The sequence below is a fragment of the Salvelinus namaycush genome, chromosome 6 (genome assembly GCF_016432855.1).
Source record: "Salvelinus namaycush isolate Seneca chromosome 6, SaNama_1.0, whole genome shotgun sequence".
NCBI classification, from domain to species: domain Eukaryota; kingdom Metazoa; phylum Chordata; class Actinopteri; order Salmoniformes; family Salmonidae; genus Salvelinus; species Salvelinus namaycush.
The window spans coordinates 31,681,857-31,753,945 of NC_052312.1; the positions used below are offsets into that span (position 1 = coordinate 31,681,857).

Consider the following 72,089-nt stretch of genomic DNA (forward strand, 5'->3'; position numbering starts at 1 on the left):
TCTGCCTGACATTGAGGTCCTGGATTGCAGGGATATCGGCCCCAGTGATAAAATTATACTGTACCATACCGTACAGTACTGTACTCTACTGTTAAAATTTGTGAAACATAGCCTAGGCGTCTATGATTCGTTCGGATTTGGTCTGGTCGGAAACAACAAAATGTGGACATGTTTGGGGGCGGGGCTTATTATAATAATACCCAACATGCTTTGTAAGTGTTTATTTTTTACATTTACATTTGGTTTTTCAACAGGCAATCTTATCCAGAGCGACGTACAGTGCGTTCAAGGTAGATAAACAACAAGATATCAAAGTCATAGCAAGATTCGTTTTTTTCTGTAACCGCTACTGAGAATGTTATTGTAGTTGAAGTGGTCTGTTGTTTTATTCTTTAGGACTACTTTGAACATTATAGCTGCCAGTTTTAAATCCCCCATGCAGTCTTTTACAATACATTTTTAAATCATCATTGTGTGTGTTAATTTCATGACAATAACTCAACATACATAAAAAAATATATATATATATATTTTTTACCCCCTTTTTCTCCCCAATTTTGTGGTATCCAATTGTTAGTCCTTACTGTCTTGTCTCATCGCTACAACTCCCGCACGGACTCGGGAGAGGCGAAGGTCGAGAGCCATGCGTCCTGCGAAACACAACCCATCCAAGCCGCACTGCTTCTTAACACATCCAACCCGGAAGCCAGCCGCACCAATGTGTCGGAGGAAACACCGTACACCTAGCGACCTGGTCAGCGTGCACTGCGCTCGGCCCGCCACAGGAGTCGCTAGTGCGCGATGAGACAAGGATATCCCTGCCGGCCAAACCCTCCCTAACCCAGACGGCGCTAGGCCAATTGTGCGCCGCCCTATGGGCCTCCCGGTTGCGGCCGGCTGCGACAGAGCCTGGGCTCAAACCCAGAGTCTCTGGTGGCGCAGCTACCTGCCTTAGACCACTGCGCCACCTGGGAGGCAACATAATTTTTTAAAAATGTATTTCCCTGAGCCTCCTTTTGCCATTGCTCAGTCTGATTGCGTGAGCTTGTTTTTAGTATTTTATTTATTTTAGTACTTTTTACCCCTTTTTCTCCCCAATTTGTAGTTACAGTCTTGTCCCATCGCTGCAACTCCCGTACAGACTCGTGAGAGGCAAAGGTCGAGAGCCACACGGCCCTGCCAAGCCGCACTGCTTCTTGACACACTGCTCAGTTAACCCGGAAGCCAGCCGTACCAATGTGTTGGAGAAAACACCCCAACGTCAGCGTGTATGCGCCCGGCACGCCGCAAAGAGTCGCTAGAGCGTGATGGGACAATGACATCTCAACCGGTCAAACCTTCCCCTAACCCGGACAACGCTGGGCCAATTGTGCGCCGCCTAATGGGTCTCCCCGTCGCGGCCAGCTGCAACACAGCATGAGATCAAACCCAGGTCTGTAGTGACGCCTCAAGCACTATATATTTACATACACAGCTCTGATTGACAGATATGATCATCTCAACTAGAGCCTGCCCCTCTTACCCCTTCAATGTAGGAGAATACAGCACCTTCAGAAAGTATTCACACCCCTTGACTTTTTCCACATTTTGTTGTGTACCAGGTGGGATAAAAAAAAATTTTTTTATTGACTTCATTTTGTCAACGATCTATACAAAATACTCTGTCAAAGTGGAAGATAAATTATAACATTTGTAAAAACATTTTTTTATTTTTTTATGTAACTAATATATCTTGATTAGACACGTATTCGATACATGTTAGAATCACCTTTGGCAGTGATTACAGCTGTGAGTCTTTCTGGGTAAGTCTCTAAGAGCTTTGCACACCTGGATTGTACAATATTTGCACAGAATTATTTTTTTAATTCTTCAAGCTCTTTCAAGTTGGCCTCATGGTGAAATCCCTGAGCGTTTTTATTTAATTTTTTATCCATATTTTACCAGGTAAGTTGACTGAGAACACATTCTCATTTACGGGAATGACATGGGGAATAGTTACAGGGAAGAGTAGGGGGATGAATGAGCAAATTGGAAGCTGGGGACGATTAGGTGGAATGGTATCAAATACATTAAAAAAAGTAATTTGCTCCGTTCTAGCCATTATTATGAGCCATTCTCTCCTCAGCTGCCTCCTATGCCCTACTCTTACGACAAGTACCATAGGCTCTTTAGTGACCACGGAGAGTCAGGACACTCGTTTAACATCCCATCCGAAAGACGGTTTCCTTCCTCTCCAGCAACTGAGTTAGGAAGGATGCCTTTATCTTAGTAGTGACTGGGCGTATTGACGCACCATCCAAAGTGTATCAATTAATAACGTCACCATGCTCAAAGAGATATTCAATATCTGCTTTAAAAATATATATACAGTACCAGTCAAAAGTTTGGACACACTGACTTATTCCAGGGTTTTTCTTTATTTTGTACTATTTTCTATGTTGTAGAATAATAGTGAAGACATTAAAACTATGAAATAACACATATGGAATCACATAGTAACTAAAAAAGTGTTAATCAAATCAAAATATATTTTATATTTGAAATTCTTCAAAGTAGCCACCCTTTGCCTTGATGACAGCTTTGCACACTCTTGGCATTCTCTCAACCAGCTTCATCTGGAATGCTTTTCCAACAGTCTTGAAGGAGTTCCCACATATGCTGAGCACATTTCCTTCACTCTGCGGTCCAACTCATCCCAAACAATCTCAATTGGGTTGAGGTCGGGTGATTGTGGAGGCCAGGTCATCTGATGCAGCACTCCACCACTCTCCTTCTTGGTCAAATATCCTTTACAAAGCCTGGAGGTGTGTTTGGTCATTGTACTGTTGAAAAACAAATGATAGTACCACTAAGCACAAACTGGGATGGTGTATTGCTGCAGAATGCTCTGGTAGCCATGCTGGTTAAGTGTGCCTTGAATTCTAAATAAATCAGTGACAGTGTCACCAGCAAAGCACCCCCACACCATCACACCTCCTCCATGCTTCACGGTGGGAACCACACATGAGGAGATCATCCGTTCACCTACTCTGCGTCTAACAAAGACATGGCGGTTGGAACCAAATATCTCAAATTTGGACTCATCAGACCAAAGGACAGATTTCCACTGGTTTAATGTCCATTGCTCGTGTTTCTTGGCCTAAGCAGGTCTCTTCTTATTATTGGTGTCTTTTAGTAGTGGTTTCTTTGCAGCAATTCGACCATGAAGGCCTGATTCATGCAGTCTTTTCTGAACAGTTGATCTTGAGATGTGTCTGTTACTTGAACTCTGTGAAGCATTTATTTGGGCAGCAATTTCTGAGACTGGTAACTCTAATGAACTTATCCTCTGCAGCAGAGGCAACTCTGGGTCTTCCTTTCCTGTGGCAGTCCTCTTGAGAGCCAGTTTCATCATAGCACTTAACCGTTTTTGCCACTGCACTTGAAACTTTCTTGAAATTTTCCGCATTGACTGACCTTCATGTCTTAAAGTAATGATGGAGTGTCGTTTCTCTTTGCTTATTTGAGCTATTCTTGCCATAATATGGACTTGGTCTTTTACCAAATAGGGCTATCTTCGGTATACCACCCCTACCTAGTCACAACACAACTGATTGGCTCAAATGCATTAAGAAGGAAAGAAATTCCACTATTTAACTTTTAACAAGGCACCCCTGTTAATTGAAATGCATTTCAGGTGACTACCTCATGAAGCTGGTTGAGAGAATGCCAAGAGTGTGCAAAGCTGTCTTCAAGGCAACGGATGCCTACTTTGAAGAATCTCAAATATATAATATTTAGATTTGTTTAACACTTTTTTGGTTACTACATTATTCCATATGTGTTATTTCATAGTTTTATTCTGCAATGTAGAAAATATTAAAAATAAAGAAAAACTCTGAAATAAGTAGGTGTGTCCAAACTTTTGATTGGTACTGTATATTTATCTACCAATAGGTGCCCTTCTTTGTGAGGCATTGGAAAATCTCCCAGGTCTTTCTGGTTGAATCTTTATTGGAAATTCACTGCTTGACTGAGGGACCTTACGGATACTTGTATGTGTGGGTTACAGAGATGAGGTAGTAATTCAAAAATCATCTTAAACACTATTTTTGCACACAGAGTCCATGCAACTTATTATTTTTTTTTAAAGTACTCTTCAATAAGTTTTAAACTTCAGTAGTGATCAGCCTAATAGTTAGATAAAAACTATTTGAGTTGTGTGATGAGTTGGAGGATGCTCTGTCACATTATTGGACAAGGTGCATCGATGGATATCAAGATAATGATAGGTAATACTATTCAGAGCAAATAAGCAGCAGCTATACTTCGAGGACACTTTGTTTAGGATACAGTCAAGTGGCAATAGTTTACACGTCAATGTTTACTTCTCCAACATTTTCCCATGGTCCTTAGACACACTGCACGCGAGCTCTCTAATTTCTGCAGCTGGCCGAGCATGCGCGAGTGGCTTTCGGAATCCGGATATGATGAAAATGTTTTAGTCCAAACTTTTTTCAAGCGAACCAGCAGAATGTCGATGACATTAGGAGTAATATTTCAACTTTTCCCGCGCGAATAGCGCGATAAACGGAATCTTTGGAAACGTATTGATAATTTTGGAGATATTTGAATTTACAACTCGTGCGGAATTTTCCAACGAGAAGGCGTTTCACTGTGGAGGAGGGATGGGAATAAGTCAAACTTGAGACAGGGAGTTGTCATGTTTGTAAGGTACTTATCAACAAACTTATTATGCATGTTTACATAGTTTTGCTTATGATTTATTCGATAATAAATAACCATATTTATACATTTAAACGACTTAGTTGCAGATTTCCTTTCCGTTTCTATAGTTTCTGTAAGGCAGTAAAGTGGGAAAATTCTACTTACTTTTAACGACATATTGTGGTTTGACGTCACTCATACTCTGCTCTATGAGAGAGAACCAGTAACTTGCTCATTGTCGTTTACTTGAGTGGTAGTTTGTTACACAAGTCTACATTCAAATCCCCAGGGTTGAGGACTAAGGAGGAAACGGAGGCTCATCTTTATCTGTCGTGTATCACTCCAAGAGGACTGTCTCATGTCCACTGAGACCGTCTTACCTCTGGAAGGGCCTGCCGGGCCAGGGAAGAACATTCAACAGGAGACAAGTCCTCTTCTCCCAAACTCTCACGGTATGACATTATACTGCATGTAAGGGCTGACAACATGACTGTTATGCAATTGTTGTTTATTTATTTGGTGAAGGTGTTGTACTTGTGCTCTATGTCTCTTCCACTTTCAATTAACCCTGTTGTCAATTTACCATTGATGGAATATTCCATCAATAATAACTTGGTCAAGATGGAAAATTAGTCATCATTGAAATCATGATCTTGTTTTCCTTGCATGTCAGAATCCATCAGTTCACTCAGAACAATAATAACAACCAACATGAACCCATTCCCTCTAAATTATATTCTTGTCGTTTTGCCAGACATCAGTAGCTATACACCAGCATTAGGCATGATAATGTTTTCATTATTTCACAATAAAGATTGAAGGAACGCCTTGGTGACTATTAGCAGGAACCACAGCCAATTATAGTTTTTAATTAACTTTGTAGTTGCCCGTAAGATTATCACATGTAAAATAAGCTTGGCCCCGTTTTTTTCCCCCTTCTTCTTTCAAACAGCCACTGAACCGTTACCCATCCTATTTATACCAAGCATCATTACAGCACTGTCAAAAATAGCAAAGTAGGACAGAGTAAGCAATCACAGGGACGGGTGGCAAATGGATTTTTGCTGGACCTTCAAAGCCTTTCTCAGTTAAGACTGGATTTCCCCTCTCTCAGGAGGCTGTAGATGTTCTGAGAATAGGCTAATTTATTTCTAACTGTAATCACTAAATACAGCGATGCATCACACACTGCTACTGTAAGTGTGCATCGATCTGAGAGGGAGGGAGTCACACCAAGACTAAAGACTTGCCATCTATCAGCCCCTGCCTCTGGCTAAGATTGGGCCATATCTCTAGAGCCACTGTGGCTCATTTATCTATCTGCCATTGCTTACTAAACAGAGCGACAGCATTACAGGCCTGCAACAAATACATCATCCGGCCAAGGAAAATAACATTTGCCATGTTGTGCTGAGCCATTCGTCAACTTTTTTTTCAGAACAAAACAACATGAAAAGGGCTATGGTTACAACCAAAACATAAAATGAAGAAGAAAGAAACAGGATCTGTCTGAAGCAAATGGGAATTTGTTTTTTCAACTATGTCATAAAGATTCCCTGACGAAAGCCATGCAGCCTAAACGCATGAGAAATGTAGAACTTTGTTTCCATTGAGCATGCCATACAAATAAAGGCATTTTAATTAATTGTATGAAGAGTGCCTTGGTCCTCCTTTCTTTTGTATGTCATAAAGCCATTGTAGATGTTTTTTGTTGTTGTAGCCTATTGGCTAAACATAGCAGGAATGGAGACGGCACTCTTGCAATGATCATTTAATGTACAGTATTTGATGAGGGAACACAGTACTAATAACGTCACTCAGAGAGACGGCTGACCTTTTGCATAGTTATTGGAGCAGGTTTTTACCTACATACGTTTTTCAATGTAGATGAATGCTGTTTTTATGGTTCTAACAACCTTGGCAGGTAGTGCACAGCCGGGAGTAGAGAAAATTAGATCCAGAAATCTGGCATTGGCTTTTACCTGAACCGCCTTGCTCCCGAGTCTGTTGTGTAACCTTTCGACAAAGGAAAGGAAAGGGACAATGTTTTCTCTGGCAAAAATAAGGCAGCCCTGGCTTGGCTTGTCCTTCTGTCCCTGATATTAGTATTACGTCCACCGAAGTTGACCTTCTCCTCACCTTTTACATCTGTTTCTGAGTAGAAGTACATAATGCAACTTTATTTTGACCAGTTGAGTTGTTCAACGGGAGGGCATGCAAACAATCTTTTTAGGCTAAACAGTTGTTCAATTTCTTATGTTGTGTGCTTTGATCCTAGATGCTTGTGGCAGTAACGAATCATCTGAAACTACAAACCCATCCAGAACATCGTGTCCCAGAGGCACGTCCACTGAAGTACAAAGTCACGTGACGGGGGAAAACCCTACCTATTGTGACCCTGTTCGAAGTAAGTGTTACAATGAGGGACACCTCAGGAAATCCTGCTATTACGTGTTTTCCCAGATCCTCATCTGTTACTTTAATGGGATCCACACAAAACACAATACCTAACAATTGTACTGTACACATTGACAGAAACAATGACATAGCGACAGAAATACTCTAAACATGTATAGCCTTGTGCAGTAGCCAAGCCCAGCTATCTTACCTGAGTAATGTTTTTGTCATGACCATGCTCTGTCAGGACCTTCGGACTTGTCATAAACTGGCATCATCAATCAACACTTGTCACTGCTAGGCCCTGTGGCAGAGTGACGTATGCCCGTTGACAGATGGTCCCTCTGAAAAGTCACCCTCCCAGTTTCAGAGAGAAATGGCAAGATGGTATTGAAGTCTAATACAATGGCTTGTGGGATTAAATAACAATAACATGGGATGAAGTAACATGCACGTTCTCTCATTCTGCTATAAGGACGAATAGTTGGCATGTTTCCTCCTGGTTGCTCTTCTAACCCTTCAGCTTTCTGTAGTATGAGTGAGGAAATCCTGTTGTGGTTTGGCTTTGACTGTCTAGGCCCACTTGTTTCAGCTTTCAGTGCACTTAAATCATTTTAGAAGGCACGTATAGTGTTTGCGCTGTAGCCATATTTAGAGTGAAGCAGATAACATGCTTAGTTCTCCTTATTTGTGAAAAGAAATCTCCCTTACTAGCGCTGACTTTGCTGATGGCTACTTTGAGGAAGAATGTACTATTGACTGATATGTGGTTGTCCCGCCTAGCTATCTTAAGATGAGTGCACTAACTGTAAGTCGCTCTGGATAAGAGCGTCTGCTAAATCAGTGTTTCCCAAACTCTCTGGTGGGGGCCCTGATTCAAATAATCCAAGCTTGATGATGAGTTGGTTATTTGAATCAACTGTGTAGTGCTAGGGAAAAACCAAAATGTGCACCCAGGGGGGCCCCCAGGACCGAGTTTTGGAAACCCTGTACTAAGTGACTAAAATGTAAATATGCTACCTGGCTGAAAGATTCAGTTACTAATGAAAGGAGAGAAGGGGCCATAGCAACAGCAAAGCAATCTGTGGTTATTTTGCAGTTAAGGTGATACACACTTGGTTGTTTCTTAACCCTTTACACTCATACCAGTAAATGGGTTGAAAATGTCACTAATAAGCGTCTAAATTGGAACATAGTGGCTGTACAGTAACATGCTATACATGACGTCAGAGCTCTGGCTATGTGCTTCACAGCGCTGTATGGATTTCGACTGGCAGGCGTTCTGAACTTGAGCACCGCGCTCGACAAGAAGAGTTGAAGGCTGTTCTTTGAATCATTAGAAGTGCATTGAAATTGCTTAGGAATTGGGCACACTTTGGAGAGGTGTGTGTGGCCACTTGGGGTCACCAGTTAGTCCTCAACCAAACCCCTGTCATTTGTTTGTCTTATGATGCACCGTCCCCACATTTTCCAGGAATAGTCTTATCATGTTACAGAATGTCTCCAGTGTATTTTCCGATTTCATTATCAACAAATGCGGCAACATGTATAGAAAATCAAGTGTAATGGTTGGATTGTCTTGTCTGGTGAACTGTTGTATCCTTACCTTTTAGAGTAATAATTGTCCCATTATCGCCAAACTCTTCCCTTTCAACTGCTACAATGGTTATGCATTTCATATTTCTTCTGTAAAACATTTAAATTCCCACGAGTGTAAAGGGTTAAGCAATGTAAACGCTTCCTCATGCATCATTGTGCCCTTTTGTTCAGCAGAAATAATAGTGGAAACTAAAATAAATTGATTGGAAAGTTCTCACTTTTTTGGGGGGAATGGAAAGTACATGTCACACCCTATTTACAACTCTGAGTCCCACTGAGTTAGAACTGTGATAATAGAAACAACCTGTTCTGTTCTATCCAGAATGTTCTGCCAATTCACTACCAACCAATCTCTTGTCTTCAAGTGTCACTATTAACCCACTCACAATGCCTCTTACTGCTTGTCATTTAACCTGCGGAGTTTGCCAAAGCAATATTTTACACTTAAATCACACTGCTTTGGCCTCTTGGCAAAAGAAAATCTCATTACCTCAAGATTTACCGTTTTGAAACAGACTTGATTATCCACATTACAGGTCTGAATAGTACAGCAGTAGAATCAGAAAAAGCAGCAACTCTAACTCCTCTAAACCCCTCTTGTGTTTGCCACTCCATAAGGAGAGTGTGGTTTCCGGCAACGCTAATAGCAACAACAACCCGATTGCCTCCATCCATGTCGTTGTGGTTAGAGGATTGTTTACATTCTGACACAGTAGCTCTTTGTTTCTAGGATGTTCAACTTTTCCTGAGCGCCTTTTCGGTCTTACGCTAATGAGTTGCCATTGGTTTGTTTACCGGAGCAGCTTCGAAAAAGGATTTCGAAGCAAGAACTTGTCAAACCAAGGTTAGCTACTGTAGCTAGCAGGTGTAGGTAGGGTTGTGATGGTTATGGAATTTTGGATGATGGTTGGCCACACTTTCCACCTGGCTACCCCAACCCTGGCCAACAGCTCTGCACCCCCCGCAGCAACTGGCCCAAGCCCCCCCCTGCTTCTCCTTCACCCAAATCCAGACAGCTGACGTCCTGAAAGAGCTGCAGAATCTGGATCCCTACAAATCAGCAAACGATGTTTATAATCAATCCTCCGTTGTTTTTAGCCTAAATAATCGATATTTCAACCGGACAATAGCGTCGTCAATATAAAAGAAAAACAAGAAAGCGCGCTCTCGGGATTGCGCACCAATTGGGAAATTCCACTGGCCTCTCATTGAAACTGCTCATTCTCCCTCATTTTTCAGAATAAAGGCCTGAAACAATGTCTAAAGAGTTCACAGCTAGTGGAAGCCATAGGGAATGGATTCTGGGTCCTATCCCTTTAAATGGTGGATAGGCTTTCAATGGAAAAACATCCATTTCAAAATAATAGCACTTCCTGGATGGATTTTCCACAGGTTTTCGCCTGCAATTTCAGTTCTGTTATACTCAGACATTATTTTAACAGTTTTGGAAACTTTCGAGTTTTCTATCCAAATCTATCTGTAATTATATGCATATCCTAGCTTGTGGGCCGGAGTAGCAGGCAGTTTACTTTGGGCACTCTTTTCATCCAAAATTCCGAATGCTGCCCCCTACCCCAAAAAAGTTAACAAACTTCCAAACGAGCTTCAATGCCATACAACACTCCTTCCGTGGCCTCCAGCTGCTCTTAAACGCTAGTGAAACTAAATGCATGCTCTTCAACCGATTGCTGCCCACACCCGCCCGCCTGACTAGCATCACTACTCTGGACGGTTCTGACTTAGAATATGTGGACACCTACAAATACCTAGGTGTCTGGCTAGACCGTAAACTCTCCTTCCAGACTCGTATTAAGCATCTCCAATCCCAAAATTAAATCTAGAATTGGCTTCCTATTTCACAACAAAGCCTCCTTCACTCACGCTGCCAAACATACCCTCGTAAAACTGACCATCCTACCGATCCTCGACTTCGGCGATGTCATTTACAAAATAGCCTCCAACACTCTACTCAACAAATTGGATGCAGTCTCTCACAGTGCCATCCGTTTTGTCACAAGCCCCATGTACCACCCACCACTGCGACCTGCATGCTCTCGTCGGCTGGCCCTCTCTACATATTCGTCGTCAGACCCACCTGCTCCAGGTCATCTATGTCTTTGCTAGGTGAAGCTCTGCCTTATCTCAGCTCGCTGGTCACCATAACACCCACCCGTAGCACGCGATCCAGCAGGTATATCTCACTGGTCATCCCCAAAGCCAACACCACCTTTGGCTGCCTTTCCTTCCATTTCTCTGCTGCCAATGACTGGAATGAATTGCAAAAATCGCTGAAGTTAGAGACTTATATCTCCCTCACTAACTTTAAGCATCAGCTATCTGAGCAGCTTACCGACCGCTGCATCTGTACATAGCACATCTGTAAATAGCCTACCAAACTACCTACCTCATCCCCATGTTTTTATTTACTTTTTTTGCTCTTTTGCACACCAGTATTTCTACTTGCACATCATCATCTGAACATCTATCACTCCAGTGTTAATTTGCTAAATTGTAATTACTTCGCTACTATGGCCTATTTATTGCCTCACCTCCTTAGTCCATTTGCACACACTATATAGATTTTTATATTGTGTTATTGACTACTTTTGTTTATCCTATGTGTAACTCTGTTGTTTTTTGTTGCACTGCTTTGCTTTATCTTGGCCAGGTCGCAGTTGTGAATGAGAACTTGTTCTCAGCTGGCCTACCTGGTTAAATAAAGCTGAAATAAAAAAATAAAATGTAATGTATGTAATGCACTACTAGTAAGAAAAATCAATCACTTTCATCTAAAAATAAAGAAGTCTGTGACAACAGTTTTAATGTAGTAGTTGTAGTTACCCCCCACAGACTGGGTGTTTGGGGAATATGAAAGTGAGGGACACGACAAATCTCCTTTTGAGGGAAAGGTACATGAACATGTCTTAGTCACTTCAAATAATTATAAAAACGTAATCTGTGTATAGAGGTTCTGTTTAGCAAATTGAATGGACATCTTTTGAATATACAGTTAGCTTACAGAATGCAATGTTGGATATCCAGGGCGAGGAGCTGATGAACACTGAACTGGTCTGGTTGATTCTAATGAAGCCCTCACTTACTGAAACAGGAAATCATCTGACTGACCACACAGTGCCAATTTATTCCTTTTTTCTTTCATCCCTCTGTCCGATTTCCAACTTGTTGGGTGCCCTAGGCTGCATGTGATTTGTCTTGGGCTGTTGTTTTTTATTAGCCTGAATCAAAACAGAAAAGCTGGCGCTTGTTATTTGAACGTGTTGTCTTTGTCTTAAAGAGGAACTTTAGCCCCAATTTCAACCTTTGCCCAACCCCTTCCCCCCCCAAAAAGAATGCATTCAGGTGAGAAGTGGGTGGGGGGGAATGCTCCTAAATATTAATTTAGTGGATGGGTAAACTTAGTTGTACCTGATCCCAACACTTTCTCACTAAAACATACTTACCAGAAGTCCACTGGCAAACTCTGATAATACAATTCTGTGCATTGCGAGTATATTAGGCTCTGGACAGTTGGCTCACAGTGGTAAGGCGCTGAGTTCTTTATCTATTGCCACCTGTGGTGTAAGTTCAAATCCCCCATCGGGAACAAAAAAAATTATGAAACGTGGACTCACATTTATTGCGTTCTTGCTTTGGGAAGAAAAGTGCAATCCTCACCTTCAAAATGAAAATTAGGGTCTCAATACAATTTGCAGTATTGAAGTAGCTCTTTTTCCAATGGTCAAATTAACTCTCAGATTGGTCTTGGGTACTGTATAAAAATCTACAACTACTATCAGGGCGACCCCTCACAGGTATGGTTTCACTTTTCAGAATTAAAAGTGTTTGGGCACAGGAAAAATATCTGCCCCTTGTGGGATTAGAACTCACAACCAGTGAACTAACTATGAGCTGTTTAAGCAGACTGTGCCAGTTATAGAGATTGGGGAAAATTGTTGGCATGACCACCATTTGTCATCTGTCTTTGGACAATGGATGTAGCTACAAATATAAACGTATAATTCTCATAGCCTACATTTTTTTTCTTTTCGTAAAAGCACATAGATGTGTATGAAACGGTAAGCAGAAATGTTGAATTTGGTCATGTGGAAACGTGCCTTACTGCCTTTTGAATTTTGTAACGTCAGTAGTCAAGGAAGCGTCATGCAAGATATATTGGCACACTCCACTTACCAAGACCATTGCCAAATAAGGCGCGCTGTCATCTGCTTTTACAGTAAGCCTTGAGGTGGTACCACTCAGCACATCTAGAAGGGAGTGTATTTCATACTGAACCCTTCCATTGAGATGACATATTGGAACCTTCTCAAGGTAGAGTTGATCCGCTAAGGGCAAAAAGAGAGATTTTCTACTAAAAAGACCAAAATATCACTTTTGCAGTAAACTGTTAAAATGAAGACCGGAATTGACGTGTTTCACTACAACTTAGCCGGAAACATCTGGTTTTCGCAGAAAAAAATAGTTATTTCATTAAAGTTACTCTTTAACAGTTAAACTTGTTTATTTAGCTCAAGTTATTTCTGACCTTTTTTAATATGCAAAGTGTAAAGGGCATGTATCTTCAGGTCACTGTTTCTTGTTAGAGCCCTTCAACTATAAGTCCCCAGTATGTGGCAGCTAGCAGGGTCTTGTGTGGCTCGGCCCCTAGAGGAATACACTCAGCTGATATCTCCTCCAGACTGGGCTTTGGCTCTGCAGGCCCGGGCCTTAAATAAATTGCCATGGTCTAACGCCAGTTTTAGGTGTTTAATCGACACATTATTCACTGTGATTGTCAAATAGTTGAAGTGCTCTCGCCGTGGATAAAGAGACGTGAGGTCAAATGACATGGCTGTCGCCTTGAAAAGAAAGACATTAGTGTGGCCTTTGTGTGAATCCCTGATTGTGCTTTTACTCTGGAAGCTTCAAGGTTATTACCCGGGTGCAGAAATGACCTTTAGAAAGTTTAATTTTTGACACTTCCAATGGTAGATGTATGTCGATGAATTATTGCTCCGCTGGTGGATGTCGCAGAAGCTCTCTTCTTGCTTATTGATGCCTCAATATAGCATCTATGAAATGAATGCAGAATAGTGAGACATACAGGTATCGTCATTGTTTTGAATAGTGTTGTGTAAAGATGAGTTAGACCCACATGCAAAATGTAACACCCTAGTTAGTATACAGGGTAAGGTCCTGTGAACTTCAGAAACGTTTATATATATATATATATATATATATATATATAATAAAAAAATGTCTGTTTTTTTTGTGCTAGTATTTCTGCCAAAAAGAACAGCGTGATGGTGGTTGTTATCCAAGAGCTAAATCTTTATTGTAATCCAGTAGACCCCCGTCTATACTGAAAAAATGTGTCTAAAGCAAGAGCCCATTTAAAAACAGAGGCGTAATTTTCAAGTGATTACTTACCAGTGGGTCATGGAATCAAAAACAGTATAAATAGGGTGAAATGGTAGCACGGGTTGATTAAAATGGCCAATGTAATTCTACCTCTGTGGTAATTATTTCCTCATTGTCTTGCTGTAGATGGATTTCATCTGGGAAATTTCAAGCATTCCAATTAGCGTTTCCAGAAGTGTTGAAGCCTATTCATTGTGGATGTTTTAAACAAAAAAAGAGATTGAAAATACTTAAGTGAAATGATTAAATACAGTGCCTTCGGAAAGTATTCAGACCCCTTGACTTTTTCCACATTTTGTTAGGTTACAGCCTTCTAAAATGCGTACATTGTTTTTCCCCCTCATCAATCTACACACGATACCCCATAATGACAAAGCAAAAACAAGTTTGTAGACATTTTTGCTAATAATAAAATGAAAAAAAAATATATATCACATTTACATAAGTATTCAGACCCTTTACTCAGTACTTTGTTGAAGCACCTTTGGCAGCGATTACAGCCTCGAGGTATCTTGGGTATGAAGCTTGGCACACCTGTATTTGGGGAGTTTCTCCCGTTCTCTGCAGATCCTCTCAAGCTATCAGGTTAGATGGGGAGCGTTGCTGAACAGCTATTTTCTGGTCTTTCCAGAGATGTTAGATCAGGTTCAAGTCCGGGCTCTGGCTGGGCCACTCAAGGACATTCAGAGACTTGTCCCGAAGCCACTCCTGTGTTGTCTTGGCTGTGTGCTCAGGGTCGTTTTCCTGTTTGAAGGTAAACATTTGTCCCAGTCTTGAGGTCCTGAGTGCTCTGGAGCAGGTTTTCATCAAGGATCTCTCTGTACTTTGCTCCGTAACATGCACTGTCAACTTCTGGACCTTTTATATCGACAGGTGTGTGTGTGCCTTTCCAAATTATGTCCGATCAATTGAATTTACCACAGGTGGACTCCAAGTTGTAGACACATCTCAAGGATGATCAATGTAAACAGGATGCACCTGAGCTCAATTTCGAGTCTCATAGCAAAGGTTCTGAATACTTATGTAAATAAGCTATTTCTGTTTTATTTGTAATACATTATCAAAAAATTCTACCAACCTCTTTTCGCTTTGTCATCATGGGGTATTGTGTGTAGATTGCTGAGGATTTTTATTTATTTAATCCATTTTAAATTAAGGCTGTAATGTAACAAAGTGGAATAAGTCAAGGGTCTGAATACTTTCCGAAGGCAGTGTATGCACACCTCCATTTATGTACTGAAATTTCATACACAAGTATTTCTAATGTGTGGATATCAGATATCACCGTCATAATTCAAACACACAAGGTTATTGGCTATGGAGAACAAAAGAAACAAAGACTATGGAGAATGAAAGATTGATTGTTTTGCACTGTTGGAGGGAGGATTTGAGTATTCAAACAAATTCAAATTATTGTTAGTTTTTCTAATAATAGTAAAACACACAGGCCTAGATCGCATTCCCTAGTTTACCTGTCTTCTTGGAGCAGTCAGAGCAGGTGTGCACAGAGCTCCACTGTATCAACTCTACTACAAAGGCTCTGCTGCATTCCCTGAACAGTAATGCCCTAGTGCAGCTCCACTCTGTTGGCTCCCAAACCAAACCAACCCCACAACACAGCACAGGGGTAGTGCCTTGGAGCAGAGAGAGGGAAAGTCTCTCTCTCTCTCTCTCTCACACACACACACACACACACACACAGGGGCCCACTTCAAATGAGAGCGGTGCAGGGGGGATTACTTGGCCTCTAACAGGGTTTTGGCTCCGACATTAAGGTTAAAACCCTTTTCTATTACAGAGATCTCGAGTGATGTTGCCCCCACGGTGTTTGCAGGTTCACCACCTCTCTGGTAGGTCATTCTGTCAGGGCTCTGATCACTGGACTGTGACTGGGGACCTGGCTGGGCTGGCTCCATTCAGACACAGTGCAGACGGCGCTCCCCGGCTAGAGCTGAAATCAATACGGCCGTCTCCGTTAAAAACCCACTCAGAGGCAGACTAGCACCTCTGTCCCCTAGTCTGATCACACAGCTTAAGGCCCTGATTGGCACCTATGAAGACAAAGACCATTGACCCACAGCTGTCCCATTAGCTCTGGTTAATGCTCAGATTGATACTGAGCAAATAGAGGAACCATGTCTATAGATATTTTTTATAGACTGACTGCCCTATACAGACCCTATACTGGCTGGCTGTTTTGGACTGCTCAGTTTTGCCTAGTTTTTTGTTGTTGTCGACTGTGTGTTAATTTGAAAATGATTTGTCCTCTCAGGTGCTGTTAGTACAGTAATGCCCTCCCTCCAGATGCATTGTGCCCCGTTTTGAATTTCAAACAAGTCAGTTTCCTGTGGAACTGGTAGCTAACTTCAGCAAAGAGATTTTGAAATTGGTGGAATCTGTGAGTCATCGATTTCAACTGAAATTGAAAATACTCCCCCTTCTCCTCACCCCTGCCCCCCCCCCCCCCTCTCTTCACTCCACTTCTCTGTTGCTTTGTTTTGGTTTTGAGTCGTCAGAGAGAGGGTGGAGCACTCTGCGACGATGGACTCTGGCAGTTCCCCTAGGCCTGCTCTGAGTCACGTCATCATTGTTCTTTCTAGAAAATGTGGTAGCTGCCTGTGTAAAGCCTAAATCTGTGCAAGATGTGCACTTTCTCAAACTTGTGAAGACGTTTTTACATTTGATTTTACTACATTCCTATTTTGCTCTCAGATGGAAACAGATTGGGGGAGAAAATGGGGATTTGATAAAGCTTAAGACAGAATCACAGCGCAGGTCTTTTTTTTCTATCTTAGATGAAAAGGAGGGAGAAAAGTGTCATTCTGCTGCGCTCAGGTTTTAAGGCTGTGGTGGATGCCCTTGATCTGTTCTGTTATGCTACATTAGCACCACTCAAATTAGCAGCACACCAAATTCTACACAACACAAGAGGGGGAAAGAGAAGAACTTCAAAGCCTGTACACTTTTGGCATTTGCACAATGTGAATGATTTTCCTCTAAATGTGATTAATTTAAGAGAAAAAGGCAGCTCATTGGGTGTTTTTAATGATTTAGATAGCAGTCAGACATCTCACCAAATGTTCCGTTTTGAAATCGAAGGATAATTGATGATAGGCTCCACCTCCCCCAAGAGCGCCTGAAAGGTTCAGGTCGTCGAATCAAGCTCTTGTCTTTCAAGTTGCCTTCTCCACTGTAAAATATAATTAAGCAGAACAAGGTCCGAAGGGGTTATTTTTTTCCCCCTCAATCAGCGGCGAAATTACCAAATTTGAAATTAGTAAATCCCAGACGCCCTGCTTTCCTTGCCATTGTTATCAAGAGCGTGAGAGCGAGGCAGTCTAAAATAAGGAAGGAAAGAGACTGGAAACAAGGGAAAGAGAGGATGGCTCAGAATATTAAAACACTCAAGTGTCAGATCACGACAGCAGGTTACATTTGAAGACCTAAATTTGAATGATAATTTGTCACAGAGAATTAAGTGTGCCACGGTGAAAAAGAGCTGAGTAATAGTGACTTATTCCTCATTCAAAACGGCAGGAAAATAAGACATGAGTGTAGATATGGGTGTTTCTCCAGGAATTAGATTCTATATTATACAATACCATCAGAATAGGGGATAGGGGGGCTAATAGAGTTAACACTTCTGTCACATCACATGTCACATCCTGCTGATAGAGTATCCTATCAGAGAAAGTAATTTAGTTCCCTCAACAGGCACAGATGGCCCATCGCCACTAGGCTAAGATGAATAGAGCTGTGATCAGTTGGAAGGTTACTTTTTTTTAGTATAGGAGTGATCTGACATTACCACGACAACCACCACAGAGTCATCCTGTGATTGTCACATGTTTTATTCTGTTGAAGCAAGATACATTTTCCCTAATTACTTCTTAGTTAAAAAGTATTGTTTTTGTTTTATAAATATTATATTATAATCAACCAATGAAGTCCCTGATACAATTACACTCAAAAAGACATATCCAGTCTACAAGCTTTGAGCTGTGACGACTAAGGATGCGTTTATACAAGCCGATCACAGCCTGAATGTCTTCCTGCTATACTACATTTTTTTGGTGAATGCTAGTCAGTCTTCATTACAGTTTGACTAGGCTAGTTGGACTAGCTTATCCAGGCTATTCTAAGCTACAGCACCCTAACACCAACATTTTCATGCTAGGTTTTTTTTATTTAATCAATTTGAATGCAATTAAAATGCTATTTTTACTCCAGATACTCGCATGTACAATGATCACAGCCTGGGTTGTGTTGAGTTGGGATAGTCGAAAGGACAATTCATGATGATTCTGACATTGCTTGTCCCTTCCAGCAACCTGTCCTTCGACACAATAAAGGAAGTCCTTGTCACAGAGTTGGAAGGTCAAACTGTAAATGAGCTTTGATATGCCGAAGGAAATTTTAAATCAGAGCCTTTGTAATAACGTTCATGGTGCTATCCCCCCCCCCCCTTCTCTACATATAATTCCCCTGGTTTTGCGTCTATAAATATGGGAATGGGAGATGTATAATTTCTAATGAGAAAATATATCCCTTTGGATTGAGCAGCCCAGCTAGCCAGACATTACAGGGGTGTTTGTTAGGAGGGGAAACGCCACCCCAGGCTGTTTAGGGGATGATGAGACCGCTGCTAGGTCATTGGCACATTCACAAATTAGCATTTTGATCAACCAGGTATACGGCCAGAACATGTACAGGAGACATGTTTATAATATGTACATATGTAAAGAGTACAAAGATAAACAAACAAGTTACTGGAAGAATTACCATTTTAAATGTCTTTCAGTGTTTTTGAAAGATGCTCCTGTTGGATTAGTTTACATCTTGTTTATCATATTTGTATTATTTTTCCTGTGAGTATTCCACTTTCCACAGTGCATTTTGACTCACTAACCACAAGCATGGTGTATCTAGCTAGCTATTAGGAGATGGGGCTGGATGGATCTGTTTAGCCTGCTGACATGTGACATTTGAATAACTAACTGTATGTTACTTATGATAGGCATCCTAATAGGTCTCTGCAAACAGAACTTGCTCTCTCTCCCCCCATTAATATTAAAAAGGATTGAGCCATAGAAACACCGCTCTAGTTTTTGCACTCCTATCCAGCTCCTGCCTTACCTATGACTTATAGTGTAGTAATGTGCAAATTAGAATTTCAAAGCTGCCCTGTTTTGACCTCTTAGTTATATTTCCGGTACCTGAACTATTTTAGAATTCTTGTTTATGCAGCACATTTGAGTTGATGTTCATACATATTCCTCTGTCTTCCTGTTGGGTCCGTGTGATATACTCCTTGTGTCTTCTGGGTGCAATTTTGAATTCTTCCTATAGGACCTATTTTCTGCCACATAAAAAAAAAAGTAGGTGTTTATACACAGTTTTACATACAGAGTGATCCCGCACACAGACCGTAGCGCTCTCTAGGCGCAATGGCGCTGCGGTCCCCATGGCGTCGCGTACTACTCACTGAAGACTTGGTGACAAATGGCAATTATATTTGTGTGTTCTTCATGAATCCATCAAACACTGGCCTTTTTAAAAATGCTCCCGAGATATTTGAGCCTGTCAGATACAAGGGACCAAATTGGGATGCTGCTTAGACAGTCAAGAACCACTCACCCCCCAGTTCCATCTGATATGTTTGACAGCCTGTGTAGAGGAATACTCCATGTATTATTCAACTACAGATGTACACTCAACAGTTGTTGATGTGTTAGAAATAGGGTGGTTAGAAGTCCAATTGGAAGTGTTTTTTTTCTTCTCCTCTCCTAAACATGGTGTTTTAATGCGATCTGTCAGGTTGTGTACGTCCACCAGCTCCGAACAAGTTTTTGTGGTAAACCACACAACTGTTCAATTTTAATCGCTTATGATTATTTCAACTAGCAGGAGTTGTTCCTTTTTTTTTATGGGGGATATGTTTCCTTGTCCGGATAGGAACACTGACTTTGCAGTGCTTTTATATTACATAGGCATTTATATTGTATACCCGATCTATAGAGTATACAGTTGTTATCCAAGTTGATGTTTAACTGTTATTGTCTATTGCTGCTAGTTCTATTTCTCTATTATTACCAGAAGGAGTTCTACAGTATATTTTACATTCTACTAGCTGGCTTGGTTCAGTGTGGTTACATGGTTCATCATGCCATCATCTTTGGCAGGATCATCATTACCGTGATCAATGATTATGAATATTACCCTGTTCCTGTCCATTCATCTTCGTCTCCCATTGCTTTCACTGGATAAAAATAAAACTCGGTCTCCACGAGAGACTGGGAACCTGTCCCTGGAAATGTGTCTTCGTAGGCTCGCACTTGAACCGCTTTCTAGTGTGTCGGAAACTCGAACCGCTGCTTTTTTTATGCGGTGGTTTCCTAATAACTATTTATACTTTGTAAATTGAAAGCTTGACTTTCTTCAAAGGGGAAGGTAATTATGCTGGCTGAGGCAGAGAATAGACAGACTTTGGGTTGGTCGTTTGTGGATGCCTCCATGACCTCTGTATGAGAAAAGAGACTGCTTTATTACACAAGCTGCTATGGGTAATTTATTTCATAGGCAAGTGTCGTCTTTTAGGCCAGAGTGTAGCGTCACATAGTCCTGCCTACATACTGTGTTTGTACCTACCCAGTAGGCTACGCCAGTAAAGGGTATTGAGCTTAAGAGAACTTATTAAAAAACTTTTACCCTCCAGTTTTGTGGTATCCAATTGGTAGTTAGTCTTGTCTCTTTGCTGCAATTCCCCTACGGACTTGGGAGATGCGAAGGTCGAGAGCCATGAGTCCTTCGAAACACGACCCTGCCAAGCCGCACTGCTTCTTGACACACTGCTCGCTTAACTCGGAAGCCAGCTGCACCAATGTGTCGGCGGAAACACCGTCCAACTGACGACCGAGGTCAGCTTGCAGGCGCCCGGCCCGCCACAAGGAGTTGCTAGAGCACGATGAGACAAGGAAATCCCGGCCGGCCAAACCCTCCCCTAAACCGGACGAAGCTGGGCCAAATGTGCGCTGCCTCATGGGTCTCCCGGTCACGGCTGGCTGTGACACAGCCTGGGATCAAACCCGAGGCTGTCGTGACGCGGTGCAGTGCCTTAGACCGCTGCACCACTCGGGAGGCCAGCTTAAGATAATTTTTGTACTAGTTATAGTATGGTTTGTTCGTTGCTGATTCTGAATTCCACTGTTAAAATGTGTCTTATTACAGAATAGATTGTTGATGTTCACTATATAAGAACAAAGTTGATATCTCACAAGTTACATGTGGATATTTGCGAATGAAAACAAGCAATTGTTGAATCTTCTTGTTAGCCATCCATAGTTTACTAACAATGTCACGTAAAAAGCTGTCAAATCCATCAACCTGGGTTTAAATCGGAGCATAATGAATTCTCCTTTGTGCCAACCAGTTGTCTAATTCAAATTGCATAGAAATCTGATCCCAAAAGTCTATATTTGTTTATAGAGGCGGCGTGCGGACCACTGTACGAGGAGACAAAGCAGTGTCTGTTTTTAATTGCATTGTTTTACATCTACATTCTCGTCAGAGAGGTCTCCCTGGGTGCTGAGAGTGTGTTGTAAAAAAGAGGTGGGCTAGAACTCGATTTTCCTTTCTCTTGTTAACAATAATTGCACTAGTTGGTGAGCAGACAGGAAAGAAAGAACGAAAGAACAGGCGTATGCAGATCGCTGTTTGGCACATCCACTTTGACTTGGAGAAGTTCAGGTACAGTAGTAGCACTCTACAAATCAACATTACATCGTGTGGCTGTCACCAACAAAGTTCCCCTGTGAGCGTCGTATTGCCGTACGGGCCGCCGCTTGTACAGCACTCGCACCCTAAAATGCAGAGTTAGTGAAAAAGAAAAAAAAGAGATGAATAATTCAACAGAGATCAATAAGTCACCGTGCTGCTACTTCTCTCTCCTTTCTGATGCAGATGGAAGGTAATGCAGGAGTTATCTCCCTGTAGAGCTGGATGTGCAGGAGTCTCTTCCCCTTCTTCCCCTGGAAATGTCACCGCTCCCTTTATTTTATCAGATGGCACGACATTCATTCGTTCGGTGGTTGACTCTTCATGGCTGGCTGCTGCCTGTCACACGTGGAGCGACTGTAAGAATGTAAAGAGCCAGAGCTTTGAGAATGGGGAAGGGAAATCACTACTCTACTGTAGCAGGGGCAGGAATGCAGCATCAGTCTCTCTCTTAACTCACCTGGGTGCTTCTCCAAGAAAATGCTTGTTCACTCACTGTTCACTTACAGGGATACCGTACTGTGTGATCATTTGGCTGTGTGAGGGTTGTAATCCTCTTCAGTTCTCCTTTATTTGTTAAGGTTCCATGATGGCAGTACAAAAAAAGGACAGTTATTGAAGGTTTAGCCTTGATTCCCGTATCTGTTCTGATGGTATCAAAGCAAGAAATCTTGAGGGTTACAAAAAAAGTGATCTTAAGTGACTTATTTGATACTTGTCATGAGCACCCAACATAACAAAGACAGTCAGTACCTTGAACGTTCTAAACATCCTTCTCATACCCAGAATCTAGCTGTAAAACCTTAGTAGAGAATAAATGGCATGTTCTCAGTCAAACATGCTGAAAGCACAATAAGTGCTCTCTAACTGAAAAGAGAGGAGTGTGACATTTTAAAAATAACTTTTCCCATCCAGCTCAACCTCAGCCGCTGCCCCAGCCAACCGCCTCTGCGCAGGGAGAGCCCGACGAGGGAGAAGATGCTGCTTCTGACAGGAGTCAAAATGGCCACCAATCCTCCACCGGCCTGAGTAACGGCAATGGAATCCGCCGGCAATGTTCCTGTGGGGCGGAGCAGCACAGGAAGCAGCACCCATCGCCCGGCGTCTCCCAGAAGATGCAGAGCCAGCTTCGTTCCAGCCTGTCGGTCAACAGCGACAGCAGCAGACGGAGTAAGGGAAGCTCCACCGGATCTCACAAGCCTGGGACGTTACCAGAGGGTGAGTTATAAGTACTGGGCGCCGACTGTACACACACATACTCTGTCTTATATAGAACACACTCTCTCACTAGGAGGTGTAAGTACTGTGCTCCAACTTAAGGTCATTAGAGTCACTCACAGACTAATAATCACACAATGAACACACATCCCTCATCTGCTTGGCTTGACTTTCCGCTAGCACTTCATCAACACCTTTAGTGCAGGTCTTCCACCATTAACATTCCATTTGTCGAGAGGACAGAATAGACAGTCAAAAATGGACAGATTCTCTCGGTTCTCTTATTTTAATGATGAAAGCGTACTTTCATTTGGTCAAGACCTGCTTCCTATGGCTTTATTTTCCTTAACAACAACCGAAAGGATGTATTTTAGAATTCAGGGGGAGCCATCATTTTCTCAGGTGTTGTGTGGAGGTGAGTGCAGTAATGAAGGTGATTGGTGTTCTGAATGACTAATGGTCAGTAAGGTGTGACCTTCTAATGAGGCTGAGCCGCCCAGGGTGCCTGCCAAGTGTCATCCCTCCTTCCATACCTCCCTCCCTCCCCTCTTCATGGGTCTATGTCTGTCCTCCAGTCTCCAGCCTTACTGTGGCTCCTCATTAACATTGGCTCCGTCTGTCTGGGATTCACACACGCGTCCTCTTTTTACCTTGTAACAGCTGTCTGCTATCTGTTATCTGCTATCCATTATCTGACCTGCCTGCTGCTCCCTGCTTATCATCGCCTCGTCTCTGACTCCGCTCGCTTTGTCTTTTACTTTGTCTTATAGAGGAAGAGGGAGAAAAAATAAGATATGATAAGTGTGAAATATGTAATACAGTGAGCTCTAAAAGTATTGGGACAGTGACACATTTTTTATTATGTTGGCTCTGTACTCCAGCACTCTGGATTTCAAATGATATAATGGCTGGGGTTAAAGTGCACACTGCCAGCTTTAATTTGAGGGTATTTTTGTCCATATTTGGTGAACCGTTTAGAAATTACAGCACTTTTTGTGCAGGGGACCAAAAGTATTGGGACAAAATTCAGCTATGTGTATTAAAGTAGTCAAAGGTTTAGTATTTGGTCCCATATTCATAGCATGCAATGATTACATCAAGCTTGTGACTCCTACAGACTTGCTTGATGCATATGCTGTTTGTTTTGGTTGTGTTTCAGATTGTTTTGTGCCCAATAGAAATTAATGGTAAATAATGTATTTTGTCATTTTGGAGTCACTTTTATTGTAAATAAGACTGATGTTTCTAAACACGTCTTCATTAGTGTGGAGGTTACCATGATTATGGATAGTCCAGAATGATACCCTCAAATGAAAGTTGAGTCTGCACTTTAACCTCATAGTCATTGTAGAGTTTCAAATCCAAAGTGCTGGAGTACAGAGCCAAAACAACAAAATACTTTTGGAGCTCATATAAAAACACACAAATTGGGGAATTTGAGATTGTTTGTCAAGGTTAAGCTATTTGAAATATGCAGCAGATTGATGGTAGGGCTAAGGCTAACAAGTTATAGAGTTCCCTATAAATAAAAGGTATGATACAAGTTAAATATTCACCAATGATGTATTCCACAGGCGTCATGTTTTTCTTCCACGTCTTAATTGGCAAAGAAAAATAGCAGCAACAGTTCAATAAGTCTCATTACAGCTTTTGTGTTGGTTATTTTTCGACTTGTGTTTTCTAAATCAATATGTTCACACTCAAGTATTTATTTCCCGGCGGAAAACAGCAAGCTGTTGTGTTTTAATGTTTACATGGATTACCATAATCTGTTTGCCTGTGAAATTAGCTACTAAACAGCCCCTATGAACACTAGAAGAATAAAGCTCCACTGGAAGAGAACTTAGCTCAGGGGATTCTAGAGCAGAGCATTCTTGGCACATGTTCTCTGGCACTGAAATGAAGCTGTGATAACAGTTCTGTATACGCTACTGACTGAAGAGTCGTTTACCGCTCGTCTTTTAGTCAGGCTGGGGTTCGGTTGGGGCCTTTTGTGGTTTTTATTTGTTGTATAATCAATTATGATTTGAGCTCCTTTTTAAGGCACATTCAATACTTTTTAAGACCTTTGTGGTGACTAATTTGGAATGCTTTCTTTGCGCCAACTTCACATCTTGGTTTGTCTGTATATTTCCCGTAGCCACAAGTTTGACCCTCATTCATGCATTATGGACTTGCACTCTAAAGACTACTGCATGGGGTGGGCCTCTCCTCTCAATCGCTATCTCTCACCCTCCCTCTCACCCTCCCTGTGCCTGGCAGGCAGCTAGGCAGTATACTGGCCCTCCACCCAACAGTCTCTCTTCATTTGAATGTTTTCGCTTGGCTCGATGGTGTGCACCCATTCCAGCTTGTTTTATGTCATGCTGCTCCCTTTGGAGTTTTTTCCAGATGTCTCAAACTATTTCCTCTGAGGCACTCGCCGCTGTTTTTGGCCCTCCAAAATCTGGGCATCTTCGCCGCGGCCTGACATTAAACATGAACGCTCTCTCACTGAGGCGGTGTCAATTTGTGCCGTATTTTTCTTTGTGGTAGGAGAGATGTCTGGCGTTCTTGTGTACATGACCCAGCCCCCCTCGCCCCTTTCTGTAAGGTTTTCACTAATCGCTGCTGTTGAATTATACATCCAAGTGAATCGCTAACTAAGATGCCCCAACTGCTTGATGCTATGGACATTATTTAGATCATTTTGTATCAGAACATAGTGTACTGTGCTGGTACTAGCTTAATTATCGTAAAGCGTCTTTCAAGGTTTTAGATGCTTTGAGGTTTCATCATTTGACATTGGCAAAGTTCTGCTCTTCGCTTTCTCTAGTAGTACAGAGTTTTAAGTTCTAGAATACGGTGCACAATAATTATATGAATGTTTTTTTCAATAATAATCATCGTTTCAAATGCGGAAATATGATACATTTGTTCTAAAGTGTCTCCGTTGTAGTTTCCTATGATAATCAGCGTTCAAACATCTTGGGGAACCCGCTTGTATCGCTTCATGTTGGCATTCTCTGATTTGTGTCCGATACAGCGCTACTGGTCAAGCTTTATGGCCTGCCTGTGTGAGGGAACGGGAAGAAAACCGACTTTGATTAATCAAATGAGCATTCAGCGTTCCTCAGCCCGTCCCATCCTTTCCTCTTTTCCTTCTCCTTCCCTTCCTGCTCTCTTCCTCAAACCCAGTCAAAAAGGAACCCCGTCTTTCTGACAGGCTGAGAACGTCTGATGAAAGTTATGCAAAGACACTGTTTGTACTGGCATTTTTCTATCCATATCCATGTCTTGCATCTCCAAAGCTCTGCTGGGCCTTGACTACAGTGTGGGTAGAGGTGCATGCTCTGGAGGGTGTGGTGTAGAGGTCGACCGATTAATCGGAATGGCCAATTTAATTAGGGACGATTTTTCACATTTTCATAGCAATCGATAATCTGCATTTTTGGACGCAGAGTATGGCCGATTGTATTGCAATCCACAAGGAGACTGCATGGTAGGCTGACCACCTGTTACGCGAGTGCAGGTAGCAAGGAGCCATGGTAAGTTGCTAGCTAGCGTTAAACTTATCTTATAAAAAACCAATCAATCTTAATATAATTACTAGTTAACTACACATGGTTGATGATATTGCTAGTTTAACTAGCTTGTCCTGCATTGCGTATAATCAATGCGGTGCCTGAAATTGTGTCACTTCTCTTGCGTTCAGTGTAAGCAGAGTCAGGGTATATGCAGCAGTTTGGGCCGCCTGGCTCGTTGCGCACTGTGTGAAGACCATTTCTTCCTAACAAAGACTGTAATTAATTTGCCAGAATTTTACATAATTATGACATAACATTGAAGGTTGTGCAATGTAACAGCAATATTTAGACTTAGGGTTGCCACCCGTTCGATAAAATACGGAACGGTTCTGTATTTCACTGAAAGAATAAACGTTTGGTTTTCGAAATGATAATTTCCGGATTTGACCATATTAATGACCTAACGCTCGTATTTCTGTGTGTTTATTATATTATAACTAAGTCTATGATTTTATATTTGATAGAGCAGTCTGACTGAGCTGTGGTAGGCAGCAGCAGGCTCAAGCATTCATTCAAACCGCACTGTCCTCCGTTTTCCAGCAGCTTTTCGCAATGCTTGAAGCACAGCTCTGTTTATGACTTCAAGCCTATCAACGCCCGAGATTAGGCTGGCAATACTATAGTGCCTATAAGAACATCCAATAGTCAAAGGTCTATGAAATACAAATGGTATAGAGAGAAATAGTCCTATAATAACTACAACCTAAAACTTTTTAACTGGGAATATTGAAGACTCATGTTAAAAGGAACCACCAACTTTCATATGTTCTCATGTTCTGAGCAAGGAACTTAAACGTTTAGCTTTTTTACATGGCACATATTGCACTTTTGCTTTCTTCTCCAACACTTTGTTTTTGCATTATTTAAACCAAAATGAACGTGTTTCATTATTTATTTGAGACTAAATTGATTTGATTTATGTATTATATTAAGTTAAAATAAGTGCTCATTGTTCATTCAGTATTGTTGTAATTGTCATTATTACAAATATATATGTAGAAATTGGCCGATTTAATCGGTATCGGCTTTTTTTGGTCCTCCAATAATCTGCGTTGAAAAGTCATAATCGGTCGACCTCTAGTGTGGTGGGGAGAACCTTCACGGCTCCTTGCATGGTACAGAAAACGGCATGGCAGAGGAGATCTGTGATTTAGTACCCATGACTTATTACAAAGATGTCTATCTATTCATTTCAACTAACATTGTTTAAAATGCTTGCATGTGCTTTTGATTATTTTAATTCTACCTGTTCTTATTTATTGTTTTGCCTAAATCTGTCCATCTGTCTTTAAAAAAAAAAAAGTTTTTTATTTTTTATTTTTTTACTGTGTACCACCTGACTTTCATGTAACGGATGTTAGTGCATGACATCACTTACATTCCGTAAAATGTTTTAACACCACAGAACAAAAAAACGTAATAATAAATTCCATAAAATAAAACAGCTGTCTTATTGGTGAAATAGAGAAGAGGGTTCTCTATCCGTTCATTGGAAAACAACAGTGATTTGGCGTCATGCTCCCCAGACACGTTAAAAGGTCTACAGAGGTTAAATGTTAATCAGTGACGAGAGAAACAGCAGCATTAGCACAACAATTTGCCAGGGAGAAGAATTCGGACTTTGCTAATCAGCTTTACGTAATCAAGTCTGTGCATTTGCATGATAATGCCCCAATTATTTAGAAAGCTGCTAATCAAAACCCAAAAGTGGAATTCAGTCCCTTTGGAATTTTCCCTGATTCCATTTGGCTCTCCTTCCTCCTCCCTGCTTAGTCTGCAACTTCTACTCAGCTTACACTCTCTTATGCACCTGAATATATATATATATACACACACACACACACACACACACACACACACACACACAGTTTTATCCATGGAGATACAATATTCTACTATTGAATATACTACTGTTGTTCCAGTTCATTCTGTGGTTTCATCTGTTTTGTCAGTCAATAGTGATAGTCTTATCTTGACTTATTTACTGTAAGGACGTTATCATACTGTACGTGTCAAAGTAATTGGCCAGTCTGATTTGTGACTGTATAACTGCCTGAGCCCTGCTCAAGGCTTCTGATTACAAAAGACCAGGGATTAACTCGCTCTGTTCCAGGCAGGGGTTTTAATCAGATTTTTTCCCCCCACTGGCTTTTAAGACTTTTGTTCTTGTTTTCGGTTTGTTTTCTTTGTATTTGATCATGCTTTGTGTGGTTTTCTGTGTTTTTCATCCATCCTTCATCCTTTTTCATCATCCTTCATCCTCCACCCGTCTCTATGGACATGGTGTGTGTTGGACCCAGACTGCTGTGTCCACTGCATCCTGGCCTGTCTGTTCTGTGAGTTCCTGACCCTGTGCAACATGGTGGTGGCCCAGGCTAGCTGTGGCACCTGCACCTCGGAGACCTGCTGCTGCTGCTGCTGCGCTGAGGACATGGGAGACGACTGCAACTGCCCCTGCGACGACATGGACTGTGGCATCATGGACGCCTGCTGCGAGTCCTCTGACTGCCTGGAGATCTGCATGGAGTGCTGCGGCATCTGCTTCCCCACATAGGAAGGACCATGATGGGGATGGGATTGGGAATGTTGGCCGTAGTGCTACTGCTACCTGTACTTTACGCTCCAGCAGAGAGGGAAGGAGAGAGGAAAAGTGTGTGTGTGTGCTAATTAGGTGTGTGTGTTAGCATAGGTGTGTACAAGTGCGTGCCTTCGATAAGCCCACACAGAGAGATCTATTAATCTACACTGGGCCTCTCTGCCAAAATGGCCAAGCAGGGGCCAAAAATAGTTTTATAAATGCTTTTGTTACATACCACAAGTATAAACATGCTATATGAACATTTTTTTATTTACCAAAGTGTGTGTTTAATGTTGACCAATATGTTAATCATCTCTTTAAAAAGTATTACCTTAGATGCCCTATTGGATAGGAAGATCATCTCTATCATTTCAGGAATATTGTCCGACTGACATCTTTGCCTTGAAAGTTTTCTTCTTTTTCACTACCAAAATGTCAATTCCTGACACTAAACCAAAGGAATACATGTTTTACCTTGATATTTAGCAGCCTTTTAGTGTGTTTAGTCAGTACTGTATGACACTGTAATAACTTTGATGTTTTTGGGATGTGTTTTTCCTACTCGTATTAATAACCCTTCAATTAGAGGTATAAGAACTACGAGACACACATTCGTGAACAATGTGTAACAACAGAACAGCCGTAGTTATAGTCCATATCTACTGTAGTTTGCAAAACGATACGTATTGAAACGCTTCATGTAAAGAAATATTGGAAAGCTTCATGTAAAGAAAGTTTGAAGATCAGCACTAAATCGGGTAGATTAGTGTATACCTTTTCTGTTAACAATGTATTTAATCCAGATATCAGTTTTTGTTCTGTAACATTTATATTATGTAAATAATGTGCGTGCTTTGTAGGGCACATTTTAGTTGTCTTTCGGATTCAAGTGTGCTTGAGTTACAAAACTGCACAAATGGAGCTCCATTATGTATAACCAATGCTAATCTCGGACACCCACAACTAAAATCTCTGTTGCTTGTCGTCGCATCCCAGTGTCTTTTGGCAGATGTTACGAAACCATTTCTGTTACGTAGTCTGTCCGCGAGAGACTTCTGCTAATACCAAAATATCTACCTGTATCAACAAATCTCTTTTTGAGAAAAATTGATGGATGACATGCAGGGTTAACTATAGGGTTAACATGGCGTTCAAGGACATCTGGGTTGTCAGGCTTTGGAGTATGCTGCCATTGCTGTTATTAGATCAGAGGAGATTTTGATTTAGGCCTACCGTCAGCAGTTCACTCCAGATATGAGTAGTATTATTCTTGTCTGATTGTTGGCCTGATATAACTAATGATTAATGCACATTTGAGTAATACTGTAGCGTGTGCCCTCACGCAATGTTAAAGCCATATTGTTGGAAATAATGGTTTTAGTCTATCCTGAAGACTCTCACCATGGTTTTCACCTGTCAGTCTTTCAAGCCGTGAATTTACTGGATATACATTGGAATACTGGCTTCCTGGAATATACAAGGGATAAGAAATTTTTCCGACTGGTGAATTGCGCAACATTGTATCATTGTCATAACATTTTGTTCCCTACAATCATTGTTTTATATTGTTGTCAATCAATTATTTGCTCAGTCTTACACTCCACTTTGATTACATACTGTACGGTACGACTGTTAGTTGTGATGTTATTTAGCATGTATTTGGGATACTGCCTCAGTATTACTTGTTCAAATGCACTCTTTAGTAACAGAAAGTGATAAGGAATTAAAACATGGCTGACCCTGTTTGCCATAAGCGGCTTTTGGATTACAAGTGAATGACTCGCAACACAATAAGGAAATATTCTGGACTGTCAGATTCAGAGGAGAAGGGAATCCTAAACTAATGCACAAATTTTTTTTCCCAGCAGATTTTTTCTCTTCTTAATTCTGTGTATCAAGTTGAGTTTGGTGAATCATTTTCTCAGTCTCAAAGATTTGCTTTGATGTTGTTTTAGTGATACTTAACACAGGGACTCATTAGTGTGTTGCTTTTCTAAATGCTAATGTTCCTTCACGTCACACCATCAAAGATGATGTGCTGTCAAATCTTCGGCCTGCTTCTCTAATGGTGGATTGTCATTATGTTTAAAGGAGTTGGAAGGACACCTCCGCAGCAGATAGTGTTCCGTCGCACTCTGTATGAAACTAAGCCGCAGACCTCTTAACATTCGTATGATTAACTAACACGGTCTTTCTCTGGATATTTTCTTCTGGATATACAGGCCTATGAACAGGAACAACACTATAGATAATGTGAAGACATAGTATTTCCATGTATTTATCTTTTTCTCTCTAACTGTAGTATGTTTTTATATTCTGTCCACTAGTTGTGTATATGATATACTGTACCGTCTTCACCTTTTCCATCTTCTAGAATACCTCTTTTCACTGCATTTCGCATACAACACAGTTTGTAGGTTGTTGTACATTAATTCAGAATCATGTCTGAAATAATAAAAAATATAAGAATAAGTATGAACATTGTAAATTTACTTTTTATCGCTTGTCTTCAGATTTGCTATGAGTCATTTTGTAACAATTCCTGGCATGGAAGCAGATCCTTTGGCGCTTTAGCCAACTGTATTGTCACTCCTTGTCATGCCATACATAGCATTGGCATGAGATTAACAGGATGAACACATGGCTAAAGCACAAAACGATCTGCTCGTTAGCTACCAGTATGTTATACATACAGTGCATTTAGACACCTTCACTTTTTAACATTTTGTTACTTTACAGCCTTATTCTAAAATGGATTAAATGTTTTTCCTCATCAATCTACACACACTACCCCATAATGACAAAGCGAAAACAGTTTTTTTTGAATTTTTTGCAAATGTTTTCAAAATAAAAAACACCTTATTTACTTAAGTATTCAGACCCTTTGCTATGAGACTCTCAATTGAGCTCAGGTGCATCCTGTTTCCATTATCATCCTTAATGTTTCTACAACTTGATTAGAGTTCACCTATGGTCAATTCAATTGATTGGACATAATTTGGAAGGGCACACACCTGTCTATATAAGGTCCCACAGTTTACAGTGCATGTCAGAGCAAAAACCAAGCCATGAGGTCGAAGGCATTGTCCGTAAAGCTCCGAGACAGGATTGTGTTGTGTCACAGAAATGTATGCAGAATTGAAGGTCCCCAAGACTACATTGGCCTCCATTATTAAATGAAAGGACTTTGGAACCACCAAGACGACTCCTAGAGCTGACCGCCCGGCCAAACTGAGCAATTGGGGGAGAAGGCCCTTGGTCAGGGACCCAATGGTCACTGACAGAGCTCCAGAGTTCCTGTCAGTGGGTGAACCTTCCAGAAGGACAACCATATCTGCAGCATTCCACCAAGTAGGCCTTTATGGTAGAGTGGCCAGAAGGAAGCCTCACTAAAAGGCACCATCCCTAAGGTGAAGCATGGTGGTGGCAGCATCATGCTGTGGGGATGTTTTTCAGCAGCAGGGACTGGGAGACTAGTCAGGATAGAGGCAAAGATGAACAGAGCAAAGTACAGAGATCCTTGATGAAAACCTGCTTCAGAGCGCTCAGGACCTCAGATTGGGGCGAAGGTTCACCTTCCAACAGGACAATGATTCTAAGCACACAGCCAAGACAACGCAGGAGTGACTTTGGGACAAGTCTCAATGTCCTTGAGTAGCCGAGCCAAAGCCCAGACTTGAACCCGATTGAACATCTCTGCAGAGACCTGAAAATAGCTGTGCAGCGACGCTCCCCGTCCAACCTGACAGAGCTTGAGAGGATCTACAGAGAAGAATGGGAAAATCCCCAAATACAGGTGTACCAGCTTGTAGCGTCATACCCAAGAAGACTCGAGGCTGTAATCGCTGCCAAAGGTGCTTCAAGAAAGTACTGAGTAAAGGGTCTGAATACTTATGTAAATGTGGTGTTTCATTTTTAAAATATTTTTAAAATGCATTTGCATAAAAAAAAAATATGTCATTTTGTGGTATTGTGTTTAGATTGAGGAAAAATACAATTTAATCCATTTTAGAATAAGACTAACAAAATGTGGAAAAAGTCAAGGTGTCTGAATACTTTCCAAATGCACTATATGGCATATGTACATCCTTTTTTGGTGGGCAGCAGTCAATGTGTGGGGGTCTCTTTGTGTGTGCTCTCTTTGACCAACTCTATTAGCTGGTGTACTGTAATTGTACTGTCTGCTTTCCAAAATACTTATGAATTGGCAGGTACTATAATCCCTCAAATTGCATATTAAAATATTTGTTTAATCAATGTATAGTGTAACAAATGACACCGGTGTGTAATGTGGGGGGTCAGTAGTATGACTACAGCACTGACCAGAGAACCTATGATAGACTGCCTGTTACGCTACCGTCCTTTTTCATCTTCACCACAATTCATCACTCATAGACAATAGGTCGTCTATGTAGTACGGCTCAGTGTGGCTCCCCTCTGCTCTACTCTCTATTAGAGAGCCTCTCACGTCGACGCAGCGGAGGATACACGGAAACACGACCACCAACACTCGGCGAGGTCAGCAGGGACCATGGAGAGCAATGCCCTGACCTTTGACTGACAACCTCCTGTTAACCTCTCAATTAACCCCCGCGCCTAGCCCACCTGGCGATTGGGTGATGATGGCAGGCGAACCCGCTGCAAGCTAACAGAGATAGGGAGGATCCTTCCCTTTTGTCATTTTCTGCCTGGATACACTCTGCCCAGGAAATTACCATCTTATTTCACTAATGCATTGTAAAATATTGTCCCCGGCCCCCGAAACGCCTTTCCTTTCTCTATAATCACATAGGAGTTCTTTCTTTCACTCTTTTTTCCCTCTTTCTCTTTTTTGAGAGGAAAATATGTGAAAACCCCAGGTGTGTAAGTGTGCGATGACCTTTTCACAAAGTCACCCACCTTTCCCGTCCTTTTAATCAGTCCCCCTCTGTTCCTGGCTGTGTGAGTGCCTGTAATGTCACAATTAAGACACATCCATTGTTTCTGTTTTCGGTCTTGAAATTTGGTGCTTCTTGGACCTGGGGTCATCTCTCAATATTAAATAAGTCAAAGTGCCTTACCACCCCTCCTTTCTCTTCCTCTCTCTCTTGCGCTGTCTCCTTTCTCTCTCCTTTCTGGGTGGGATGGAATTGTCACTCAGAAAATGAATGTCTGCTGCCCTTAGCCATGAGAACAAATTTATACTGTCACTTTTTATTGCATAAAGGGATGGGGCTTTTAATGGTGTTTAGTTGCCTCATTTTCACATTAGAGGTAGGCTTCAGTCACATATTGATAAGATTAACCATACTGATAATTATAACTAATACAAGTAATTTGATAGGAACAAGAGGGTGGTTGCATTACATGGCAATTTGCCGCATAGGACCGTGTCTTCCAAATGGTCCAGTTATAGTACTCTTCATTATGTTTAGCGTTAGTGTGTTTGTGCTTTTGTACTGCTGTCCTTTCAGCCCGTGCGAATTAAACCTCGTTACCTGGTAATTAGAACAGAGACGCAGCATGTTTGGTAAAAAGACACATCTCATGTTCCATTTCACTTATGAAGCTTGGGTATTTTTTTATTCTCCGCCATGGCTAGGAACACCATGCAGCCCAGTGATGCACCTGCTCCGAACATCACATGTGATGATGCATAATGCAAGCAACGTCCTTTCTTCTCAGAGCCTGTGTCAAAGTTTGAAGGACTCCCGCTATTTGGGCTTGTAGCGCGGTATAAAAATAATATGAGGCAGATCTTTCGGAGGGGGTAAGCAAGATGGAGGGGGGGGAAAGGAATGGAGTTCAAGTCATGTCACTCTAAATTAATCTCCTCAGGTAGTGGCCCCATTAGGGTTCACACACGGGCCCGGTTTACTATGCAAATGGGGTCATTACCTGGAGAAGTTAATTGACTCTGACACAGGGCCAGAACGGTGAAACCACGTGATGTTTATTTGCTTGTTATGAAAATGCTTGAGAATATGGCTTGAGTCTGCACACATGAAAATTATATTGATGAAAATATTGTGGAGAAGTCGCGTTAAAGGGATGTTTGAGATGAGAAAGTTTGCCGTTTTTTTATTATCATTTTGATGGATGATTATTTATAGAAATGGTTAGATATCTGAACCTTTTTTAATTTTTTAATATAGTAGCGATTTGATGTATGTGCATTTAATGATGTATTTTATATTTATATTTAACATGAAATATTCCACCATCACCTCACACAGGATATCACTGTCATACTTTACAAACAAATGTATTATCTTTTACAAAAATGCAATTTTTCTAAACCACAGTTAACTACAAAACAGACACCCAGGAATTAAATGTAAATGGTTAGATTTGTACTCTCTTTTTTTTCTTTTGCGCAGCAATGTGTCGTTCCACTCATACCCTAAATATTTGAAGACCCCCTTCACTAAAGCTTTGCTGCTGTACGAGGGCATCTCACTGTGCTTAATCTTTCTGTTACCTGGAGGCGCTGAAGACAACAAGCGCCATGCGCTTACAAAGATCACGAGCTGAGCCCAAAACCTGCCAGATGAATGGGGAGCAGAGGTTCAAAGTTTCTGCCACTTGACTCTGTGAAGTGGGGACTGACAACACCTGCCTGAGAGATTGAAATGAAGGAAAGAAGGAGGGATGGAAGGAAATAGGGTAGACACATTGAGATGTTTTCAAATAATTTCCGCTCGATTGCACAGTGTCCCCCACCCGTTACAGCCTTCTAGCCCCCCACCCCACCCTCTGTGGGTTGTATCTGTAAGTAAGCATGCATGTAAATGGACCATTTGTGTCAAGACCTGTCAGCTTGTTTCCTTTGTTTGGGGGGTGTTTAAGACTGGTGGGCTGCAGGCTCAGGCCTCTGCACTGCAAGTGAGACATCATACTAAAGTTGTACACTTTCAACTTTTTTTCCTTTCCAAAGGTAATGGACCGTGGGAGAGGCAAATTGAGAAGGACGTGTGGAACAGAACTGCCTGTTTGTTTGCTTGTACACGGTCCTTGAACTATAAATTAGATGTCACCATTGTTACCTGTCATTTACTGATGTGGATGTGTTGTATTTTCTCCCCGGGTCGCTGGTTTGATTTTTTTGCTCTTACATGACTTAAATGAACGGCTCCAACTGGCCTCCAGTCATCTCGTTGGGATTGACAGTTTGGAACGCTGAGTGCTTGCTTCATTATACTCAGGTTATTTACAACCAGGTAATGCTGCCATGCTTGTCAAAGGTACGTAACTAACTAATGCAGACACTAATATCAGATATGTACAGTGCGGTATCCCTCAGGGCAGTTGCCTTGGGCCGTCACTGTTCTCTCTTTTTACAAATGACACCTGTAAAACGTAAATTAAACGCAGTCTCAAATAGCTGCCAGTTACTTTCTAATAGCCCGGTATTGGCCCACGTTTGAGCTAATAAATGACTGTTTTAAATAAACACTGGGTTTAAATTAATTGTTTACGATGTTACCATGAAATGGTTACAAAGTTTGTTTGATTTGTTACATTAAATCATTCATTAATGGCAGCAATAATCAGTTTTTCTTGCCAGTGAGAAACTGCTAGCCATTGGCTGCTAACAGCTGAGAACTGCTAGCCCACTGGCAAGCACAAAAACAGTCAACTGGGGAGTACAGACCCCTAGAAATCATCAGATCGCCCTCTAGTGGCGAAAGTAAGAACTTAAATGCACAGTCAAAGATGTCAGATCAGCAGCATACCACCCTGCATCCCACTGCTGGCTTTCCTCTGAAGGTAAGCAGGGTAGGTCCTGGTCGGTACCTTGATGGGAGACCAGGAAGTGGTGTTGGGGAGCCAGTAGGAGGCACCCTTTCCTCTGGTCAAAAATAATATCCCAATACCCCAGGGCAGTGTGATTAGGGACATTGTCCTTTGTAAGGTGCCATCTTTCGAATGGGACGTTAAACGGGTGTCCTGACACTCTGTGGTCACTAACAATCCCATGGCACGTAACATAAGAGTAGGGATGTTAACCCCGGTGTCCTGGCTAAATTCCCAATCTAGCCCTCATACCATAATGGCCACCTAAGCTTCCAATTGGCTCATTAACCCCCCCCCCCCCTCTGCTGTAACTATGCCCCAGGTTGTTGCTGTAAATTAATGTGTTTTCAGTCAATTTACCTGGTAAAATAAAAATGCTGGAATTCAACAATGAACTATGCAAATAAGCAAAAGCTTTGTGCATTAAGGAAATAGACGCCTGGCTTAAATAGAAGCCTGTCTCTAAGCGCCTGTTGTGTTCAGTGATTTAAGCAAATCCATGTCTTGGCTATTAATGGAAGTTTTACAGTATGTATGCTACTGATTGCACACTCTACACATCAGCACCTACAGCCAGTGAATTCATTGAGACTCTTAGCAAGGAGGTACAGTCCGTGTCCAAATGGGTAATGAACAATAAACTGGTCTTAAATACATCTAAAACCAAAAGCATTGTATTTGGTTCAATGCATTCTCTTAGACCTAAACCTTACCTGGAGTTGTGAGTAAAGGGTGTGACCATTGAACAAGTTGAAGAAGCTGAACTTTTTTTGCAAATGTGTAAATAAATATAGACTGGCAAACTCCAAGCGGGCTGTCATGTGCCTTTTACTGAGGAGTGGCTTCCATCTGGCCACTCAACCATAAATGCCTGATTGGTAGAGTGCTACAGAGATGGTTGGCCTTCTGGAAGGTTCTCCCATCTCCACAGAGGACCTCTAGAGCTCTGTCAGAGCCATTGGGTTCTTGGTCACCTCCCTGACCAAGTCCCTTCTCCCCCGATTGCTCAGTTTGGCTCTAGGAAGAGTCTTGGTGGTTCCAAATTTCTTCCATTTAAGAATGATGGAGGCCACTGTGTTCTTGGGGACCTTCAATGCAGCAGACATTTTTGGTACCTTCCACAGATCTGTGCCTCGAAACAATCCTGTCTCTGAGATCTACGGACAATTTCTTAGACCTCATGGCTTGTTTTTTTTGTTCTGACATGCACTGTCAACTGTGGGCACCTTAATATAGACAGGTGTGTGCCTTTCCAAATCATGTCCAAACAATATAATTTACCGCAGGTGAACTCCAATCAAGTTGTAGAAATATCTCATGGATGATCAATGGAAACAGGATGCACTTGAGTTCAATTTCGAGTTTCATAGCAAAGGGTCTGAATACTTATGACTAAGGTATTTCTGGTTTTGCTTTGTCATTATGCGGTATTGTGTGTAGATTGCTGAGGATTTAAAAAAAGTAATCCGGCGGATTCCAGGAGAACGCTACCTGCTCCAATGCATAGTGCCAACTGTAAAGTTTGGTGGAGGAGGAATAATGGTCTTGGGGTGTTTTTCATGGTTCGGGCTAGGCCCCTTAGTTCCAGTGAAGAGAAATTTTAACGCTACAGCATACAATGACATTCTATACGATTCTGTGCTTCCAACTTTGTGGCAACAGGGGAAGGCACTTTCCTGTTTCATGACAATGCCCTCGTGTACAAAGCGAGGTCCATACAAAAATGGTTTGTCGAAAGGTGTGGAAGAAGTTGACTGGCCTGCACAAAGCCCTGACTTCAACCCCATCGAACACCTTTGGGATGAATTGGAACGCCGACTGCGAGCAAGGCCTAATCGCCCAACATCAGTGCCCGACCTCACTAATGCTCTTGTGGCTGAATGGAAGCAAGTCCCGGCAGCAATGTTCCAACATCTAGTGGAAAGCCTTCCCGGAAGAGTGGAGGAATGTTATAGCAGCAAAGGAGGGACAAACTCCATATTAATGCCCATGATTTTGGAATGAGATGTCCACATACTTTTGGTCATGTAGTGTATGCATATTGTGTAAAAATAAAAATAAATAAAAATAGTTTCTCTTGGTGTCCTTCCAATATAGAACTCGTATTTTATTTTGAATTTAATATCTTACGATGTTCTTGTCTATAACTCTTCTGTACTTTGTCATGTATGTTTTATGTGGACCCGAGGAAAAGTAGCTGCTCCATGCGCAGTAGCTAATGGGGAGCCTAACAAACTAAACTAAACACAGACAATGGCTTCTTTTTAAGATTGTTCTTAAAAATACAATCTTCAGTTTATTACGTAGCCTATTCAGATCACGCATTACTTTGCACACGTTTTTATTCAATAGTAAACAGGCAGAATGTAGAAATAATTAACGTTCATGTTACTATGTAGGTTCTACAAAGAATCTACATAGTAACATGAATGTTAGTTTTATATGGGAGAAGACATAATTATCACTATGCAACAATGCTATCAGGCTTTTAGAATCCTGACAGGAGGTGGAACATCATATCTAATGGTGTGTAATAACAAAAACTTTTGTGTGTGCTTGCGTAGATACACACCAGGCTGGCGTTAACCCCCCCGAATAAGCCCAGCGGAGCGACTATACACAGGCTGGTAGTTAAGAGAGCGTAGTTTACCTCCTTCCATGCAGAAAAAAACATGGGCGGATGGATAGAAGGTCTTAATACTACCAGCTCTGTGCTGCTATAGGACTCAAATTTCCGCTTGGAGCAGCCCTCTTCGCATTGAGTTAACATGACTGACAAGTGAAGTCTCATATACACAGAGGAAAGCACACACACACACACAGCAATGTGGCTGCACATTCAGAAAGGCAGTACAGAGATGAATAAATGCCTATTATGGTTTTAGTTGAGATTCATTGTGATAATTGATCAATCGGCGTATACCTATTGAGTCGTTTCATATAGCACTTTTAACAATGCGTTTCTAGTCTTTCAGTCTCGCTGTAACAGAGATACCACCTACTGTAGGCACACAGGTAGTATTCTACACCTGAGACTCTTTCTCAACTCACAGATGCATCGCCTTGATGTGTTTGTTTCCTTGTCAACCTCTTAATTGTCTCATCCGAAGTCAACCAGTACATCTCTGTTTACATCCTTGTTTACCAACCATTCAGTAACAACCTGTCACTGTTACACACAATGGCTTTGTTTGTGATGGTGAAGTCAGCCCCATAATCTGAAAAAGGAATCTGCAGGTTTCATGCATGTGTAACCTAGGGGAATAATAATATGTGAGAAACTTTGCAGGTGTATGTGTATCGAAACACCTGCTGCCTTCACACTTGGGACAGACCTTTTTGTCACAACATACTTGATGAAAATATACAGTGTTCTATGGCCCCCATTAGTAGTACTGTGTCATAATTATGTTAATGTGAACTCTGTGACCCAGCCTCTTGCTTGATTGTTTGTCAGTGCTCTGCAAGCGTTAAAACTAGTTTCTACATTAAGATACTTCAAATATTGGTCTTTCATGCCGTCATCTCTTTTTCAATTGTGTATTTTATCATCTGTTAATCAGTACCTCATCTTAAAGTATTCTATATGTTTGCTGTAAAGTCCTGACCCTTCAAAACAAACCAGTTAGTTTAAAACCTGGTGCATGCTTCTTTTAGACAAAAAGCTGCAGCTGCGGAGACCGTATTGTGGGGCGGAGAAGGTTTCAGATATGTTCCAGGTGATGAAGTGTTGATATCTGCCCTTAAAGAAGTTGTGCCCTTAAAGAAGATGTGCCCTGTGGACATTCACACAAATGTGTGTCTTTCTCCCCTTTTTCCCCTCACCCCATCCTTCAAAATTCAAACGCACATAACAAAGAGAAATTTTCCTCATGTCTGCCTGGCAAGAATATTCATGATTCGACTTCCAGGTTAAAAATGTATATTCAAATTTGCCTACATTAGAGCATGTGTGGTTGTTAATAAATTAACACGTGGCAGAAATAATTCAGTTTTAGCGTGATGCTCCCCGACGCAAGCTGTCAGCTGTCGCATTGTTCCGGATTGAACGTGATGCTGAGGCGGCAACACAGTGCAGTGAACTGTGATGTTTTAGTGTACCTAACTCTTAACTCTCAGGGCTCAGTCTTTCTGACAGACATACACCCACTGAACTGTGATGTTTTAGTGTACCTTACTGTTAACTCTCGGGGCACTGTGCCTCAACTCCTGCCTTTTTGCATTAAGAATTGCTTAAGAAGGTATGAGGGTATAATATTCCCTTTTCTCTGAATGTTCTTATGAATGCTTCTGTCTGGTTACAAACATAGCATCCCACAGCCTTGTTTATGCACAAGCTATGCCTTTATCCAAAGCAAAATACTTTTGTGGATAAGCATCTGCAGCTGAGATTTGTCGCCAGTCCAGAGATATGTTTGTGTGTTCCTTAATGTTACAAGCGTAAATTTCAGCAATTAGAAGAGTCAACGCATAGTGAACAGTAAGAGCTGGGTGTTTTTCCTCATCGGTTGCTGTAGCAGCCACACTAAGCCCCTGATTGTAGGAGGCTTTAACATCTTGACGTGCCAGCATGGTGTGACGCATGGCACTTCTCTTCTACATCTCCTCGCTTTCTCCCGTCCCAAAGATTTACATAGTGGAATCCAGGGACTGGCACCGTGTGACAATCTGTTTGTGTAGCTCTAGGTGCAAGATGTGTTAGATGTCAAGTGATTCACTGTAAGTTTTTAATAAGCAGCATTTGTTCAATCTCCTGTTTAAACACTCCTCTTGCCTTAGCGACGTATCCTTAAAGACTATGGCCCTATCTTTTAATTAACTCTCTGGCTAATGTGCCACTTAATTGACTAATCAGGAGATTTTGTTTTCTCTAATTTACTTGAAAACTATCTCTGGTTAAGCTTTTTAATATCTGCATGGCGGGAACGGATACTTACCGGTGCCTCTCCAAAGGGGAAGGCCGACTGTAGCAGGGGGAAAACAAAGTACAGTTAATTCCTTATCAAACTCTCTTGGTTCTGACACAAACCGCTAACAAGGCCTAGGTGTGATTCTTGGGCATCTTTTCTTAAATGCCTGTGCAGTTTTTAATAACGAAAGCTTCATGTTCTATGCAGTGCTTGAGATTCTTGATATTGCACTGTTGTGGTTTTGTCAAAATCTGATATACAGTAGTAAGCCATACAGTTCCTTGTTGGATTGCATTTAAATGTTTTTATTATAGTTTTTATTGTTTCCTTTTACGATATAACATTAATGCAATTGAATTACATTTGGCATTAAACAATAACTTGACAGACATGAATATACAGAGCACCTGGAAAGCACCCAGACTCCCCGCCCCCCTGCTCCCCGCCACGCCACAGCCCCACTCCAAGACGGATCAAATAAAAAACAACCTAATCCATTCAAGAACAAGGCTGCAACGCAACAAAATGCGGAAAAAGTCAGGGGACGTGAACACCCCCCAAACGGCACCGCACACACAAAGATAGAAAAGGAAACAAACTTTCAATTTTTCACCCACAATCCCCCCTCCCCCATAACAACTATTACAACAAAAGGAAACATGTTTTTTTTTTTATATATACATGTATATAAAAAATCCCTACCCCTACCAGTTATCTACGTATGTCTGTAGTCTATCAGGCCATAGATTGCATTTTTCTGAGGTAGAAGTGTATTCTCTGTGGCCGGTAGTGAAACAAAAGGCTAATTCAGTAGTAACTTTTTCCAGGGGTGTTGCCAACATTCTCTGAGAACATTACCCGGCAACCTGCGATTCCATTTAACGTTCCAGTGAGGTGTATGTTTTTATTTACTTGATGCATTCTGAAGTGGTAAAAATGTTTTGTCCTGAAAGACCTGTAACATTTTGCCCTAATATGTTTTGATTTCTGAATGTTTTTTTGTCGGTTTGAAATATTATGGGATGGCAGGTAGCCAAGTGGTTAGAGCGTTGGATTAGTAACCGAAAGGTTGCAAGATCAAATCCCCGAGCTGACAAGGTAAAAATCTGTCGTCCTGCCCCTGAACAAGGCAGTTAACCCACTGTTCCTAGGCCGTCATTGAAAATAAGAATTTGTTCTTAACTTACCTGCCTAGTTAAATAAAGGTCAAATAAAAAAGAAAAATGTGTTTACACTTTGTTGATATTCTTCTTCACCTTTTAAAGTGCTTGACATGTACCCCTTTTATTGGCATATTTCTACTGTATTATACAGCAGCTGGTAAAAATACCAATGACAGATTCCTGCGGACAGCAGGATTGTCGAGAGGCCCGTGAGAGAGCGAGACAGTCTCCTTTTATAGAGGAAATGTAGGTCCGGCTTAGTGTCATGTTGCGACATGCAAAGGTTGTGATTCAATGGAAAAGTGGCGTCACTTTCTGGGCGGGGGGGCGGTTTAAAGCTATACTGTTACACTACCACTAGAGTGAAAGCACCGCCAGCATTCAAAAGTGACCAAAACATCAGCCAGGAAGCATAGGAACTGAGAAGTGGTCTGTGGTCACCACCTGCAGAACCATTCCTTTTTTGGGGGTGTCTTACTAATTGCCTATAATTTCCACCTTTTGTCTATTCCATTTGCACAACAGCATGTGAAATTTATTGTCAATCAGTGTTGCTTCCTAAGTGGACAGTTTGATTTCACAGAAGTGTGATTGACTTGGAGTTACATTGTGTTGTTTAAGTGTTTTTTTGAGCAGTGTATATTTTATATTTGTGATTTTTGAAGTAGCCACTCTTTGCGTTGATGACAGCTTTGCACACGCTTGGCATTCTCTCAACCAGCTTCATGAGGTAGTCACCTGAAATGCATTTGAATTAACAGGTGTGCCTTGTTAAAAGTTAATTTGTGGAATTTCTTTCCTTAATGCATTTGAGCCAATCAGTTGTGTTTTGACAAGGTAGAGAAGGTATACAGAAGATAGCTCTATTTGGTAAAAGACCAAGTACATATTATGGCAAGAACAGCTCAAATAAGCAAAGAGAAACGACAGTCCGTCATTACTTTAAGGCATGAAGGTCAGTCAATGCGGAAAATTTCTTCAAGTGCAGTTGCAAAAACCATCAATGATTAAACTGGATCTCATGAGGAACGCCACAGGAAAGGAAGACCCAGAGTTACCTAGTTCATTAGAGTTACCAGCCTCAGAAATTGCAGGCCAAATAAATGCTTCACAGAGTTCAAGTAACAGACACATCTCAACATCAACTTTTCAGAGTAGACTGCGTGAATCAGGCCCTCATGGTCGAATTGCTGCAAAGAAACCACTACTAAAGGACACCAATAATAAGAAGAGACTTGCTTGGGCCAGGAAACACGAGCAATGGACATTAGACCAGTGGAAATCTGTCATTTTGGTCTGCTTTTCCAAATTTGAGATTTTTGGTTTCCAACCGCCGTGTCTTCGTGAAACACAGAGTAGGTGGACGGATGATCTCCGCATGTGTGGTTCCCACCGGGAAGCATGGAGGTGGTGTGATGATGTGGGGGTGCTTTGCTGGTGACACTGTCTGTGATTTGTTTAGAATTCAAGGCACACTTAACCAGCATGGCTACCAGAGCATTCTGCAGCTATACGCCAACCCATCGGGTTTGCGCTTAGTGGTACTATCATTTCTTTTTCAACAGGACAATGACCCAACTCACCTCCAGGCTGCGTAAGGGCTATTTGACCAAAAAGTAGAGTGATGGAGTGCTGCATCAATCACCTTGTCACGCCCTGACCTTAGTTATCTATGTTTTCTTTATTATTTTGGTTAGGTCAGGGTGGTGACGAGGGTGGGAATGCTTGTTTTTGTATTGTCTAGGGTTTTGTATATGGTTTTGGTATGTCAAGGTATATGTAGGTCTATGGTGGCCTGAATTGGTTCCCAATCAGAGGTAGCTGTTTATCGTTGTCTCTGATTGGGGATCATATTTAGGTTGCCATTTTCCCTTTTGGTTTTGTGAGTTCTTGTCTATGTGTAGTTGCCTGTTCAGCACTCTTTGTATAGCTTCACGGTTCGTTTTGTTGTTTTGTTAGTTTTGTTCAGTGTTCATTCTTATAATAAAGAGAATGTACGCATACCACGCTGGGCCTTGATCTCCTCCCTATGAAGGCCGTGACACACCTGACCTCCACAATCACCCGACCTCAACCCAATTGAGATGGTTTGGGATGAGTTGGACTGCAGAGTGAAGAGTGAATCTAAAATGTTTTTTTATTTGTTTAACATTTTTTGGGTTACTACATGATTCCATATGTTTTATTTCATAGTTTTGATGTCTTCACTATTGTTGTACAATGTATAAAATAGTAAAAATAAAGAAAAACCCTTGAATGAGTAGGTGTGTCCAAACTTTTGACTTAAGGATGTTCTTGATAAGTAATTGTCACGCCCTGACCTTAGAGATCCTTTTTATGTCTCTATTTTGGTTTGGTCAGGGCGTGAGTTGGGGTGGGCATTCTATGTCTTGGTTCTATGTGGTTTATTTCTATGTGTTTGGCCGGGTGTGGTTCTCAATCAGAGGCAGCTGTCTATCGTTGTCTCTGATTGAGGACCATACTTAGGCTGCCCTTTTCCCTCTTTCTGTGTGGGATCTTGTTCTTTGTTTGTGGGCCGCTAGGTTGCACGACGTAGCTGCTCGGTCGTCGTATTCTTTATTGTTTTGTTGTATCGTAGTTTCACTTCGTGATTAAAATTATGTGGAACTCAAAGAACGCTGCGCCTTGGTCTCATTCTTCCCAGGACGATCGTTACAGAAGATCCCACCACAATAAGACCAAGCAGTGTTTCTTGGAGAAGTGGACATGGGAGGAAATCCTGGATGGCAAGGGGCCCTGGGCACATGCAGGAGAATATCGTCGTCCTAAGGAGGAGCTGGATGCAGCTAAAGCGGAGCGGAGATGCTACGAGAAGTTGGCTAAACAAGGCGTGCACGAGAGGCACGGGGAGATTGGCCGAGTCAGGTTATAGACCTGAGCCAACTCCCCGTGCTTACCGTGGGGAGAGAGTGACTAGTCAGGCACCAGGTTATGCGGCTCTGCGCCGTGTGTCTCCAGTGCGCTCTCATAGCCCAGTGCGCTCTCTGCAAGCTCCCCGCAGTTGCCGTGCTAGAGTTGGCATCGAGCCAGGAGGGATGGTGCCGGCTCAGCGCATCTGGCCTCCAATGCGTCTCCTCGGCCCGGGTTATACTGCACCAGCCCTACGCACGGTGTCCCCGGTTCGCCAGCACAGCCCACTGCGGCCTGTTCCAGGTCCCCGCACTTGCCGGGCTACAGGGGGTATCCAGCCAGGACGAGTTGTGCTAGCTCTGCGCTCGCCAGTGCGCCTCCACGGCCCAGTGTATCCGGTGCCTCGGCCAAGGAAGAGGTCTCCTGCATGTCTCCCCAGCCTGGTGAGTCCTGTGCCTGTGCTAAGCCCTAACCCTCCTGCATGTCTTCCCAGCCTGGTGAGTCCTGTGCCTTCTCCCAGAGCCAGGTCTCCTGTGTGTCTCTCCACTCCAGTGATGATCCATGGCAGTCCGGAGCCTCCAGCGACGATCCCCAGTCCGGAGCCGCCGGAGTCGCCCTCCTGTCCGGAGTCGCCCTCCTGTCCGGAGTCGCCCTCCTGTCCGGAGTCGCCCTCCTGTCCGGAGTCGCCCTCCTGTCCGGAGTCGCCCTCCTGTCCGGAGTCGCCCTCCTGTCCGGAGTCGCCCTCCTGTCCGGAGTCGCCCTCCTGTCCGGAGTCGCCCTCCTGTCCGGAGTCGCCCTCCTGTCCGGAGTCGCCCTCCTGTCCGGAGTCGCCCTCCTGTCCGGAGTCGCCCTCCTGTCCGGAGTCGCCCTCCTGTCCGGAGTCGCCCTCCTGTCCGGAGTCGCCCTCCTGTCCGGAGTCGCCCTCCTGTCCGGAGTCGCCCTCCTGTCCGGAGTCGCCGGAGTCGCCCTCCTGTCCGGAGCCGCCGGAGTCGCCCGCCTGTCCGGAGCCGCCGGAGTCGCCCTCCTGTCCGGAGCCGCCGGAGTCGCCCTCCTGTCCGGAGCCGCCGGAGTCGCCCTCCTGTCCGGAGTCGCCCTCCTGTCCGGAGTCGCCCTCCTGTCCGGAGTCGCCCTCCTGTCCGGAGTCGCCCTCCTGTCCGGAGTCGCCCTCCTGTCCGGAGTCGCCCTCCTGTCCGGAGTCGCCCTCCTGTCCGGAGTCGCCCTCCTGTCCGGAGTCGCCCTCCTGTCCGGAGTCGCCCTCCTGTCCGGAGTCGCCCTCCTGTCCGGAGTCGCCCTCCTGTCCGGAGTCGCCAGAGTCGCCCTCCTGTCCGGAGTCGCCAGAGTCGCCCTCCTGTCCGGAGCCGCCAGAGTCGCCCTCCTGTCCGGAGTCGCCCTCCTGTCCGGAGTCGCCCTCCTGTCCGGAGTCGCCCTCCTGTCCGGAGTCGCCCTCCTGTCCGGAGTCGCCCTCCTGTCCGGAGTCGCCCTCCTGTCCGGAGTCGCCCTCCTGTCCGGAGTCGCCCTCCTGTCCGGAGTCGCCCTCCTGTCCGGAGTCGCCCTCCTGTCCGGAGTCGCCGGAGTCGCCCTCCTGTCCGGAGTCGCCGGAGTCGCCCTCCTGTCCGGAGTCGCCGGAGTCGCCCTCCTGTCCGGAGTCGCCGGAGTCGCCCTCCTGTCCGGAGTCGCCGGAGTCGCCCTCCTGTCCGGAGTCGCCGGAGTCGCCCTCCTGTCCGGAGTCGCCGGAGTCGCCCTCCTGTCCGGAGTCGCCGGAGTCGCCCTCCTGTCCGGAGCCGCCGGAGTCGCCCTCCTGTCCGGAGCCGCCGGAGTCGCCCTCCTGTCCGGAGTCGCCCTCCTGTCCGGAGTCGCCCTCCTGTCCGGAGTCGCCCTCCTGTCCGGAGTCGCCCTCCTGTCCGGAGTCGCCCTCCTGTCCGGAGTCGCCCTCCTGTCCGGAGTCGCCCTCCTGTCCGGAGTCGCCCTCCTGTCCGGAGTCGCCCTCCTGTCCGGAGTCGCCCTCCTGTCCGGAGTCGCCCTCCTGTCCGGAGTCGCCCTCCTGTCCGGAGTCGCCCTCCTGTCCGGAGTCGCCCTCCTGTCCGGAGTCGCCCTCCTGTCCGGAGTCGCCCTCCTGTCCTGAGCCGCCGGAGCCGCCCGTCTGTCCTGAGCCGCCGGAGCCGCCCGTCAGTCAGGAGCCGCCGGAGTCGCCCTCCTGTCCGGAGCCGCCGGAGTCGCCCTCCTGTCCGGAGCCGCCGGAGTCGCCCTCCTGTCCGGAGTCGCCCTCCTGTCCGGAGTCGCCCTCCTGTCCGGAGTCGCCCTCCTGTCCGGAGTCGCCCTCCTGTCCGGAGTCGCCCTCCTGTCCGGAGTCGCCCTCCTGTCCGGAGTCGCCCTCCTGTCCGGAGTCGCCCTCCTGTCCGGAGTCGCCCTCCTGTCCGGAGTCGCCCTCCTGTCCGGAGTCGCCCTCCTGTCCGGAGTCGCCCTCCTGTCCGGAGTCGCCAGAGTCGCCCTCCTGTCCGGAGTCGCCAGAGTCGCCCTCCTGTCCGGAGTCGCCAGAGTCGCCCTCCTGTCCGGAGCCGCCCTCCTGTCCGGAGCCGCCCTCCTGTCCGGAGTCGCCCTCCTGTCCGGAGTCGCCCTCCTGTCCGGAGTCGCCCTCCTGTCCGGAGTCGCCCTCCTGTCCGGAGTCGCCCTCCTGTCCGGAGTCGCCCTCCTGTCCGGAGTCGCCCTCCTGTCCGGAGTCGCCGGAGTCGCCCTCCTGTCCGGAGTCGCCGGAGTCGCCCTCCTGTCCGGAGTCGCCGGAGTCGCCCTCCTGTCCGGAGTCGCCGGAGTCGCCCTCCTGTCCGGAGCCGCCGGAGTCGCCCTCCTGTCCGGAGCCGCCGGAGTCGCCCTCCTGTCCGGAGCCGCCGGAGTCGCCCTCCTGTCCGGAGTCGCCCTCCTGTCCGGAGTCGCCCTCCTGTCCGGAGTCGCCCTCCTGTCCGGAGTCGCCCTCCTGTCCGGAGTCGCCCTCCTGTCCGGAGTCGCCCTCCTGTCCGGAGTCGCCCTCCTGTCCGGAGTCGCCCTCCTGTCCGGAGTCGCCCTCCTGTCCGGAGTCGCCCTCCTGTCCGGAGTCGCCCTCCTGTCCGGAGTCGCCCTCCTGTCCGGAGTCGCCCTCCTGTCCGGAGTCGCCCTCCTGTCCGGAGTCGCCCTCCTGTCCGGAGTCGCCGGAGTCGCCCTCCTGTCCGGAGCCGCCGGAGTCGCCCTCCTGTCCGGAGCCGCCGGAGTCGCCCTCCTGTCCGGAGCCGCCGGAGTCGCCCTCCTGTCCGGAGCCGCCGGAGTCGCCCTCCTGTCCGGAGCCGCCGGAGTCGCCCTCCTGTCCGGAGTCGCCCTCCTGTCCGGAGTCGCCCTCCTGTCCGGAGTCGCCCTCCTGTCCGGAGTCGCCCTCCTGTCCGGAGTCGCCCTCCTGTCCGGAGTCGCCCTCCTGTCCGGAGTCGCCCTCCTGTCCGGAGTCGCCCTCCTGTCCGGAGTCGCCCTCCTGTCCGGAGTCGCCCTCCTGTCCGGAGCCGCCCTCCTGTCCGGAGCCGCCCTCCTGTCCGGAGCCGCCCTCCTGTCCGGAGCCGCCCTCCTGTCCGGAGCCGCCCTCCTGTCCGGAGCCGCCCTCCTGTCCGGAGCCGCCCTCCTGTCCGGAGTCGCCCTCCTGTCCGGAGCCGCCGGAGTCGCCCTCCTGTCCGGAGTCGCCCTCCTGTCCGGAGTCGCCCTCCTGTCCGGAGCCGCCCTCCTGTCCGGAGCCGCCCTCCTGTCCGGAGCCGCCCTCCTGTCCGGAGCCGCCCTCCTGTCCGGAGCCGCCCTCCTGTCCGGAGCCGCCCTCCTGTCCGGAGCCGCCCTCCTGTCCGGAGCCGCCCTCCTGTCCGGAGCCGCCCTCCTGTCCGGAGCCGCCCTCCTGTCCGGAGCCGCCGGAGTCGCCCTCCTGTCCGGAGCCGCCGGAGTCGCCCTCCTGTCCGGAGCCGCCGGAGTCGCCCTCCTGTCCGGAGCCGCCGGAGTCGCCCTCCTGTCCGGAGTCGCCCTCCTGTCCGGAGTCGCCCTCCTGTCCGGAGTCGCCCTCCTGTCCGGAGTCGCCCTCCTGTCCGGAGCCGCCCTCCTGTCCGGAGCCGCCAGAGTCGCCAGAGTCGCCCTCCTGTCCGGAGCCGCCAGAGTCGCCCTCCTGTCCGGAGCCGCCAGAGTCGCCCTCCTGTCCGGAGCCGCCAGAGTCGCCCTCCTGTCCGGAGCCGCCAGAGTCGCCCTCCTGTCCGGAGCCGCCAGAGTCGCCCGCCTGTCCGGAGCCGCCAGAGTCGCCCTCCTGTCCGGAGCCGCCAGAGTCGCCCTCCTGTCCGGAGCCGCCAGAGTCGCCCTCCTGTCCGGAGCCGCCAGAGTCGCCCTCCTGTCCGGAGCCGCCAGAGTCGCCCTCCTGTCCGGAGCCGCCAGAGTCGCCCTCCTGTGGGTCAAGCCTAAGGTGGAGCGGGGTCTACGTCCCAGTCTGAGCACTGATGGAGGGATTGTGCGTTCCTGGTGTAACTCAGGCAGTTGTTGTTGCCATCCTGTACCTGTCCCGCAGGTGTGATGTTCGGATGTACCGATCCTGTGCAGGTGTTGTTACACGTGGCCTGCCACTGCGAGGACGATCAGCTGTCCGTCCTGTCTCCCTGTAGCGCTGTCTTCAGCGTCTCACAGTACGGACATGGCAATTTATTGCCCTGGCTACATCTGCAGTCCTCATGCTTCCTTGCAGCATGCCTAAGGCACGTTCACGCAGATGAGCAGGGACCCTGGTCATCTTTCTTTTGGTGTTTTTCAGAGTCAGTAGAAAGGCCTCTTCAGTGTCCTAAGTTTTCATAACTGTGACCTTAATTGCCTACCGTCTGTGAGCTGTTAGTGTATTAACGACCGTTCTACAGGTGCATGTTCATTAATTGTTTATGGTTCATTGAACAAGCATGGGAAACAGTGTTTAAACCCTTTACAATGAGGATCTGTGAAGTTATTTGGATATTTACGAATTATCTTTGAAAGACAGGGTCCTGAAAAAGGGCAGTTTCTTTTTCTGCTGCATTTATGTGTTCCAGAAGTATGGAGTGTTTTAGAGTAGAGACCCCGGTAGGTATCCTAGTGGTTAGAGCGTTGTGCGGGTAACCGGAAGGTTGCTGGATCAAATCCCAGAGCTGACAAGGTAAAAATCTGTCATTCTGCCCCTGAGCAAGGCAGTTAACCCACTGTTCCCCGGTGCCGAAGATGTGGATGTCGATTAAGGCAGCCCCCTCACCTCTCTGATTCAGAGGGGTTGGGTTAAATGGGAAGACACATTTCAGTTGAATACATTCAGTTGACAACTGACTAGGTATCCCCCTTTCCCACAGTAGCTACTGTAATTACATACTGGCAGTGTCTGCTGTGGAAGGTGTAAGTTACCTGAATGTATTGTATTATAATATTTGTGGAAATATGATAACTGAAGATATGAATTGATATTTGTCTGAATATTATACCTGTACCTGTTTAACCCCCCCATTGTCAGTTTTACAAACAAAATAAGTTGGTCACCAAAAAAAACTTGTTCATCTCAAAGTGCACCAAATTCATGCAGTAGAAATACTGTTTTTCTGCAGTGGAAGAATGCCCCAGGACCCCCCTACTGGCTTTGGGCTAAATCCCCAATGTCTTCTAATCCTAGAAACGCCCTGTGCACGGATAAAACTCACTTCTACGTATACATTCATAATAGCACACAGACAGTCATGCATAAACTCAGTGAAAGAAGCCGGCATACACACACACAGATATGCAAACAGGAAAACACACACATGAACATACAGAAATCGGATAAATAATTAAACCTCTTGTGGCGGCCTTCTCTCAGAACCACTGTGATACATTAATTGGGTGAAATTAGCATGAATTAAAGCAAATAAGTGTAATGTAATTTATTACTGATCAAGCGTAGTTTAGCAGTGGAAGGCTTCCGATTTCCCTCCAGATTGCTTTAACAGCTATAATGCATTTCTTAATTTACTATGTGGAAAAAAAAAAAAATTCAGTTCATTAAGCACCAATATGTTACAATGCTGCTCCCCTGAGCACCCGGCTACAAAAAACATTATGCAAATCTCCGCCAGTGCGTTCTCAGTATGTAAATAGCTACTAACACTAGTGTCAGGTCTCGGTGGAAAGATTTGTTAGTGGAAAACCCTTTGTTTCTATGCCCATGCGTTGTTTATGATACGCTGGTCTGGATGGAAGAAAACAAGGGTTGTTATGTGGACTCAAGGACATAGCCATATTATGACTGTCTAGTAGTCTACCCCACTGTACCTGATCCAATATTGATTATAGTTTAATTTCATACAAATTATATTTGACAATAGCACCCTGTGGTCCGGCCCTGTCTCTGTGTTTACCCCGCTGTATTGTGTTTGTGGTGTAACCTTAGACGTTTTCCAGTTCACATGCACTCTAGTCTAATTAAAATACTCTGAGTGGGTGAATGGGCTGCTTTCTTCATCCTAGCTGGGAGAAGAATATGTGCGAGAGCAGTCCACCGCTTTGCTTCCTCGGCCAAACCCTGAAACGGAAAAAGTCATTTTTAAGAAGGGAAGTTCATGTAGTTAAGCAGTGATCCAAGGCACAAAATAATCCCTCTGAGTTTTCAGTTGGTCATCTGTTTACACTCATGTACTTTTCCGTCCCAAAGCGCTAATGTTTACAACCTTCATGGGACTTCTCATGCTCAAAGTCCAATTGAATTTCTCCAAAATAATCCATACACCACCCCTGTGTCATTGTCGACTCCAAACCAACTTTTTGTTTTTCCCATGTGTGTACATGGGGAATTGTTTCCTGTTTTGGAAAAAGCAGTACAGAGTTCTTAATGATATTACGTAACACTTGAAACAATAAGATCCTCAATACAGTATGATACAGCCCAGATAAAAAGAACTTGCCTGAACTTGTACTGCACATGTTGTCTTTCCTCTAGTGGAGAATAGACCGCTAGATACATGCTACAACAGCAGGTCCTGTGCCCTGTCACTGACTATCTCTGTGATGATGAGTCTTATTGTCAATGTAATCTTTCCTGTGGGGAAGACTTAAGCACAGGCTGCAAATATCTGGAATGGACCGCTATTCTTTTCCTGGCATAGTGTCACAAGGCTAGTTGGATGTCACATTTGCCTTGGCTACAAATCAGGTTGTATGATATTGCCTCACCCTACGAAAATCTGAAGTCAAATGTCTACTCTTTGCTGATGATCTGGTGCTTCTGTCCCCAACCAAGGAGGACCTACATCAGCACCTAGGTCTTCTGCACAGATTATATCAGACCTGGTCCCTGACAGTAAATGTATTTATTTATTTCACCTTTTATTTAACGAGGAAAGTTGGTTAAGAACAAATTCTTATTTACAATGACGGCCTACCCTGGCCAAACCTGTCCTATGGGACTCCCAATCATGGCCGGATGTGATTCAGCCTGGATTCGAACCAGGGACTGTAGTGACGCCTCTTGCACTGAGATGCAGTGCCTTAGACTGCTGCGCCACTCGGAAGTTCCCGAGTAAATCTCAGGAAGACACAACCTATGGTGTTCCACAAAAAGTTCCAGTTGCCAGGACCACAAATACAAATTCCATCTAGACACCGTTGCCCTAGAGCACACAAAAAAACTAGCATGTAGTGCCTGAGTACTTATGTACAGTGCATTCGGAAAGTATTCAGACCTATTAATTTTTTACACATTTTGTTACATTATAGCCTTATTCTAAAATGTATTAAATAATAGTTTTTCCTCATTAATCTACACACAATACCACAAAATGACAAAGCAAACCAGGTTTTTTAGAAATTTTGTAGAAATGTTTTTAGAAAAAAGATACCTTATTTCCATAAGTATTCAGACCCTTTGCTATGAGACTTGAAATTGAGCACAATAGCATCCTGTTTCCATTGATCATCCTTGAGATGTTTCTACAACTTCATTGGAGTCCACCTGTGTTAAATTCAATTGATTGTAAATGATTTGTAAAGGCACACACCTGTCTACATTAGGTCCCACAGTTGATAGTACATGTCAGAGCAAAAACGAAGCCATGAGGTCGAAGGAATTGTCTCTAGAGCTCCGAGACAGGATTGTGTCGAGGCACAGATCTGGGGAAGGGTACCAAAGAATGTGTGCAGCATTGAAGGTCCCCAAGAACAAAGGTCCACCTTACAACAGGACAACGACCCTAAACACACAGCCATGACAACGCAGGAGTGGCTTCGGAACAAGTCTCAATGTCCTTCAGTGGCCCAGCCAGAGCCCGGACTTGAACCTGATCGAACATCTCTGCAGAAACCTGAAAATACCTGACAGAGCTTGAGAGGATCTGCAGAGAAGAATGGAAGAAACTCCCCAAATACAGGTGTGCCGAGCTTGTAGTGTCATACCCAAGACTCAAGGCTGTAATCGCTGCCAATGTTGCAACAAACAAAGTACTGAGTAACGGGTCTGAGTACCTATTTAAATGTGCTATTTCAGTTTTTTATACATTTGCTAATATTTCTACCAACCTGTTTTTGCTTTGTCATTATGGGGTATTGTGTGTAGATGGATGAGGGGGGGAAAACTATTTAATCCATTTTATAATCATTCTGTAACGTAACAAAATGTGGAAAAAGTCAAGGGGTCTGAATACTTTCCAAATGCCTAAGTATCAGTGCTACAGGTAACTTCCTCTGAACTGAGAGACAAGGCAAGAAGGGCCTTCTACGCCATCAAAAGGAACATCAAATTTGACATACCAAATAGGATCCATCAAAAAAATACATTGAATCAGTTATAGAACCCATTGTCCTTTATGGTTGTGAGGTCTGGGGTACGCTCACCAACCAAGAATTCACAAAATGGGACAAACACCAAATTGAGACTGCTAGAATTGTAATTTTTTATTGAACCTTTATTTAACTAGGCAAGTCAGTTAAGAACAAATTCTTATTTACAATGACGGCACAGTGGGTTAACTGCCTTGTTCATGAGCAGGACGACAGATTTTTACCTTGTCAGCTCGGGGATTCAATCTAGCAACCTTTCGGTTACTGGCCCAACGCTCTAACCACTAGGCTACCTGCCGCCCCAATATGCTCAGTAAAACACCAAATAATGCATGCGGAGCAGAATTAGGCTGATACCCACTAATTATTAAAATCCAGAAAAGAATCGTTAAATTCTACAACCACCTAAAAGGAAGTGATTTACAAACCTTTCATAACAAAGCCATTACCTACATAGAGATAATGGGGAAGAGTCCACTAACCAAGCTGGTCCTGGCGCTCTGTCACAAACACACAGACCACACAGAGCCCAGGACAGCAACAGAATTAGACAAAACCAAATCATGAGAAAACAGAAAGATAATTACTTGACACATTGGAAAGAAATTACCAAAAAACAGAGCAAACTGGTATGCTATTTGGCCCTAAACAGAGAGTACACAGTGGCGGAATAGCTGACCACTGTGACTGACCCAAAATTAAGGAAAGCTTTGTCTATGTACAGACTCAGTGAGCTATTGAGAGAGGCCACCGTAGGCAGACCTGGCTCCCAAGAGAAGACCGGCTGTGCACACTGCCCACAAAATGAGGTGGAAGCTGAGCTGCACTTCCTAACCTCCTGCCAAATGTATGACCATATTAGAGACACATTTCCCTCATTACACAGACCCACAAGAAATTTGAAAACAAATCCAATTTTGCTAAACTTCCATATCTATTCGGTGAAATACCACAGTGTGCCATCACAGCAGCAAGATTTCTGACCTGTTGCCACAAGAAAAGGGCAACCAGTGAAGAACAAACATTGTAAATATAACCTATATTTATGTTTATTTATTTTCCCTTTTGTACAGTACTTTAACAATTTGCACATTGTTACGGCACTGTATATAGACATAATGACATTTTAAATGTCTCTATTCCTTCGAAAAAAAAATTTGTGTAATGTTTGTTGTTTATTTCACGTTTGTTTATCTATTTCACTTGCTTTGGCAATGTAAACATATGTTTCCCATACCAATAAAGCCCTTCGAATTTCATTTATTTGTATTGCTCAATAGAACAGTGGGGTGGGTACTGTAGCTCATCTCTCTCACTCGTGCTCTCTCTCTCTGGAACGTGTCACTTTGAAGAGTGTTATTTCAGTCAGAGGAGACATGGAGGCTCTTTCATCTTGTGACACTTCATCTGTTCTCTCCTTCCTTATCTCTGTCTGAGGGGCTCTGAGAGGTTACGGCTAATGAACCTACTGTCCTTCCTCAAAACCCCTCCCATTCCCCCCTTCTCTCCTCTCTCTCTCTCTCTCTCTCTCTCTCTCTCTCTCTCTCTCTCTCTCTCTCTCTCTGTGCTTCTGTCTCTGTGTGTCTCTGTCTCTGTGTGTGTGTATACAGTACCAGTCAAAAGTTTGGACACACCTACTCACTCATTTTTGCTCTTTTCTACATTGTAGAATAGTGAAGCCATCACAACTATGAAATAACACATATGGAATCATGTAGTAACCAATTTTTTTTTAAACAATTCAAAATATATTTTCTATTTGAGATTCTTCAAAGTAGCCACCCTTTGCCTTGACAGCTTTGCACACTCTTAGCATTCTCTCAACCAGCTTCATGAGGTAGTCACCTGGGATGCATTTGTGCCTTGTTAAAAGTTAATTTATGGAATGTATTTCTTTCTTAATGCGTTTGAGCCAATCAGTTGTGTTGTGACAAGGTAGGGGTGGTATACAGAAGATAGCCCTATTTGGCCATATTATGTCAAGAACAGCTCAAATAAGCAAAGAGAAACAGCAGTCCATCATTACTTTAAGACATCAAGGTCAGTCAATGCGGAACATTTCAAGAACTTTGACATTTTCTTCAAGTGCAGTTGCAAAAACCATCAAGCGCTATGATGAAACTGTCTCTAATGAGGACCGCCACAGGAAATGAAGACCCAGAGTTACCTCTGCTGCAGAGAAAAAGAGCATTAGAGTTAACTGCACCTCAGATTGCAGCCCAAATAAATGCTTCACAGACACATCTCAACATCAACTGTTCAGAGTAGACTGCGTGAATCAGGCCCTCATGGTCAAATTGCTGCAAAGAAACCACTACTAAAGGAGAAGCAGTAATAAGAAGAGACTTGCTTGGGCCAAGAAACACGAGCAATGGACATTAGACTGGTGGAAATCTGTCCTTTTGGTCTGATGAGTCCAAATTTGAGATTTTTGGTTCTAACCGGCATATCTTTGTGAGACGCAGAGTTGGTCAACGGATGATCTCCACATGTGTAGTTCCCACCGTGAAGCATGGAGGAGGTGGTGTGATGGTGGGTCCGTATGTACCATTACATACCAGTACAGGCATTTGATATGGTGATTTTGAATTTGAACCCAGTAATTCAGTGATTTCAGTTGTCAGAATATTGGTAAGTGAGCAAATTAACAAGGTGTTGCTCAAATCAGAAATACATGTAAAAGGATACAATTAGCAAATCTGACAGGGATATGCAAATCCATTCATCTGACAATAAATTGATTTCAAAACAGTAATGTATTTATTTGTGCACTGTACATGAGTGTACATTTATGATGCATCTGCATCTATTTTTTACACTTCTCTGAATCTCCCCTTCTCTTCCACATGACACCATTGCTCATCCACCCTAACAGAGAAGCATATGTCTGGGTTTGTTCTCCACACAGAGAGCCTGCTGTTTTGTTGTGAACAGAGACAACAGGAGAGGTTCAGGCGAGGTGACACACCTTAAGCTGTTCCAGTGTGTATGTGTTTGCGCGCGCACACCCGCCCGTGTGTGTGTGTGTGTGTGTGTGTGTGTGTGTGTGTGTGTGTGTGTGTGTGTGTGTGTGTGTGTGTGTGTGACTGCATGCGTGACTGCATGCTCACGTGTACGTGTGTGGCTGATGGGAGATCTTCAAAGAGTCACAGTCCCATCCTTCTCCTCCATTTGATCTTATGACAGAATGCCAAGGTGTCACTCCTGCTTTGCCCCTGGCTCTTCTTTGTGGCCCTGCCAGGGTATCTGTTTATAACAATGATCTACTGTTGTCTTGTGTTTGTGTGTGTCTGATGGGAGCTTTTCAAAGCAGACAGAGCCACTGACTCAGTCACATCTCTCTCCTCTATTTGATCCTGTGACAAAATGCCAAGGTGTCACTCCTGCTTTGCCCCCTCTCTGTTGCACTGCCATCTATGAGTACTTTTTTATAACAATGAGCTAGTCTTGTCATGTGTGTGTGTGTGAGAGAGAGCTGATAAATGAGTGGCTTCCTACAGTAGGAGTGACAAGATTAGACGTTAGATGCGTAGGGCCCTTTCTCTGTAACGGCTTATGCCATTAAAACCAGTGTGTGTGTGTACAAGACCTCTATCTACCAGCTGCTGCTGGATGCTGAAACACGAACAGCGTGTGAAGCCCTAGGTCTAAACCCACACGGCCAGATGGGAGATCTGACAAAGGCACAAGTAACAGGCAAACGGGGGGTGTAGGGTTTAGATATGCCGCCTGTCCACCTTAATGTTCTGGACACAATGAGTATGTACAGTGCAGGGTTGTAGGCTGTTGTGTACTACTACTGGGGATGTCACCCAAGCCTTGTCAGCTCTGTACAAGTGGAGAGACTCGTACTGGACAAGTAGATTAGGCTTCATATAGAGCTACTGTAGTGTAATGTCAAAATACCTGTTTTATATACGGGGGGGGGGCCCTGATGCTTCTTTGAGCAGTGTAGCATGCAGCCAGTTGACAGTCAAGGCTGTTTTCTCTGCTGTATCCCAATAGGCGTCTCTTCTTGTCTTGGTGTGTACTGCTGATGTGTTTGTGTTGTGCTGTGTTGGTATTGCCTTCCTCCCTGTTTTGAATTAGAGGCGTTCACATTTAACTCCCCTGGGAAACATCAAGAGACTAAATGCCAGTCCCTGGCATGCTTGTTTGGGTAATTTACTCTCAAATGAGTGTCATTTCTCGTCTCCAGGTGGTCCTTCTGCCATGTCTAACATACATACAGGCATGGAGGCTTTGATGGCTTGGCTACACCTGAGAGATTTGCCCAAATGTGTCTCGTCTCATATTTTCCCAGAAGTGTTTTCGCTCTGGGGTTGTTTACCCGTAAATGTTTTGTGATTCCCCCAAGCAACTCGAGTGTTTTTATGAGGAACATTGCATTTTTTCTATTTATTTTCTTCTCAATGGTTTGGCTAGCTCACCAGCCTTCTCACCACGGCTCACTCTCAAAATACAAAGTTGAGTTCTTATTAACCTTGAAATCCCCATGAAGCCCACATACAAATGAATGCAAAAAACACACTTAGACACCTCCATGACCGCCACCTAATATAGACACACACACACACACACACACACACACGCACATCCCTACACATACTGTGGCCCCTGGAATAATATGGAAATAGTGGTCCTTTCCTTCCTGTCCCTGGCCCTTGTGATCCAACCGTCTGTTTTCCATAATTGCACTAACACTAGCCTGCATGCTAATTGCTGTGGGCCCCCTGTCGCCACATCATTTACTTGGCCTGCTTGATTGTAGAATTTCATCAGCTTGAAGGGTTTGTATTTCATGCTTGCTTTAAATTCTAATGCTCTGTGGGATTGCATTGAGTTTACAGTATGGCTATGAAATAAATCCTACAGTGTTATATTTCCATGGTTTATCATATGGTATTTTTTCTTCTCTTGTCGGCATCACAAGCTAGATCTGTTTTATTGTTTTGTTTTACTATCAGAGTGCGGTTTATGATGTTGACAATGCCTGACTGAACTTCAATCAATTGTAAGGCTTTTTGTTTTGTCTGTAGTCAACTCAGCGCTGCAGCCACTCCAGTTTTACCCCGCGATGAAATATCAAAGAGTGAAATTGATGAGATGGTGTTGGAGGTCTGGTCTGGGTTAGGTTTTAGGGACTTTTTGGAGTTAGAAGGCATCACATGGTATGTTGCCCGCCTGGCTTGATCTTTCTAGATGGCCTTTTTGATGTGAAGGTTACGGGACAGCATTGATACAGAATGAGGTGAGCTCATGTGTTGCAATGCAATCAAAGGCCAAATAAAGTTATTTCACATTCTGAGAGGTCCAGTTGGTCCTACACATGGTCTCTTAAACAGCCTCAGTATGGCAGTCTCAGTATGGCAATCTCAGTATGGCAGTCTCAGTATGGCAGTCTCAGTATGGCAGTCTCAGTATGGCAGTCTCAGTATGACAGTCTCAGTATGACAGTCTCAGTATGACAGTTTCAGTATGACAGTCTCAGTATGACAATCTCAGTATGATAATCTCAGTATGACAATCTCAGTATGGCAGTCTCAGTATGGCAGTCTCAGTATGGCAGTCTCAGTATGGCAGTCTCCACAGCCTTACAGATTGATCAAAAGCAAAAGTCAACAGTATACCATAGTATTGTCTTTTGTTAGTGCTATTTTAATTTCTATAGTTACCTGGTAGTCAGAATAAAGCCAATAACTACAAAATGTGACATTTCCCAAAGTAGTGGCTTTTAGAAGTGGAGGGCACTTTTGTGGTGACATTTGTTCATCTGAGCAAAGAGACAAGGATGTGTCTCTCTCACCCCCCAACACACACACACACACATACGCTCTCCATCTGACATGCGGCACCATTTTATCCCCAATCTGGAGGTCTGTCTTGGTGTGTAACAAGACAGAGCAGCTGACATGAGACCTGCTCATGCCTCTCCTCCCTCAACTCTCCTAACTCTCTACTCCTGCCTCTCCTCTCCTACCTCCAAATGCACAGCAGCAGAATAATGAAGCCATTGTGGTCACGTCAAAATTCCTCACCCCACAGCAGCATTCTCAGGCGAATGGAGCCCACTGTTGGGGAATAACGCTCCTGTAATGGAAGTAGAGCGAGAGAGGACGTAGGGGCTGATACTGGAAACGGTTGTTGGATGGTGGTGGTGTGTGTGTGTGTGTGTTTTCTTGTTAAATCACACCAGTTATGCAACACATCTGGCCAAGGGGACAGACTGGTGGTAAATATGCCTCGCTGTGTGTGTGGTAGCGAATAGCTAAGTTAGCTCACCGTACAATACTTTACAGTCCTCTCCATGTTTGCCGTTTAGTATCTGGGCCGCAGTCCCAAACATGCTTGAGTTCACTGGTGTTCCTGGGTAATTCTCTGAGATCCGGCCAGTGTTCCCAACTGTCTCCTCCCATAAAAGGGACTTTGAGAGCCCCTGGTGACTTCACTGTGACCTCCTCAGTGTACAGGACACTACCACAGAGGGAGGCTGTTGGGAAGGAGGGAGGGATGGAGAGAGAGAGAGAGAGGAGGAGGAGGGGGGAGGACTCCAAACTCCACCAACTAAAATAAACTATCCCTTATTAGCTGTGGTGAAGAACTAAAGCTACGGCTGCACTCAGGGATGGTTTTATTTATGTGCTGATAGACAGTACAGACTGCATGCATCAGTATTGTGCTCCATAAATTAAAGCGCTTTCCTATGCCTTTTCTACCATGTTCAATCAAACAAGAGAAAAAAAGAAGAAATACAGCAGATATCAACTCAATTATAAATATTTATAATCTACACATTTTAGAAATCCTGTCAATCATAAAACGAAAGACTAGGAGGATAAGCTTTTTGTATCTGTCGTCCGGATGCCGGATGATTTGCATGCCACAGAACTTGGCCAACCATTTTGTTTTGACTTTGCATGCGTGCTGTTCGCAGTGCAGATTAAATATAGAAGTTTTGTTCTCTGAGAGAGAGAGAGCGTGGTGGTTCTTTTTTCACACAGCAGTGAGTGTTGATGCTGATGGCGATTCATTATTGAACAGGAAATCGTCTTACCATGGCGTGAGTTTTGTTATGTGTGCTTTGTTCTTGTCATCCATATTGCAGAGTGTCTTTGTCAGTCAATGCAGTAAGATCTGTGTGTGTGTGTGTGTGTGTGTGTGTGTGTGTGTGTGTGTGTGTGCTTGCCACAGACTCTTTGCAGCAGTGTTTGTCGGTTATGAGTAACTGTCCTCAAAAGGTCTTGTTTGTCATTAGATTGAAGAGAAGTGTGTGTGTGTGTGTGTGCGCGTGCATGTTTGTGCATTAAAGCCATAGATGCTAGTCCCTCAGATTCCGTCTGTTTGACTGACGTTATCATCTTCAAAATCCCAGTTGAGGCCTTATCATATCTACTCACAGGTTTCATGCTATAGTTGTACAGTAGTTTCACTGTGTCTGTTTAGACCTAGCGACAGACAGACATACAGTAGAGACAGCATTGCCTATTACACAAAGTCTGGAGAGCCTGTTTCATAACCCGACACATGGCTCTTCAGTAGTAAGACTGTGATTGTCAGCCACGCACCCACTTGACTTCCACACGCAAGAATTCAAGTTTATTTAGAGAGTACGGCGTGTGCGTTCGTGTCAGGAAGGCGAAGTGGCTCTTGCGAAAGGCGGCTTGTTGTGTGTGTGTGGCATTCTCCCCTGATTTCATGCTTTGCTGATGGAAAATTAGGCCCCCGCGTATCGCTGAATGAAGAGGGGTGGGGGGATCGCTGCTGTTATCGCCTCAGGACACTCCACCCGACAACAAGAAAACTAGAGCGAGGAGGCTGTGTCACTGGCTGCTAATGCACTCTAAACAATATGATGTGCGCACGAAATCCCAACGTGGTGCCTTAGCAAGGAGCTTCAAAAATACATCTCCCCTCTTCTGTCTTTAAAAAATATGTTTTTTTTCTTCTTTTAACAGTGTTATAAACCACCAGCTGCCTGGCATTTTGAAAAGGCCGCTAAATGTATTTTGCTTTTCTGAGGTGATTTGAATGACATGTTGAAGAGTTCATTTGCATTCTCGTCAGGGCTTTTTTTGTATTCGAGGCCAATGAAGCTCTAAGGATAAAGTACTTAAAATACTGCAGGCACTTCACTTGACTTGTTTGGTTGTTCAAAGATATGGTACAGTACCCTCCTAGTTGAAATGCAGTCTTCGCTGTAACAATTGTGAGGAACATTTTGAAGCAAAAATAAATCTATGGTTTAGTCTTGTTATGTAAGCATATTTATAGGCTGGCTATGTTTACTATATTTATGATATACAGGCAAATCTGAAATGTTTTCATTTGTAACATAGCTGTACGTGCTCTCTCTCACACGGAGACACACACACACACACACACACACACACACACACACACACACACACACACACACTCTCTCTCTTCTTCCATCTAATCATTTACTTGTGTTTCCTTCCACTTCTACCAGCTAATAAACAATAGGAGTCCTGACCACCCAAAGGGCACACAGAACAATAACTACAGTGAGAACATCAACATCTGGTCATGAGAACAAACAATGCAATATGCATTTCAAACAGGAGCTTTATTGATTCAACATTACATAAACATGTTGGCTACGTGACATGTACATAAACTGTCTTTAGCCATTACCAACTGGCTTGTCCAACCATACACGTTCCCAGAGGTTGCTGCTTTCCATCCCTCAAGTATCATCTGTTGGTCTTTGTTCCCTGTGGGACCAGTAACTTCCTAACCAGCGTGATCATGGAAGACTCTACCCTGCCGCATCTGGCCAGCGGCATTCCAGTCTGGGTGAGTAGATGACATGCCATTCACACTGCAGTGGAAGGTTAACTCCTGTAGTTCATCTTCACTGGCGTCTACGGTCTGTTTCTTTCCCTGCTACATCACTTCTTATGGATAAAGCCTAGAGTTTTCCCTGAACACATCACCAGACCAGGAGAAACTACAGGCCATAGAACTTGAGTGACTATAGTGTGGTCAGGAAAAACTCCACCCACGGGGATTATGCACTATGGTGCAAGCGCAACACATCAGATGATTGTTTATTCAATGTGTCAATGTGTTGGACGTTATGTCCCTATTGAATTAAACATAAATACATGAGTGGGAAACAGGGTGCAGGGGAACTGTAGAGATGGGGCACGGCAGGGTTGAGATGTATAAATTCCCCACACACCTGGGAATGCTCAGCACAATGACGCACACAACAGAAGCCAGGCCGCCCTGCGCTGGAGCCCGGCCAGAGGCTGGCCACGTCTGGACAGAGTTTCCATGAGGCGGGGCCTCCAGCCTGCTCCAGCTCTGTGGAAGGGTCGAGGTGGAAGCTATCGCAACACCTCAACCTCATATCATGGCCAGAGAGGAATACCATGTGGGAGAGAGGGAGGGACGGAGGAAGAGAGAGAGCGAAAATGATGGGACTTCAATTATGAATGTATTGCTTTTTTTTGTTTGCGTAAAGTTAATTTAACTGATCAGATTATACAGGAAGCAAGGGAGTACGGAAGTTTTGCACACTTTTCCCGGTGTCTAAGTTTACTGTTAAATCCATATTCATAGTTATTGTCACGCCCTGACCATAGTAAGCTGTTTATTCTCTGTGTTGGTTGGGGCGTGATAGTGACTAGGGTGGGTCATCTACGTTTTTTGTATGTCTATGTTGGCCTGATATGGTTCCCAATCAGAGACAGCTGTTTATCGTTGTCTCTGATTGGGGATCATATTTAGGTAGCCATTTCCTCATTTGTGTTTGTGGGATCTTGTCTATGTTTAGTTGCCTGTCAGCGCTAGTTGTATAGCTTCACGTTTCGTTTGGTTGGTTGGTTGGTTGTTTATTGTTTTTGTTCAGTGAGTTTCAGTTTATTAAAATGATGTGGAACTCTAAGCACGCTGCGCCTTGGTCTACTCTTTTCAACGATCGTGACAGTTATTGGCTAAAATTTGGTGTCGAATGTGATTTCACAAGCAAATCAAGTTGAAAAGGACTTTTAAAGAAAGTGGGGAAAGACATTCTAACCTTAAAGGCACGTTTGTCTTGGAGCTTGGACTTAATTACAATGACTTTACAACATCCAGCTTGACTTGAGCCTCCCTCTCTCCCTCCCATTCAGGCAGAGCCAGCCAGCCCCCCTGCCAAGCAACCCACTCCGCCCCTTCCCTGTCCCCACCGCCACTAGTCCTGATAAATTACTTCTCCCTCATACCCAGTCAGAGAAAGAGAGAGAGAGATGGACAGATAGAGACATGTATAGTGCTACCACTGCATGCAACTGCACATTACATACACTCCCCTACGTATTTGTGTGGGCAGTGAAGCTAAACCCTTTAATTTTGCTCTATACTCCAGCGTTTTGGATTTGAAATCAAATGTTTGATTAGGCGACAGTACAGACTGTCACCTTTTACATATTTGTCTTACCGTTTATAAATTAAATCACTTTATGTATCTCGTTTTCCCATTTGAAGGCATCATAAGTGTTTGGAAAAATTCACTTTTAGTTTATTCAATTTAGTCAAAAGTTTTTTGTATTTAGTGCCATATTTCTAGCATGCAATGACTACATAAAGCTTGTGACTCTACAAACTGGTTGGAGGCATTTGCAGTTTGCTTTGGTTGTGTTTCGGATTATGTTGTGCCTAATAGAAATGAATGGTAAAGAATGTATTATGTAATTTTAGAGTCACTTTTATTGTAAATAAGATTTTCTGAACACGTCTACATTCATTTGGAAGCTACCATGATTACGGATAATACTGAATGAATCGTGAATAATGATGCGTGAGAAAGTTACAGATGCATAAATATCATCACCCCAAGAAAATCCTAATCTCCCTGTTATTGGTAATGGTGAGCGGTTAACATGTTTTGGGGGCGTGATCTTTGTGCATCTTTCCCACTCATCATTATTCATGATTCATGTATGATTATCCGTAATCATGGTAGCATCCACATTAGGCTAATGTAGAAGGGTTCAGAAACATATTCTATTTTTATTTCCAATAAAAGTGACTCCAAAATGATACGATGCATTATTTACCATTACCAATTTTTTATTTACCATTTTAGCAAATTTATTTAAAATGAAATACAGAAAAAACGAATTTAAATAAGTATTCACACCCCTGAGTCAATACATGTTGGAATCACCTTTGGCAGTGATTACAGCTATGAGTCTTTCTGGGTATGTCTCTTAAGAGCTTTGTACACCTGGATTGTACAATATTTGCACATGATTATTTTTTTAATTCTTCAAGCTCTGTCAAATTGGTTGTTGATCATTGCTAGACAGCCATTTTCAAGTCTTGCCCTAGATTTTCAAGACGATTTTCAGTCAAAAATGTAACTAGGCCACTCGGGAACATTCAATGTCGTCTTGGTAAGCATCTCCAGTGTACACTGAGTGTACAAAATATTAGGAACACCTTCCTAATATTGAGTTGCACCCCCCTTTTCCCCCAGAACAGCCTCAATTTGTCGAGGCATGGACTCTGCAGGTGTCGAAAGCATTCCACAGGGATGCTGGCCCATGTTGACTCCAATGCTTCCCACAGTTGTGTCAAGTTGGCTGGATGTTCATTGGGTCGTGGAAAGCTGCCAATGGCTTCCTGGCCATCTTCAACATCTATCTTCTCTTGGTCCCTCCAAAGCCTGAAGCAGCGTGTGCTCCGGTGCTAGGGGCTGGGGTCGGTGGTGTTCTGGGTGCAGAGTAGTTTGAGTGGGTGTTCGTGGCTGGATGTTTTTTTGGGTCGTGGACCATTCTTGATACACACAGGAAACTGTTGAGCGTGAAAAACCCTGCAGCGTTGCAGTTCTTGACACACTCATACCTGTACGCCTGGCACCTACTGCCATACCCTGTTTAAAGGCACTTCAATATTTTGGCTTGCCCATTCACCCTCTGAATGGCACACATACAGTACACAATCCATGTCTCAATTATTGTCTCAAGTCTTTCTTTAACCTGTCTCCTTCACTTGGATTTAACAAGTGACATCAATACGGGATCATAGCTTTGACCTGGATTCACCTGATCAGTCTACAGTATGTCATGGAAAGAGCAGTTTCTAATGTTTTGTCACTCAGTGTATATCTGGCCTTGTGTTTTAGGTTATTGTCCTGTGTAAAGGTGAATTTGTCTCCCAGTGTCTGTTGAAAAGCAGACAGAACAAGGTTTTCCTCAATGATTTTGCCTTTGCTCAGCTCTATTCTGTTTCTTTTTCTTAAAAAAAAACCCTCCCAAGTCGTTGCCGATGAAAGCATACCATTATTAGGATGCAGCCACCACCATGCTTGAAATTACGAAGAGTGGTACTCAGTGATGTGTTGTGTTGGTTTTGCCCCAAACATAACACTTTGTATTCAGGACATAAAGTTTTCCACATTTGTTTCAGTTTCACTTTAGTGCCTTATTGCAAACAGGATGCATGTTTTGAAATATTTGGATATTGTGGAGTAAATACAATGTTGTTGATCCATTCTCAGTTTTCTCCTATCACAGCCATTAAACTATGTAACTGTTTTAAAGTCACCATTAGTCTCATGGTGAAATCCCTGATGTGTTTCCTTCCTGTCAGGCAACGAGTTAGGAAGGACACTTGTATCTTTGTAGTGACTGGGTGTATTGATACACCATCCAAAGTGTAATTAATAGCTTCACCATGTTCAAAGGGATATTCAATGTCTGCTTATTTTTCATCTACCAATAGGTGCCTTTTGCGAGGCATTGGGAAACCTCCCTGGTCTTTGTGCTTGAATCTGTGTTTGAAATTCACTGCTCAACTGAGGGACCTTACAGGTAATGGTATGTGTGGGGTACAGAGATGAAGTTGTCATTCAAAAATCATGTTGTGCAGAGTGAGTCCATGTAATTTATTATGTGACTTTTCATTTTTATTAATTTTTAAGAAAAAAATCTTAAAACAATTTGACTTTGAGATTATGGGGTATTGTCACTGGCCTACACACAATCTCAATTTAATCCATTTTAAATTCAGCCTGTAACACAACAAAATGTGGTAAAAGTCAAGGTGTGTGAATACTTTCTGAAGGCACTTTATGATGAACATTACAGGTTGGTGAAAGTGCACAGTGATCTTGATGCTCCTTTCCAATAAATATTGAGGGTCTTATTCTGGTGACATGGTGATCGATGCTTGACTGCCGTTTAACAAATACAAATATACTCACTCTTACCCATAATAGGCTCATCATGTAAACTAGCCTACCCACGCATCCTACCTGCACTGTATCTGCGAGCTGTTGGCTAAAGCGTACGTATAGGCACATTTGCTATTTAACACAACAATTTTTGTGACAAAACTATCAGTAGAGTAGAAAATGCGATGGAAAAGGAAATGTGTGCACTACTTCATCATTCACTGATTTTGTTTTATCCGCGAGAAGTTCATTTGGTGGAAACACACCACTGGTTTGAAAATGTGCATATTTTCTTTATGCGAATTTTAGAACATTCGCATGTAAAATCTGTTACCTATTGTGTGCTATGAATATGGGACCAAATACTAAACTTTTGACTAAATTTAATGATACAGTACTTAAGACACCTTCTAATGGGTGGACTAGATACATAAAGTGCATTCATTTCTAAACAGTAAAACAAATGTATGGAAACCCCCTCAAATAAAAGGTCACATTCTGTACTGTCGCCTCATAAAAAACATTTGATCTCAAATCCAAAATGGCGGAGTATAGAGCCAAATGAAAAGTTTTAGCTTCACAGTCCAAATACATATGTAGGGGAGTGTAAAAGGAATGCAGCAGAAGTAGAGAAGAGAAGAAATAAAACGATTGCCCAGTACTGGGTGCGAACTTGTGATTCTCAGAGCCGAAGCACGGTGCTCAGACCACTGTGTGTGTGGTGTGAGGTCAGCCCCCTTCTGTACTCCCTGTTCACCCATGACTGCGTGGCCACACACGTCTCCAACTCAATCATCAAGTTAGCTGACGACGCAACAGTGGTAGGCCTGATTACCAACAATGACGAGACAGCCTACAGTGAGGAGGTGAGAGCCCTGGCGGAGTGGTGCCAGGAAAATAACCTCTCCCTCAACATCCTCAAAAGGAAGGAGCTGATCGTGGACTACAGGAGACAGCAGAGAGAGCATGCGTCCATCCACATCGAAACATGAAATGGTCAACCTCAAGAGGTTAAAGAAATTCAACTTGGCCCCTAAGACCCTCAGAAATTTCTACAGATGCACCATTGAGAGCATCCTATTGGGCTGCATCACCGCCTGGTAGGGCAATTGCACCGTCCGCAACCGCAGGGTTCTCCAGAGGGTGGTGCAGTCAGCCGAACGCATCACCGGGGCCACACTGTCTGCCCTCCAGGACATCTACAGCACCCGGTGTCACTGGAAGGCCAAGAAGATCATCAAGGACCTCAGCCACCCGTGCCACGGCATGTTCACCCCGCTACCATCTAGAAGGTGGAGACAGTACAGGTGCACACACAGCACACACACACATACGCACAAAGGCAAGTGCACAGGCAAGTGCGAGCACACACAGTCAGTGTCAGCATTTGTCATTTGCATGCTGTACTCTATCCGTTTCCCACCCTTAGAGTCACTTTCTGACATGAGTTGAACTTTGATTAAGTGTTTGTAGGTAGCGCCTCAGGCCCTGTCTCTCACAGATAAAACGCAGACATCGTGGTGTGTTGTATGTTTTTGTGGATTTCAGAAGCTCAGCGGGTTCAGATTGTTTGAATTTCATGGCGCAATTTAATTTATTTCCTCCCCTTGCTTGTTTCTACATGAATTTTCCTAAAAGTGTCATTAACTTCCCTTGCATTCATATTGTGTAAATGAGCTGAAATGAGCCTCATCTACACTCTCATCTAATTCCTCTATTCTTAAAGTCAATTACAGATCAGATCGGAATGACAAAACAAATCAGTATTTAAAATACATTTAATCTCATTCATCATCTGTATAAAAAAATCTGTAGGAATGGAATTGGGGCCACAGATTAGAGTTAAAAAGTGGTGCCCATGTTTGACGGCACGCCACTCTCTCTAACTACGCAGAAATGCTGAGCTTCCCACTTAATAGATCTATATTCATTTTCAAATGAGTTGATTAGCCAGCACAATGTCATTGGATTCAGGGGCCTATTACACATTTATGATAGTAAATTACTGTACATTTACAATCCAAAATGAAATTTCATGAGGAGGGGATATTGAAAAAAAAGGAAGCTGTGCTCATCTCAGTAGCCATGCCTGGTAGTCCTTGTTCCCTCTCTCTCTCTTGGCAAACACATTACATCAGCGCCCCCTGTGGTTGAACGAGGAATTAACAGTGGTGGGGGTATGGTACTTTTCTCATGTTTGCTTGATGTCAGTTGTTTTCTACTGTTATTAAACCACATCAACAATGTTGAGGTTTATATTTCGTTCCACTTTCTAAAAGTTTACAGGCAAATATTTATTTATATGTGTATCTATGTGTTGTTGTGAAAGTGAGGGAAGGCAGGTGTGCATAGCTGGGAGAAGATGGTGTGTGCGTGTGCATGCGTGTCACTATTTCTGTGGTACAGCATATCCTTATGACAACGCCTCTCTAGTCCTGTCACAGCCCAGCGCCGCACAGCCACAGCTGTGTCCCCACGTCCACATCAATATTTGATTTCTGCAAATTTGTGATGACACACATTAGTACAATTAAGGCCAACTTTTGGTTGTAATCCAATCTTTAAGGAGAGATGAACCGGTCTGCCTGCCTGCTCTACACTCCTGCCTGTTCATTCCACAGCCCTCTGTCTCTAAATAATTCATCATCCAATCAATCACTTTCTCTTTGTTTTGGACCCCAGTGTCTGAGATGAAACGCGCGGCTGCCAAAGCTGCTTTGCTTCATCTGAGGGGTGGAAAACATGATCTGCCGAGATTACAAACTCACCCCCAAAAAACACCTAGCAAGCACTCCAGCATCCCCCTGCCGGGTCCCACAGCCGCATCGTTAGGAATAACACACACACACACGCACAGATACACACTCTCTCTCTTCAGAGTGCCGGGATGTTGAAGCATTTCTGTCTGACTCTAATTTGGGAACAAGACGACAATACCTCGGCTGGTTATGTTAACAGCCAACCTTAACAAGAAGTGTTAATTCTTCCATTAGGAGAGCTAGAGACAGAGCAGAGCAGTCAGTGTCCCATGGTAGACGGTGGTGAGGGAACCTCAGGGAGGAGATGAGACAAAGACTAAAATATACAGGAGTTCTCTTGGTTATCATCGTTCACATCCTTTTACTGGGAGCTGTGTGATACATGATATAATACTGGTACGTGTATGTATGTGGTGCTACAGTATCTCTCTAATCTCTCCTGTGGAACTACTTGATAAAACCAAGAACGATTTTGTTTAATCTTATCACACAATGCCCATGTACTGGACATCAATAACATATTTCAATCTGCCTGTGTTCTCAAACAATCTGCACTCTTTGGTTGACAGAGTGAGATTTCATAGCAGGGATTCTCTATCCCAGGTTTAGCCTGATTGCCAGTGATTTCTCTGACTTTAAGTTTGACATCTCCCAGCTTTCCAGTGATGGGGGATTTTATAAGGAGCTCTGTTGTCATCTTGTGTATCGGCAGCATCAGGTCCTCTTCTTGGCATTATAACTGTTTCTCTTTAAATGGCATCGTGCCACTGCAGGCTGTTCTAAAGTATTGCCTGGCCTACTGTATGATCTCCCATCTGTAACACTGCGTCTTGGTTAGCTCATCTAAAGGGCCTGTCTCAGTCTTTAAGCCTGCATGGAGTCAGCTTTAATAGGCGGAAATGTCTTGGACAAGTGATTTGAAGATATTTTAGCTACAACCGTTTGGAGCTCTCGGCAGGTGATGACGGTGTCTTCCTTCCCCCTTTTGATGTCAAACAACACAGAATCGCATTGAGTGATCGCTTCAAATGCGGGAAAGAGTGAGACCTTATTCGGTGTGAGAGGCTCCTACTCGAGCTACATCAGAGGATCTGACATCCATTATGGCAAGGAAAGACAAGTGTTTGAAGAAGGAATTCGAGGACGCGCACAAGTGTCATGAATTACAACGTAACGTTTTCTCTCTCATTTTTTGTTTTAATAAGGTGGTTGAAACCAGGTCTGCATGAACTCCAGCGGGAGGGGAATATTAGGAATATTCTACCCAGTGTGGTTAGTCTCCTGTGCCTCTATCAGGGGGAAACGAAGTTAGACTTTACGGTAAAACGTAATACGACTTAGAAAGACGTTTCAATTTAGCAAGTTGGTTCAT

General features: G+C 43.8%; 1 protein-coding gene across 2 annotated transcripts; it reads left to right on the forward strand.

The window, feature by feature from the left end:
* Nucleotides 1–4,501: 4,501 nt before the first annotated feature.
* LOC120049871 (myoD family inhibitor domain-containing protein-like) lies at nucleotides 4,502–31,728 on the forward strand. Of its 2 annotated transcripts, XM_038996341.1 has the most exons (5): nucleotides 4,502–4,713; nucleotides 4,997–5,159; nucleotides 6,986–7,114; nucleotides 22,810–23,112; nucleotides 28,979–31,728. In XM_038996341.1, the coding sequence occupies exons 2-5, from the start codon at nucleotides 5,066–5,068 to the stop codon at nucleotides 29,230–29,232; spliced, it is 780 nt and encodes a 259-aa protein (XP_038852269.1). In that variant the 5' UTR covers nucleotides 4,502–4,713; nucleotides 4,997–5,065; the 3' UTR covers nucleotides 29,233–31,728. The 2 variants fall into 2 exon arrangements, with proteins under 2 accessions (XP_038852269.1, XP_038852270.1); XM_038996342.1 differs by lacking the exon at nucleotides 6,986–7,114.
* The last annotated feature ends 40,361 nt before the right edge of the window (nucleotides 31,729–72,089 follow it).

Excerpts from the sequence above, each read along its gene's own strand:
- LOC120049871 (XM_038996341.1), top strand. The coding sequence starts at position 5,066 with ATGTCCACTGAGACCGTCTTACCTCTGGAAGGGCCTGCCGGGCCAGGG. Across the intron at positions 5,160-6,985 it reads TCTTCTCCCAAACTCTCACG|ATGCTTGTGGCAGTAACGAA; the intron begins GTATGACATTAT and ends CTTTGATCCTAG. Across the intron at positions 23,113-28,978 it reads GCCTGGGACGTTACCAGAGG|ACTGCTGTGTCCACTGCATC; the intron begins GTGAGTTATAAG and ends TGTTGGACCCAG.